General features: G+C 37.8%; 1 non-coding gene across 1 annotated transcript; it reads left to right on the forward strand.

The window, feature by feature from the left end:
• The first annotated feature begins 41027 nt into the window (after window positions 1-41027).
• On the forward strand, window positions 41028-41131 carry LOC128289825 (small nucleolar RNA R71). Its single transcript, XR_008279469.1, has one exon. It is a non-coding gene; the product is annotated as a small nucleolar RNA R71 (small nucleolar RNA).
• Window positions 41132-72089: the final 30958 nt, after the last annotated feature.

Genomic DNA, 72089 nt, shown 5'->3' on the forward strand with positions numbered 1-72089 from the left:
TCCATTGTATTGGATAGAACTCAAGGAGAGTTAGATTCACGGAGTTGATCTAATTAAGGAAAGTGAAGAAAAGGTTAAAGTGATACGTGACTATTTAAAAGTTGCATTGGATAGGCAAAAGTCATATGCTGATCTGTAAAGAAAAGAGACTGAGTTCCAAGTTGGAGATAGAGTATTCTTGAAAGTATCTCAATGGAAAAAGGTGTTGAAATTTGGCCGGAAGGGCAAACTGAGTCCGCGACTTATCGGACCGTATGATATCACTGAAAGAGTACCATTAGCATATCGTTTGGCATTGCCACCCGAACTGGAAAAGATTCAAGGCGTGTTTCATGTATCTATGTTAAGACACGATTAAAATTAGACTGGACATGACTTATGGTGAGGAACCGATTAAGATTTTGGCTCTTGAGGTTAAACAGCTGAGAAATACAGATGTGGCTTTCGTAAAAGTCTTATGGCATCGACATGGTGTGGAAGAGGCTACATGGGAGCCAAAAGAAACCATGAGAATTCAATATCTGAACCTGTTTATTGGTAAGACTTCCGAGGACGAAAGTCCCTAAGGGGGGAGAAATGTAACATCTTGAAATAGGGACTAGTCGGAACAGTGGTTTCGGGACCACAAATTCGACATTGAAATATTTATTTTATGATTATTATGAGGTCTAGAATATGAGAATATGCATGTGTTAAAGTTTCATGAAGAAATTTTATGAGTAAGGTGCCCCAATTGAAAAATAAGGACCAAATCGAGTAAATTGCAAAACTTGGATTCTAGAAGCAATTTGTATGAAATTGCTTCAAATTATTAAGTAGAAGGTCTTAAAGAGAAATTTTCCCAGTTTCTAAGTTTTTGGACAAAAATAGGCATGTATGGATGAAATTTTAAAGAAAGGGCTTAAGGGCATTTTGGTCATTTGGCTAATTAATGAAATAAAATGAGAAAATAAAGGCAAAAATCAGCCATTCTTCTCCCTCATCCAGCCAAAATTCTCAATCCCTCTATAGCTAGGGATTTCAACATTTTCAAGCTCAATAGTAAGTGCTCCCAAGCCCCGTTTTTAATGTTCTTTGTATTTTTGAAATCCCAGTAACTTACTCTCTTAATTCCTACCCATATTTCATGCTAGGGTTCATGTTTAGAAATTTACCCATACATGAGTCACTTGTATTTTCATGGTTTATGGAGGAATATAAAAGTTTAAAGCATGGTAAACAACTTTTACTAAGTGATTGTTCATGGAAATGGCTTTAGGGACCATTTTGTAAAAGTGGTAAAAATGGGTAGAAAGATGAGAAATAATGGGAAAATGTGGGCTACCATAAGAGGAAAGAACATTCGGCTAGGCTCGAGTAAGGTAGAAATTGCATGCATTTCATTATACGAGTCTAGGGACTAAATTGTAAAAATGTAAAAAGTTAGGGCCAAAACGGTCATTTTGCCTGAGGAAGAAATTTTGACTCAAAAGGAATAATGTGAGGTATTAATGATTAATTTTTATTGTTATAGACCCCAAGGAACAAATTTCAGAGGTCGATTGAGGAAAACGAAAGGTTTCGGAATAATCAAAACGCGAAACCGAGATGAATACCAGGTAAGTTTGAATAACATAAAGTAAACTCATAATATACCTAATTGCATGTTTTATGAATACTGTATTTGATGATGGCATAAAAATCCATGAAATGTGTTATTAATAATGACATTATGGTAAATGTCCCGGTTGAGGTTAAAAAGGAAGTCCGATGGGTAAACCATCATTTAAATGTGACTTGAGATCCTGCATGTATTGCACAAAGGATTTAGCCCAAACAGGTAATCCATTGATCTCAAATATAGAAAGGATCTAACCCGAGCGGGCGTTCCTCGAGTGGTCGAGCCTCCCGAAGAATATGTTACATTATGGATTTAGGCTAGATGGGTAATCCGATTAGGGTCTGAATTTAGCCTGGACTGGTAATTTAGATCCAAGCTCACTAAGGGTGTTTGTCGCTATAAGGGATTTAGCCTGGACTGGTAATCCCACCGCTGTAAGAGGCGAGGTTCACAAGAGTGCGTACATGAGATGATCGCTCTTATGACTTGACGGTAAATGGGTAATCCATCGAGATTTCCAAGAAACTCAACGAGATTAACATGAGATATAAAATTAAAATGTTGAATGATAAGCTCATCTTAGACAAATTACATGGTGCATTGTTATGTGACTATCTTATTGATTGAGTGCACGTGATAGGGAAACCATTCTGTGCTTGTGGTCTTATTGCCTAATATGGTTGCATGCTAATTAATTGGTAAGTTTACTTTCCAGTTATTCGGGCTTACTAAGCATGTAAATGCTTACCCCTCTCTTTTCCCTGTCTTACAGAGCTCGAGGACTCGTAAAGATTGGAAGACGGTTAGAGAGTCAACACACTATCAACTTGACTAGCTTTGGTATATAGATGTTTTTATTTTGTTCAATGGCATGTATGGGGCTTTTGTTTATTTTGTTACTTGCGTCATTTGATTTTCCAATATGAAGGCTTGTAAAGGCATACATGTTCACTTGTATATGGCCATGGGAATTGGCTCATTTTGATGTAGGCTATGACCTACAAATTTGTGTATGTTTATGTTCAATTGTGCTAGTGAGGATGAAATATGGCCTACCACATTTCCATACATGTAATGCGACCAAATAACAATGAGTAATAATAGTGAGCCAATATTAAAAGTATTTTAAGGCATAGAAATCCTTAATATAAAGGGAATAACCTAGCATGTGTAAAATCGATGAGATGAGGTTCACATGCAATGAGGTTGATCAAGGTCATTCAAGATGTATAATTAGGCCTTTTTATGTATTATAGGAACCTATAAGAGTATGGGGTTGATAGAGGGTGACCAAAGGCTTGGAAAATAGTCTAACAAGGTCCACACGGGTAGACACACAGGCGTGTATCTAGGCCGTGTGTGACACAGGATCACCCCATGGGCATGTAGTATGGCCGTGTGTCCCCTGCACCCAAAAATTTTAAGTCAGAATGCATTGTAGTAAATACACGGGTAGAGACACGGCCATGTGTCTCAACCGTGTCAACGGCACGGCCTAGCACACGGGCGTGTGTCTTGCCCGTGAACCCCTAAATGCATGCTAACGTTATAAACAGAATGCTCGAGTTTTTGGACACGGGCGACCACACCAGCGTGTCTAGGCCATGTGAAGCACATGGGCAAGGGACACGAGAATATGCTTGGCTGTGTGAAAACCCCTATAGGTTCTAAATGGAAAATAATTTTTAGAAATTCAACAGAGGTATAGGACACGGGCATGTCCCAAAGCACACGGGCGTGTGCATTGCCTCCACACGGGCATGTGAGGCTTAAGCTAGAAAATTTTCTAAGAACTTTCTCAAGTTCTCGATATAGTCCCAAACCCTTTTCAATGTATGATTTGGGCCTTGTAGGCCCAGAATAGGGATACTAAGATGTTTTTAGAATGGTTTCAAATTGGAACAAAACTTTATAACCTCAAAAAAGTTCGAGTACATGTCTGGTAACGCTGAGTACCTGGTTCCAGCCTCGGGTACGAGTAACGGGTGTTACATAGTATGTATGCCCTATTTTCACACGGGCATTTAACTAGCCGTGTAACACCCCACACCTGTACCCCACGCCGGATCGGAATATAAGGCATTACCTAACTTAAACTTATGCATATAGACATTTTCATAACACCAAAACATGGTCAAATTAAAAATTTTTCAATTTTATTTATAAACTCCTTAATAATACCCTACTAAGCCCAAAACATCAATTGGAACCCATTCAAAAACAATCCGAGTCCTTTAAAGAACTCTAAAAATAATTATTAACACAGGGGCACACTCCCGTAGGGGATGGGAAACACGCCCGTGTGACGTTTCAACATGGTCGTGCTATTGGCCCGTGTGGCTCCCACAGCCTAAGCAATACAGGGACACGCCTGTCTCCTATACCCATATGGAATTAATTCTAAATGCACATCTACAGGGGTTTTCACACGGCTTGGAACACGCCCATTTCTCTGGCCCGTGCCCGTGTCTCTACCCGTGTCCTTCACACGGTCATGACACGCCCGTGTCCTAGCCCGTATACAAAAACTTGGACATTCTGTTTCTGACGTCAGCAATCCTAAAGGGCCAGACGACCAAGGCACATGCCCGTCTACTAGGCTGTGCCCTTCACATGGCTGAAACACTCGGCTGTGTCTCTGCCCGTTTGTTTACTACCATGCATACTGACTTACAATTCTTACGTGCAAGGGACACATGGCCATATCACACGCCCATGTGGTGAACCGTGTGTCACACACAGCCTAGACACAGGCCCGTTTTCCTACCCATGTGGACAAAATAAGGCTATTTACCAAGCCTTTTTGTCACCCTTACTTATGTAACCTGCACAAAAATCACTCTATACTAACATAAGGGTACATCACATAGCCAAAATAACCACAATGGAACCACAATGGACAACATTTCATTTCTACAATTTACTCATCCATGACAATATCATCTTCTATTTATAAATCAAAATGAGTATTGACCATCATCCATGGCCTTATAAAAAATGAGTATCATATTCATCATATGATCCAACACATTATGGCTAACTAACAAAACATTAAACAAAGACTCGAGTCCCTATACATGCCAGAAAACAAAACAATGAAACAAGCTATACCAAGGTCTTAAGTGATAGTGTGATCGAAGCTTTTGATGTCACTGGATCCCCGATGCTAGCTTGGCGGCACTATAAGGAAAGAAAAGAAAGGAGGGTAAGCATGGGAGCTTAGTAAGTACATATATGCAAATAAAGTGTAATTATAAGAAAATCATATTCATGCAACGGTAGCTTTGTCATGCTTAAAAGATATAAATCACTTAACATCTCTATCTTACTCTTCCTTTCATTCATGTATACTTAATACACCTAGTTCTTTACTTAGGTCCTAACCATGAGTTTGGTATACATACTTCATCAAAGTATTCACGAACTAAATCTTCAGGTTACCCGTTGAACTCTCGAAATACATATGGATACGTGAGGAATTTGCGTCTAAATGCCATATAAAAATCAGGGCTACCTCGTGCTATGAAACTCTTACATTTGAGCTACTCACGGGCCTTTTTATCAATTCAGGAACCGGACCCTATAGCTATCATGTAACATATGCTCATTGTGCCACTCACGAGTCTGTACACAAAGTCAATACTCGGACCGACATTACCAATAGCATTTACCTCATGAACTCAGACACAATTCATGAGTTCAGACCACATAATTTTCATAACATGCCCCTTTGTATCCTATGTTATGTCTATGGTTCAACAGGGCTTCGTATCTAATCGAATAGCATCGCATTTGCTCACATTGTAATTTACTCGCATAATATGCATTTAAACATTCATAGCAACAATTAGAATTTAGATACATAACAACAATAAGCTAATTACACATGTATATTATTAAAATATACCAAATTAAGCTTCAATAACACATTATTTACATATGTACTTACCTCGATACAAAATGATGAAGACGAGCTTAATCCCCCCCGTAAACTTTGTTCTTACATCGATCAAGACCCGAATCACGTTTCTCTCGATCTAAATTAATAAAATTCATTTATTTCATCAGCATATCAATTTAGATGCCTAAAAGTTCATAATTTTGCAAAATGACTATTTTGCCCTTAAACTTTTAAAAAATGACCATTTTACCCCTATGCTCGAAAATTATTTTTTATCAAATTTATTCATATTATAAGCCTAAATGATTACTTTTTATACTACAAGCAATCCAAAATTTTCATTATTTCTCACATTTATCAACAAATTTCCAACAAATTTCTCATATTATCACATTTTTATCAAACTAATAAACTGTACCAATTGGCCCGACCAAAAATTCTAAAAATAAATCCATGGATGGGTATGTGAGTCTAAATTAGGGAAAATTTACGAAACCAGTTTCGAGTTTTGAAACTCGAGATATGATTTTTAAGGCGACGGTGACGCAGCTTTTCCATTTGTTGGTAATGTCAAATTGGTTGGTACCTTGAGAGGATTTGGTCGTTAACCCTCGTGTCCGGCTAACCGGCGACGGTCACGAGTTAGGTGTTACAATTTTATTGGTATCGAGCTATGGTTTAGTCGGTTCTAGGACTACCATAGAGCGTGTGAGTCTAGCTATACATGCCAAATTGTTAGTGCTTAAAAATGTGATGACTTGACGGTTGAAATTTTTGTTGTGATTAGCAAATGGAACCCGAGGTAGAGACCCTTGGCGGATGACGTTGAAGGTGTAGCGGCTGCTCGCGCAAGGGACACCGCCTGTTGAGCCTCAGTCATCCGCGAATAATCAAAATGAAGGCGAAACAAGCCTTCTTCACCATGATGAATGAGTGGGTCGCGAATATGCCCGAACCAATCCGGCTGTCCAACCATTCCCGAATTTAAATAATCCACCCCAAGAGCCCGTAATGCCATCGCCATCGATCCTGTGAGGCTGAGTAAACCACCGTGGACTTGATTAAGAAGCGTGGGCCGAGGAGTTTAAGGCCATAGTTACCGATGATGCCGAAAGGGCCGAAGTTCGCTTGATAACACCATTAGAGTGTTTGATAAACCGTCATGCACACCCGATGAATGTCTTAAGTGTGCTATTTCTTTGTTGTGAGACTCACCTACTATTGGTGGAGGACCTTGATTTCCATAGTCCCAAAGGAACAAGTTACTTGGGATTTCTTTCAAACGAATTTCGGAAGAAATATATTAGTCAACGGTTCATCGATCGAAGCGTAAGGAATTTTTAGAGCTCAAGCAAGGCCGGATGATCAGATTCGAATACGAACATGAGTTCGTAAGACTTAGTCAAGATGCTCGGGAGTGTGTGGCTGATGAGGTTGCTATGTGCAAAAGATTTGAAGAAGGATTGAATGAAGAGTTAAAGTTACTAGTGGGAATTTTGGAGATAAAGGAGTTCGTGACACTAGTCGAACGAGCCTGCAAGGCGGAAGAACTTGGGAAGGAGAAGAAGAAGGCTGAATTTGAAGCAAGAGATTACCGTAAAAGATCAACGAGTAAAGCTCCGTTCTCGACCGTAAAGAAATTCAGGGAGGACACTAGTAAATCGAGGGCGACTGCGGGAATTTCCATCAGAGCCCGACCATCGACGGACCCCCGAGCTACTTCGGTAGCTAGTGTGGGCAATAATCGTCAAGAGAAACCTGAATGCCCCCAATGTGGAAGACGACACCTAGGTGAATGTTGGGGTAAGTCTGTTAACCGGGCCTGTTACGGATGTGGTTCGAAGGACCACTTCATTAGAGATTGCACGGAGCTAGATGAGAAGAATAAGATGCAAGGTGCAAGATCTAGTGGGGCGACAGCTAGAGGTAGACCCCCGAGGGTTTCAGGAGGTAGGGGTGGTAATCAGAGGGGAGCCACTGATACGGCTGTTCGATCCGAGACCCGAGCTCCTGCTAGAGCATATGCCATCCGCGCACGAGAGGAGGCATCCTCCCCTGACGTTATCACTGCATCCAGTAATACTCTACCTGTTGAGTCTACTGAGTTCGTAATTCGAGTGTCAAACCCTTTGGGTCAATACGTACTCGTTGATAAAGTGTGCAAGAGATGCCCCCTAATAATTCGAGAATCCTTTTCCTACCGATCCGATGCTTCTACCATTTCATGAATTCGATGTTATTCTTGGTATGGATTGGTGACAGTACATGATGCAAATGGTGGATGCAAAGGAAAACCATTGATTTGAGGAGTGCAAATAATGAGGTAGTCCGAGTCGAGTCTCTCGATTTAAAAGGAGTGCCAACGATAATATCTTCTATGACCGCTCGGAGATATGTGAAAATGGGGTGTGAAACATACCTTGCGTATGTGTTGGAAAGTAAAGAGATGGAAAAGAAACTCGAATCGGTATCAGTGGTTTGTGAGTATTCAGATGTTTTTCCAGAGGAGTTACCGGGATTGCCACCGGTTCGAGAAGTGGAATTCGGCATCGAAGTTGTACCGGGTACTACACCGATCTCAATAGCTCCGTATCGTATGGCATTAACGGAGTTAAAGGAATTGAAGGTCTAATTGCAAGAATTGACGGATAGAGGTTTCGCTCGACCGAGTTTTTTCTCCATGGGGCGCACCAGTATTGTTGGTGAAAAAGAAGGACGGAAGCATGAGGTTGTGCATCGACTATCGTCAACTCAATAAAGTGACGATAAAGAATAAATATTCGTTGCCACGAATTGACGATTTGTTTGATCAATTAAAGGAGCCTCGGTGTTTTCAAAGATAGATTTGAGGTCGGGTACTATCGGTTGAGGGTCCGGAATCGGACATACCCAAAACCGCTTTTAGAACGAGGTACGGTCACTACGAATTCTTGGTGATGCCGTTTAGGCTCACTAATGCCCCTGCGGTATTTATGGATTTAATGAATAGAATTTTCAGGCCATACTTGGATCGGTTCGTAGTTGTATTTATCAATGACATTTTGGTCTATTCGAGAGATGAAATCGAACATCTTGAACACCGAGGCTAGTGTTGCAAATTTTACGAGATAAGCGATTATACGCAAAGTTCAATAAATGTGAATTTTGGTTGAGAGAGGTTAGCTTTTGGGGCACGTGGTGTCCGTGATCGGTGTCGTGGTGGACCCGAACAAAATTCAGGCCATAGTCGATTGAAACCTCCAAGGAATGTTACGAAGTTAGGAGCTTTTGGGGCTTACCGGATACTATCGACGATTTGTGAAGGGTTTTTCGATGATAGCTGCATCGATGATGTGAAACTACTCTAAAAGAGGTTAAGTTTGAGTGGTCGGAAAGTCACAAGAAAGTTTCGATCGACTAAAAACCTGTTTAACCGAGGCCCCGGTACTAGTACAATTGAGTCCAGTAAAGAGTTAAATCATATCTGATGACGCATCCTTGCTTAGGTTAGGTTGTGTGTTGATGCAAGAAGGTCGAGTTGTGGCTTACGCGTCGAGACAACTAAAGCCGCATGAGAGAAACTATCCGACCCATGACCTTGAACTAGCAGCCATAGTGTTCGCCTTGAAAATATGGCGGCATTGCTTGTTTGGAGAAAGGTGTCATATTTATTCGGACCACAAGAGTTTCAAATATTTGATGACTCAAGGAGATTTAAACCTACGACAAAGACGTTGGCTTGAGTTGTTGAAAGACTATGAACTCATCATTGAGTATCACCCGGGAAAGGCCAACGTGGTGGCCGATGCTTTAAGTCGCAAGGCACTATCTGCCTTGAGATCGATGGATGCTCATTTATCCGTTTCACCCGAGGAGGTGCTAGTAGTCGAATTAGGGGCCAAACCATTATTGATTCATCAAATACTTGAATCTCAGAAGGTCGATGCTGAATTGGTCGCTAAGCGAGCCGAATGTGTTTCGGATGAAGAATCGGAATTTCAGATTGACGACAATGACTGCTTGACATTCAAGGGTCGATTATGTATTCCAAGGAATTCGAAACTTGTTTCGATGATTTTGAGCGAGGCTCACAGTAGTCGAATGTCAATCCACCCGGGTAGTACTAGAATGTACAATGACCTGAAACGCCAATTTTGGTGGCCCAGTATGAAACAAGACATTTCTGAATTTGTTTCAAGGTGTCTGATATGTCAACAAGTGAAAGCGGAACATTAAGTGCCATCGGGAATACTTCAGCCAATCATGATACCTGAATGGAAATGGGATCGAGTGACAATGGATTTTATATCTGGATTACCAGTGTCGGCAAGTAAGAAAGATGCGATTTGGGTCATTGTTGATAGATTGACCAAGTCTGCTCATTTTATCCCTGTCCGCACGGATTTTTCGCTCGATAAATTGGCAGAATTATACGTCTCCCAAATTGTTCGATTGCATGGGGTACCTGTTTCTATCGTATTTGATAGAGACCCAAGATTTACATCGCGATTTTGGAAGAAATTACAAGAGGCTTTGGGTACCAAGCTGCATTTTAGCATTGCTTTTCATCCCCAAACCGATGGTCAATCCGAACGGATAATTCAAATCCTTGAGGATATGTTAAGATGTTGCATCCTTGAGTTTAGTGGTTCATGGGAAGGATATTTGCCTTTGATTGAATTCGCTTACAACAATAGCTTTCAATCAAGTATTAAGATGGCGCCTTATGAGGCTTTATACGGTCGTAAATGCCGTACCCCATTATTCTGGACTGAACTTACTGAAGGTAAAATCTTCGGGGTTGATTTGATTAAGGATGCCGAGCAGAAAGTTCGAGTAATTCGTGAAAGTTTGAAAGCTGCTTCGGATCGCCAAAAGTCATATGCGGACTTGAGAAGAAAAGACATTGAATATCAGGTTGGAGACAAGGTATTTCTCAAAGTCTCACCCTGGAAGAAGGTGCTTAGATTTGGCCGTAAGGGCAAATTGAGTCAAGGTTCATCGGTCCGTATGAAGTATCCGAACGAGTTGGGCCAAGAGCGCATCGATTAATGTTACCCCGAACTTGAAAAGATTCACAACATTTTCCATGTCTCGATGCTTGACGATATAGGTTTGACCGAAACACGTAATTACTCCATCCGAGGTCGAGGTTCACCTAATTTGATTTATGAAGAAGAGCGGTTCGCATTCGATGCGCCAAGTAAAAGAGTTACATAATAAGAAAATCCCATTAGTGAAGGTGTGTGGCATAAACACGAATTGAAGAAGCCACTTGGGAACATGAGGACTCTATGAGAGAGCGACACCGATCCTATTTACGGTAAGATTTTCGGACGAAAATTTCTTAAGTGGGGGAGAGTTGTGACAGCCCAAAATTGACCCTAGTCGGGAAGTGGTTTCGGGACCGCTAAACCGAGTCACCGAAATGTTCTAACGTAATATTTATTGTCTAGAATATGTGAATATGAATGTGTGAAAAATTGAATGTTTGGATTTTGTTAATTGTAAGTGAATTTTATCAAATAGGACTTATGTGAGAAAATTTAAAAATGTGCTAGGCAAATGTAAGGTGGCCTATTAATACATGTGGGAAAATGGTTGTCCTTGCATGTCAAATAACCCCCTTTCCTAAGGTGAGTGGCCGGCCATGACAAGATTATGGGCAAAGGAAACATGTTTCCAACATGTTTTGCTAGTGGTGTATGTAGGAAGCCATAAAATAAAAACTAGCATTAAAGAAATGAAAAAAAATGAGCATGGATGCCCCCATTGTGCCGTAGCTAGAGAGAAAGAAAAGAAAAAAAAGGTTTTGTTCATTCATTGTTCATTCTTTTGGTTGTTCTTGAGAAAAAAATGAAAGGAAGGAAGATTACCTAGGTCAATTCGGCAAGCATCTTCGGCTACTAGGAGGTAAGCATTGAATTTGTTGATTTGGTTTTGTAATATGCTAAGTTGAATGGTGGATGCACTCTTGGTAAGGTCAAGGAAGTTGAGATTTCTTGTGTGTGTCTAGGCAAAATGCCAAATGATTAAGTGTTGGAGATAGGAGCTTACTTAGAATGATAAATTCTTCTCCTATAATTATTTTTCTTGCATGTTAAATGGCTTCTACTTAGCCATGCAAAAATTTGTAATTTGTATGGATGATTGGAGCATTCGGCTAGGGTATAAAGGAAGGGATTTTGGTTGTTTCATCTAAGTATGGATGATGAATGTGCTATGGAAAGAAATTGGTCTTCCTATGAATATGATTCGTGAATGTTTATATTAGTAAAATAATTTATGTTCAAACACTTGAGGATTCAGCATTGTCCATGACTATTGTGTTTAAGATGTGATTTTGAATATTTCGAATATTGAAAAGTAAGAATAGGTGTGATCGGTCATGGGAATTTGAGATGTTGTACATTAGAATTGAAAATACTTGAGACTAGATTACCTTAATAGTGATAATACATTCGGCCTTGATGCATTAATTGAATGTTGGCTAAGGTTTTGATATTTTGAACAAGGATAGTTGTGAATGGAGTGAAAACCATTAAGTTATACACATAAGTATCCAGCAAGAATTTTAACTACTAAATGTATTTATACTAGGAAATCAAGACATCAAAAGGGGAGAATCAAACAAAGGCAAAACAAAGATAATCGAGTAGTCGATTGGAAATCGTTTCATCCAATATAAGGTAAGTCATTAAGCACATATGTTTGATATTGCTTAAATGATTGGAAAATCTATGCAATTGTGTTTAATGGAATGCTATATATGTATAAATGAAATTGTATGTGTATGGAGTGAGGATAATTGTTGAATGTAAAAGAAATAGTGGAATGTGTAGAAAGTTTGCTTTCGGCACTATGTGTGCGGGCAATACGTGTGTATGGTGACGAGATTGGCACTAAGTGTGCGTGCTGGAAATATATGGCACTAAGTGTGCGTGCTGGAAATATAAGGCACTAAGTGTGCATGCTGGAAAAATATGACACTATGTGTGCAAGCTGGAAAAATACGGCACTGGGTGTGCGAGCTCAAGGGTATGGCACTGTGTGTGCGGGCTTAAATTATGCGTGGCACTAAGTGTGCGAAATCGAGTGGTAAGCACTGTGTGTGCGTACTCTATATATATGGAGGGTGTGTCTCCATTGAATTGAGTATGGACAGCGGATCGGTAAGTACCTTGAGCTCATGACGAATAGAAAATACGCTCATGCTCGGGGTTGAACTTGGTAAGCCTTAAATCTATGTGATGATTGAAATTGTATGATTATGGTGGAAATGAGTTAGTGTGTGAAAATGCCTCAAATATCTTGTTGTATAGAATATGAAATGTAGATGTATGACTTGGTATGAGATTGAACCGAAAGGTCCGAGGATTTATGGTATAGCTTCAATATGGATGAGTACCTAGCCTCGTCTATTGTTCATGTTGTGATAACTTTATCAATGGATGATTGTTGAATGCTTATGACTTACTGAGTTATAAACTCACTCGGTGTTTTCTTGTCACCCATTTTAGGTCTCTCGGACTCGTATTGTTCGCGTGATCGAACCGTCGTTGAAGTCATCACACGGCTGAAATCTTTTGGTATTGTCTTCGTTGTTGAAGAACATTTGGCATGTATAGGCTATTATATTTTGTCGAATTGTGGGTTGTAAACTTTAAGCCATGTGAAAATGGCCTATGTGATCGTCGAGTGGGATGCTAGAACCTATAGCCACGAGTCTTAGAAACTCTAATTTTGATAAGGTGGCCATAATTTGTGTCATGTATGATGGAGGATTAAGGCCAAGGAAAGATTCATGAAATTGGCATAGTCTACTGCAGTAACTGTTGCGGACAGCAGCAGTGAGATGAGATTGAAAAATCACTAAAAATAGTAGAAGTAGAATTAAATAGTGAGTAAATTATTGAATTGAACCTTGATGAATCTATTTTTATATGGACAAAACGAAAAGACCATATGAGCAGTATACTGAGAAATATTAAAGTTCTCGTGAGACAGGGCCAGAACGGTTTCTGGGTCCCCTGTCGCGACTTTGAAAATTTACCATAAATTATCCAGAAAGAATTAGGAGTCATGCCTTATATGTACAGATTCCATTTTGAGTCTAGTTTCATTAGAAACAAACGGCACCAGTATTAAAGCTCTGTACAGAGAGATATTCAAGTTGTAACGCGCGAAGGTCAGAGCAGTCGATCCCTGTAATATGGGTGACTTTAACTAATAAACTGTACCAATTGGCCCGACCAAAAATTCTAAAAATAAATCCATGGATGGGTATGTGAGTCTAAATTCAGGGAAAATTTACGAAACCAGTTTCCGAGTTTTGAAACTCGAGATATGATTTTTAAGGTGACGGTGATGCAGTTTTCCAGCCTGACTGGTAATGTCAAATTGGTTGGTACCTTGAGAGGATTTGGCGTTAACCCTCGTGTCCGACAACCGGCGACGGTCACGAAGTTAGGGGTGTTACAATTTTATTGGTATCAGAGCTATGGTTTAGTCGGTTCTAGGACTACCATAGAGCGTGTGAGTCTAGCTATACATGCCAAATTGTTAGTGCTTAAAATGTGATGACTTCGACGGTTGAAATTTTTGTTGTGATTAGCAAATGAAACCCGAGGTAGAGAGACCCTTGGCGGATGACGTTGAAGGTGTAGCAGCTGCTCCGCGCAAGGGACACCGCTGTTGAGCCTCGGTCATCCGCGAATAATCAAAATGAAGGGCGAAACAAGCCTTCTTCACCATGATGAATGAGTGGGTCGCGTAATATGCCCGAACCAATCCGGCTGTCCAACCATTCCCGAATTTAAATAATCCACCCCAAGAGCCCGTAATGCCATCTGCCATCGATCCCTGTGAGGCTGAGTAAACCACCGTGGACTTGATTAGGAAGCGTGGGGCCGAGGAGTTTAAGGCCATAGTTACCGATGATGCCGAAGGGCCGAAGTTCGCTTGATAACACCATTAGAGTGTTTGATAAACCGTCATGCACACCGATGAATGTCTTAAGTGTGCTATTTCTTTGTTGCGTAGACTCAGCCTACTATTGGTGGAGGACCTTGATTTCCATAGTCCCAAAGGAACAAGTTACTTGGGATTTCTTTCGACGGAATTTCGAAGAAATATATTAGTCAACGGTTCATCGATCAGAAGCGTAAGGAATTTTTAGAGCTCAAGCAAGGCCGGATGACCGTATCTGAATACGAACATGAGTTCGTAAGACTTAGTCGGTATGCTCGGGAGTGTGTGGCTGATGAGGTTGCTATGTGCAAAAGATTTGAAGAAGGATTGAATGAAGAGTTAAAGTTACTAGTGGGAATTTTGGAGATAAAGGAGTTCGTGACACTAGTCGAACGAGCCTGCAAGGCGGAAGAACTTGGGAAGGAGAAGAAGAAGGCTGAATTTGAAGCAAGAGATTACCGTAAAAGATCAACGAGTAAAGCTCCATTCTCGACCGTAAAGAAATTCAGGGAGGACACTAGTAAATCGGGGGCGACTGCAGGAATTTCCATCAGAGCCCGACCATCGACGGACCCCCGAGCTACTTCGGTAGCTAGTGTGGGCAATAATCGTCAAGAGAAACCTGAATGCCCCCAATGTGGAAGACGACACCTAGGTGAATGTTGGGGTAAGTCTCATAACTGGCTCATTACGGATGTGGTTCAAGGACCACTTCATTAGAGATTGCACGAGCTAGATGAGAAGAATAAGATGCAAGGTGCAAGATCTAGTGGGGCGACAACTAGAGGTAGACCCCGAGGGTTTCAGGAGGTAGGGGTGGTAATCGAGGGGAGCCACCGACACGGCTGTTTGATCCGAGACCGAGCTCCTGCTAGAGCATATGCCATCCGCGCACGAGAGGAGGCATCCTCCCCGACGTTGTCACCGCATCCAAGAATACTCTACCGTTGAGTCTCTGAGTTCGTAATTCGAGTGTCAAACCCTTTGGGTCAATACGCATTCGTTGATAAAGTGTGCAAGAGATGCCCCTAATAATTCGAGAATCCTATTTTCCGGCCGATCCGATGCTTCTACCATTTCATGAATTGATGTTATTCTTGGTATGGATTGGTGACCGTACATGATGCAAATGGTGGATCGCAAAGGAAAACCATTGATTTGAGGAGTGCAAATAATGAGGTAGTCCGAGTCGAGTCTCATCGATTTAAAAGGAGTGCCAACGATAATATCTTCTATGACCGCCGGAGATATGTGAAAAGGGTGTGAAACATACCTTGCGTATGTGTTGGAAAGTAAAGAGACTAAAAGAAACTCGAATCGGTATCGGTGGTTTGTGAGTATTCAGATGTTTTTCCGGAGGAGTTACCGGATTGCCACCGGTTCGAGAAGTGGAATTCGCATCGGTTGTACCGGTACTACGCCGATCTCAATAGCTCCGTCTCGTATGGTATTAACGGAGTTAAAGGAATTGAAGGTCCAATTGCAAGAATTGACGGATAGAGGTTTCGCTCGACCGAGTTTTTTCTCCATGGGCGCACCAAGATTGTTGGTGAAAAGAAGGACGGAAGCATGAGGTTGTGCATCGACTATCGTCAACTCAATAAAGTGACGATAAAGAATAAATATCTGTTGCCACGAATTGACGATTTGTTTGATCAATTAAAGGGAGCCTCGGTGTTTTCAAAGATAGATTTGAGGTCGGGGTACTATCAGTTGAGGGTCCGAGAATCGGACATACCCAAAACCGCTTTTAGAACGAGGTACGGTCACTACGAATTCTTGGTGATGCCGTTTGGGCTCACTAATGCCCCTGCAGTATTTATGGATTTAATGAATAGAATTTTCAGGCCATATTTGGATCGGTTCGTAGTTGTATTTATCAATGACATTTTGGTCTATTCGAGAGATGAAACTGAACATGCTGAACACCTGAGGCTAGTGTTGCAAATTTTACGAGATAAGCAGTTATACGTAAAGTTCAGTAAATGTGAATTTTGGTTGAGAGAGGTTAGCTTTTTGGGGCACGTGGTGTCCGCATCGGGTGTCAGGGTGGACCCGAACAAAATTCCGGCCATAGTCGATTGGAAACCTCCAAGGAATGTTACCGAAGTTAGGAGCTTTTTGGGGCTTACCGGATACTATCAACGATTTGTGAAGGGTTTTTCGATGATAGCTGTACCGATGACAAAACTACTCCAAAAAGATGTTAAGTTCGAGTGGTCGGAACGCTGTCAAGAAAGTTTCGATCGACTAAAAACCTGCTTAACCGAGGCCCCAGACTAGTACGGTTGGAGTCCCAGAAAGAGTTCATCATACTGAGGACGCATCCTTGCTTGGGTTAGGTTGTGTGTTGATGCAAGAAGGTCGAGTTGTGGCTTACGCGTCAAGACAACTAAAGCCGCATGAGAGAAACTATCCGATCCATGACCTTGAACTAGCAGCCATAGTGTTCGCCTTGAAAATATGGCGGCATTGCTTGTTTGGAGAAAGGTGTCATATTTATTCGGACCACAAGAGTTTCAAATATTTGATGACTCAAGGAGATTTAAACCCACGACAAAGACGTTGGCTTGAGTTGTTGAAAGACTATGAACTCATCATTGAGTATCACCGGGAAAGGCCAACGTGGTGGCCGATGCTTTAAGTCGCAAGGCACCGCTCGCCCGAGAGCGATGGATGCTCATTTATCCGTTTCACCCAAGAGGTGCTAGTAGTCGAATTAGGGGCCAAACCGTTATTGATTCATCAAATACTTGAATCTCGAAGGTCGACGCTGAATTGGTCGCTAAGCGAGCGAATGTGTTTCGGATGAAGAATCGAATTTCAGATTGATGACAATGACCGCTGACGCTCAAGGGTCGATTATGTATTCCAAGGAATTTGAACTTGTTTCGATGATTTTGTGCGAGGCTCACAAGAGTCGAATGTCAATCCACCCGGTAGTACTAGAATGTACAATGACCAAACGCCAATTTTGGTGGCCCAAGATGAAACGAGACATTTCGAATTTGTTTCAAGGTGTCGATATGTCAACAAGTGAAAGCGGAACATTAAGTGCCATCGGAATACTTCACCAATCATGATACCGAATGGAAATGGGATCGAGTGACAATGGATTTTATATCCGGATTACCAAAGTGTCGGCAAGTAAGAAAGATGCGATTTGGGTCATTGTTGATAGATGACCAAGTCCGCTCATTTTATCCTCGTCCGCACGGATTTTTCGCTCGATAAATTGGCGAATTATACGCCTCCCAAATTGTTCGATTGCATGGGGTACTGTTTCTATCGATTTGATAGAGACCCAAGATTTACATCGCGATTTTGGAAGAAATTGCAAGAGGCTTTGGGTACCAAGCTGCATTTTAGCACTGCTTTTCATCCCCAAACCGATGGTCAATCCGAACGGATAATTCAAATCCTTGAGGATATGTTAAGATGTTGCATCCTTGAGTTTAGTGGTTCATGGAAGGATATTTGCCTTTGATTGAATTCGCCACAACAATAGCTTTCAATCAAGTATTAAGATGGCGCCTTATGAGGCTTTATACGGTCGTAAATGCCGTACCCCATTATTCTAGACTGAACTTACTGAAGGTAAAATCTTCGGGGTTGATTTGATTAAGGATGCCGAGCAGAAAGTTCGAGTAATTCGTGAAAGTTTGAAAGCTGCTTCGGATCGCCAAAAGTCATATGCGGACTTGAGAAGAAAAGACATTGAATATCAGGTTGGAGACAAGGTATTTCTCAAAGTCTCACCCTGGAAGAAGGTGCTTAGATTTGGCCGTAAGGGCAAATTGAGTCCGAGGTTCATCGGTCCGTATGAAGTATCCGAACGAGTTGGGCCAGTAGCGTACCGATTAATGTTACCCCCTGAACTTGAAAAGATTCACAACATTTTCCATGTCTCGATGCTTCGACGATATAGGTTTGACCAGAAACACGTAATTACTCCATCTGAGGTCGAGGTTCAGCCTAATTTGAGTTATGAAGAAGAGCCGGTTCGCATTCTGATGCGCGAAGTAAAAGAGTTATGCAATAAGAAAATCCCATTAGTGAAGGTGTGTGGCATAAACATGGAATTGAAGAAGCCACTTGGGAACATGAGGACTCTATGAGAGAGCGACACCCGATCCTATTTACCGGTAAGATTTTCGGGACGAAAATTTCTTAAGTGGGGGAGAGTTGTGACAGCCCAAAATTGACCCTAGTCGGGAAGTGGTTTCGGGACCGCTAAACCGAGTTACCGAAATGTTCTAACGTAATATTTATTGTCTAGAATATGTGAATATGAATGTGTGAAAAATTGAATGTTTGGATTTTGTTAATTGTAAGTGAATTTTATCAAATAGGACTTATGTGAGAAAATTTAAAAATGTGCTAGGCAAATGTAAGGTGGCCTATTAAGACATGTGGGAAAATGGTTGTCCTTGCATGTCAAATAACCCCTTTCCTAAGGTGAGCGGCGGCCATGACAAGATTATGGGCAAAGGAAACATGTTTCCAACATGTTTTGCTAGTGGTGTATGTAGGAAGCCATAAAATAAAAACTAGCATTAAAGAAATGAAAAAAATGAGCATGGATGCCCCCATTGTGCCGTAGCTAGAGAGAAAGAAAAGAAAAAAAAAGGTTTTGTTCATTCATTGTTCATTCTTTTGGTTGTTCTTGAGAAAAAAATGAAAGGAAGGAAGATTACCTAGGTCAATTCGGCAAGCATCTTCGGCTACTAGGAGGTAAGCATTGAATTTGTTGATTTGGTTTTGTAATATGCTAAGTTGAATGGTGGATGCACTCTTGGTAAGGTCAAGGAAGTTGAGATTTCTTGTGTGTGTCTAGGCAAAATGCCAAATGATTAAGTGTTGGAGATAGGAGCTTACTTAGAATGATAAATTCTTCTCCTATAATTATTTTTCTTGCATGTTAAATGGCTTCTACTTAGCCATGCAAAATTTGTAATTTGTATGGATGATTGGAGCATTCGGCTAGGGTATAAAGGAAGGGATTTTGGTTGTTTCATCTAAGTATGGATGATGAATGTGCTATGGAAAGAAATTGGTCTTCCTATGAATATGATTCGTGAATGTTTATATTAGTAAAATAATTTATGTTCAAACACTTGAGGATTCAGCATTGTCCATGACTATTGTGTTTAAGATGTGATTTTGAATATTTCAAATATTGAAAAGTAAGAATAGGTGTGATCGGTCATGGGAATTTGAGATGTTGTACATTAGAATTGAAAATACTTGAGACTAGATTACCTTAATAGTGATAATACATTCGGCCTTGATGCATTAATTGAATGTTGGCTAAGGTTTTGATATTTTGAACAAGGATAGTTGTGAATGGAGTGAAAACCATTAAATTATACACATAAGTATCCAGCAAGAATTTTAACTACTAAATGTATTTATACTAGGAAATCAAGACATCAAAAGGGGAGAATCAAACAAAGGCAAAACAAACATAATCGAGTAGTCGATTGGAAATCGTTTCATCCAATATAAGGTAAGTCATTAAGCACATATGTTTGATATTGCTTAAATGATTGGAAAATCTATGCAATTGTGTTTAATGGAATGCTATATATGTATAAATGAAATTGTATGTGTATGGAGTGAGGATAATTGTTGAATGTAAAAGAAATAGTGGAATGTGTAGAAAGTTTGCTTTCGGCACTATGTGTGTGGGCAATACGTGTGTATGGTGACGAGATTGGCACTAAGTGTGCGTGCTGGAAATATATGGCACTAAGTGTGCGTGCTGGAAATATAAGGCACTAAGTGTGCATGCTGGAAAAATATGACACTATGTGTGCAAGCTGGAAAAATACGGCACTGGGTGTGCGAGCTCGAAGGGTATGGCACTGTGTGTGCGGGCTTAAATTGCGTGGCACTAAGTGTGCGAAATCGAGTGGTAAGCACTGTGTGTGCGTACTCTATATATATGGAGGTGTGTCTCCATTGAATTGAGTATGGACAGCGGATCGGTAAGTACCTTAAGCTCATGACGAATAGAAAATACGCTCATGCTCGGGGTTGAACTTGGTAAGCCTTAAATCTATGTGATGATTGAAATTGTATGATTATGGTGGAAATGAGTTAGTGTGTGAAAATGCCTCAAATATCTTGTTGTATAGAATATGAAATGTGGATGTATGACTTGGTATGAGATTGAACCGAAAGGTCCGAGGATTTATGGTATAGCTTCAATATGGATGAGTACCTAGCCTCGTCTATTGTTCATGTTGTGATAACTTTATCAATGGATGATTGTTGAATGCTTATGACTTACTGAGTTATAAACTCACTCGGTGTTTTCTTGTCACCCATTTTAGGTCTCTCGGACTCGTATTGTTCGCGTGATCGGAACCGTCGTTGAAGTCATCACACCGGCTGAAATCTTTTGGTATTGTCTTCGTTGTTGAAGAACATTTGGCATGTATAGGCTATTATATTTTGTCGAATTGTGGGTTGTAAACTTTAAGCCATGTGAAAATGGCCTATGTGGTCGCCGAGTGGGATGCTAGAACCTATAGCCACGAGTCTTAGAAACTCTAATTTTGATAAGGTGGCCATAATTTGTGTCATGTATGATGGAGGATTAAGGCCAAGGAAAGATTCATGAAATTGGCATAGTCTACTGCAGTAACTGTTGCGGACAGCAGCAGTGAGATGAGATTGAAAAATCACTAAAAATAGTAGAAGTAGAATTAAATAGTGAGTAAATTATTGAATTGAACCTTGATGAATCTATTTTTATATGGACAAAACGAAAAGACCATATGAGCAGTATACTGAGAAATATTAAAGTTCTCGTGAGACAGGGCCAGAACAGTTTCTGGGTCCCCTGTTGCGACTTTGAAAATTTACCATAAATTATCCAGAAAGAATTAGGAGTCATGCCTTATATGTACAGATTCCATTTTGAGTCTAGTTTTATTAGAAACAAACGGCACCAGTATTAAAGCCCTGTACAGAGAGATATTCAAGTTGTAACGCGCGAAGGTCAGAGCAGTCGATCCCTGTAATATGGGTGACTTTAACTAATAAACTGTACCAATTGGCCCGACCAAAAATTCTAAAAATAAATCCATGGATGGGTATGTGAGTCTAAATTCAGGGAAAATTTACGAAACCAGTTTCCGAGTTTTGAAACTCGAGATATGATTTTTAAGGCGACAGTGATGCAGTTTTCCAGCCTGACTGGTAATGTCAAATTGGTTGGTACCTTGAGAGGATTTGGCCGTTAACCCCTCGTGTCCGACACCGGCGACGGTCACGAGTTAGGGGTGTTACAGAGCAAGCCTATTTTCATAGCTCGTGTGAGTAGGCCCATTTTCACAGTTCGTGTGAGCATACATGTACAGGATTTGAGGGATTACAATTATATGAGTTAGCACACTTTTTGTGAGCTATCTTGGGTATCCCATGGTATTTTAAACAGTTCAACGGGCATTGTTCTAATACGGATTGGTAAGAGTTCGATATAAACTAAAATATTGATACATGTGAATTTCATTGTTATGGTATTACATGGTATATCAAAGGTAGAAATGGATGATATATGTATATGCTTCATGAAATAGATGTTGAGCTCATTCATGTTTTAATTCCATGTTATATGTTGGATTATGCTATATATATCTTACCTATTATGTAATGATCGGTATGTTTTGTTTTATGTTATACGGTTTTACTAAGTTTTTATACTTACTCTATGTTATTTCCCATGTTTTATAGTGAATCGAAAGCTCGTTCGGGTCGGAAGCTCGTCAGAGATAAATCACACTATCCATCTGCTCTTTTGGTACTTTTGAGTGTTTAATTTTTGTTATAATGGAATGTATAGGTATTTTGGTTAATGCTGGCCATGTGTTTTGAATGTTGAAATGGCCATTTGGTTTGGCTTGAGTTATGGTATTTTAGTGTTCAAATGAATTTAGTTTTGGCATGTAAATATTAGCCTTATTATGGATGATGTTTGGCTTGTTATGCTTGAATTATGGAAGATGAAATTATGGTTTGAATATGCATAGTATATATGGTTTGTAACTCATTGGAAATGCTGTGTATTGATACTTTGTAGTTGAATGGCATGTTTAGTACCATTTGGCATGTTCAATTAAGTAGATTTTATGGTATGTATTGATGCAAATATAGTTGGCAGTTAGTTGGTCATTTTGGCAAAATAGAGAACATAGTTAGACATGTTTGCATATTGTCATTTGAGGTGCCTAAGGGCATATTGGTTGTATTGTATTATACCATATGTATATGACTTTTTTATGCATGATTTTGATGCCTTGTTATGGCTTGTGTATATGTGCAATTTTGGGTGTAGGTACATGCCAAGATGGGTCAGAGAAATGGCTTGTAAGATGGCCTATTTTCATCCACACGGGCAGAGACAAGGGCTTGTGTCTTGGACATGGCCAAGCGAAACGTCTATGTGTCCCTTGTAACTTTCAAAGGGTTGCAAGACAGGCTGTTACAGGGTCTAGCACACGGCCTGGTACACGAGCATGTGGCTTGACTGTGTGACCCAAGTCAATGAGTTACATAGGCATGGACATGAGCTGGGAAATGACTGTGTGTCCCTAATTTGAATGCCCACACGGCTTAAGACACCGGTGTGTCTCTTGGCCGTGTACCCCTGCAGTGTTGAAAATTTCAGTATTTTCTATAAAATTCTCTGAGTTTCCTTTTTAGTTCCGACTTGTTTCTAACATGTTTTTAGGGCCTCAAGGGCTCATATAAGGGACAATATGTATGCTTTGGATTGGTTTTACTATGATTATTGATATGATTTGAAATGTTTGAAATTTATGTTCGTTTGATTTAAAAAATTCGGTAATACTCCGTAACCCTGTTCTGGCGACGGATATAGGTTAGGGGTGTTACATATATCATCGATAAACACAACAACAAATCTATCTAAATAAGGTTGAAAAACCCAATTCATTAAATATATAAAAGCAATAGGGGCATTAGTCAAACCAAATGGCATTACCAGAAGCTCGTAATGACCGTAACGAGTTTTGAAAGCAGTCTTTGACACATCACAGTCTTTAACCCGCAAATTATAATACCAAGATTTCAAATCTATCTTCGAGAATATTACGATACCTTTTAATTGATCAAATAAATCATTAATACGTGGTAAGGGATACTTATTTGTTATTATTTCTTTATTCAACTATTTGTCGTCGATACATAATCTCAAAGAGCCTTCTTTCTTTTTCACAAACAATATAAGTGCACCACAAGGGGATACACTCTGTCGAATAAACCCTCTGTCTAATAACTCTTTCAACTATTTTTCAACTCTTTTAATTCAATTGGTGCCATGCAATATGATGATTTCGATATCGGTGCAGTTCTAGGAACCATATCAATCACAAACTCAACTTTACGATTAGGATGTAAACCCATCAATTCTTTAGGAAATACAACAATAAATTCACTAACAATTGATAACTGATCTAACTTCGATCTTAGGTCTCTGGTATCAAGAATGTATGCTAGAAACACTTCACTACCTTTACATATCATTCTCTGGGCAGAAATAGCTAAAATGATTCTAACAAAACTATTCAGCCCATCAGATTCAACTAAAATCATCTCTCTTGTCTAGCATCTCAAATCAATTTGTTTCTGTCTATAGTTTACCACAGCATCATGCAACTATAGTTAATTCATACCCAGAATAACATCAAATTCCTGAAAGGGTAATAACCTCAAATCAGTAGGGAATTCACAACTTCTAACTTTTAGTGGACATTTACGACAAACTAAGTTAATTATCACACTCTAACCTAGTTGAATAGTAACTTGAATATCATAATCAGTCAATTCAATAGGTAATTTCTTTTTCATTGCTAATGCAGTGCAAATATAAGAATGAGTTGACCCAAGGTCAATCAGTGCATACTGATCGCGTGATTTCGTGATAGGTTTTAAATATTTGTAATTAATCGCTCTTAAAACTAACTAATATCACGATGTAGGCAAGTACACCTATCGAATAGTAGTATAGTTTTAGCAAAATCGTATTGTCGAACCCAAAGGAACTAAAAGTACTAGTAATAACTGTCTTTTTATTATCTAGCCTAAGAATAAAGAGGTTTTTATTTTAACTAACTAATTATCTAAACTAAGAATTCACAGAGAATGGAATTGGGGAATTGCTTTTGGGAAAATAGATTGAATTAAGACAATACCTAAGGAAAAATCCACCTAGACTTTACTTGTTATTCTGGCTTCGAATCGAACGATTTATTCATTTAACTTGTTTCGTAGAGATCCCTAAGTTATGTTATTATCTCTATTCAAGACTAATAATGTCTAATCCCTAGATTGAATAATTGAGACCTTTCTGTAATTAACACCCTAGGGTTGCATTAACTGGATCTATGGATCCCCTTATTAGGTTTCACCCTAATCCGGCAAAATCTTGTCACCCTATGTCTAGGCGTGCAATCAACTCCACTTAATTATGACAAATGTACTCTTAAACAGGGTCTATTCCTCCTCTAAATAAGAGCTTATCTTGAATCAGTATCCTGGGATATCAAAACAATAATTAAGAACACATAATTAAGAACAAGTTAAATATTTATCATACAATTCAGAAAATAATAACAAGATTTGTCTTAGATTTCATTCCCCTTAGGTATTTAGGGGATTTAGTTCATAACTAAATAAGAAAACATCTCAGAATGATAAAGAATACAAAATATAAAGAAAACCCAAAACTCCTAAAAGGGGAATTAAGGAGAGATCTTCAGTCTGAATGATGAATTTGACTTCTGAGATGGATCAATCGGCTTCTGGTGTAATTCCTTACTCCCTATTATATGTCTCCCCTTTTCTTCCTCCTCTAGGGTGTATTTATAGGCTTTGGAATGCCTAAGAGCGCTCAAATTTAGCCTTTTTTGAATTTGACTTAACTTGGGCTCGGTAGGGACACGCTCGTGTGAATTGTGCTTCGAAACTACCAAATTGACACGTCCATGTGGTCTGCCCATGGGAGGAAGTCCAGGCCATGTTGATTTCGTACTTTGGCCCATTTTCTCCGTTTTTGGGCCGTTTCTCGTTCCTTTTGCTCTCCTAAGTATAAAACATGAATTTAAAGCATTAGGAGCATTGAATTCACCAATTCAAATAGGAAATAATCCATAAAATGCGTTAAACAGGGGGTAAAAATATGTATAAATTACGGTTTATCAAATACCCCCACACTTAAACATTTGCTTGTCCTCAAGCAAAATTCTCAACTCATAATCAAAATAAATTCTTCTCAACTTATAATTCCTATCGATAATATCTCAAAATAATCCATAGGTAATCATACATTGAGAATTCAACTAAAAGAATATAAAAGTTTCAAACATTCCAAGTTGAGTATTTAATCATGCAAACATAGGCATCTCCTCTTATCTAAGTATTTACTTTTGATTCAGAATATCACAGAGTTTCACATCCTCACCAAAGATTCATTCAAATCGCTCGAGGTGTTTAAGGACAATAAATGAAGCGCTCAATAGTCAATAATGAAAAGTCATTACCACAGGCTCGCATGAAAATCAAATCTCCACCACTATAATTTAAGATGATCCATCAATCAAAAGGTCTTTAGAGGGTTGTAATGAGGCTTGGTTAGGGGGTATGGTCATAAGCTGAAAGAAAGGGTTAAAATCGAGATTGAGTTGAAAAATTACCTAACTAGAAAAATAGCTAGTTATCAATTGCGTACAATAGAGCTTTTCTCAGAATATGGAATTTAACTTCTTTAGCTCAAAAGATTATTACTACTAATATGTATACAAGTTTTTTTTTTAAGAACAAGTTAAATTACAAAGTAGAATAAAACATAGCTAAACAACTATTTCAATTCAAATCTTGACAAAAATGGGGCTTAAATTAATTTAGGGGATTTCAACAATAATGGGTTAAAGCTTGATATTAAGGGTAATACAAGAAATGGCTTGTTAGGCTCAAGGGGGTTCACTAGGGGTTAATCGTGGAGGTAGGCTTTTCATAGCAAGAGTGGGTTAATCCTAAGTGCCTTAATCATTTTGACATATCAAATAACCAGGCAAGTTCTAGAATAACAGTTCAATACTGACGCATTCAAAGCAATAATAAAAGTGAGCATGAAAGAATTAATAGATATTCAAAAGGCTAAAAAATCTCACAAAAATTATGGCTTTTTGATGTTCAAAACTTGTAAATTCCAACACAAACTAATTCCTAAACTTTGGGGAAACAACCTAAAATTTAAATTCTTAAAAATCAATTTATCATGCTTGATTCTCTAATGTGTTGAGGTTTAAACAATCAATGCATAAATGCCTATGTTTTAATTCAAGATACATCAACAAAAATCAGAAATCAATCAAAATTTATCCTAAATACGATATGAGAGCTTTTTAAGAGAACAAGGCAGTCATTCAGGGATTTTTCTAATAATGAAATAAATACCTCCCACACTTAAGATGTACATTGCCCTCAATGTACAAAGATAGATATTAAGATATAAAAATAAGATAGGGGGAGAAGTGAAACTTCCTGTATTAAGAATGGATGATATTCTTGGATTGACGAGATCTAGTATTGGAAATAAAGCTGGATGGCAAGCATGATTCTGAATGATAAAAAGAGAGTGAAGGGAATAATCTGCTAGTAGTCATAAAGATAAGTCGTGTTTAAAAGGAAAACAAATGAATCTTAAAAACTTAATAAAAGAAAAATAACATAAGAGAATTATTCTAAGTTTTTAGAGGGCACAGCCGATGCACACACCCGTGTGACTCATGTCCTGTCCGTGTACGTCGTGAACTGAGATGTCGTCACACGACCTTTAGGCACGCCCGTGTGTCTAGGCCGTGTGGCTACATGATCGTGTCACACGACCGTGTCTGCCGTGGTTCACTTCTCCCACGGTCGTGTAGGTGTAACACCCCTAACTCGTGACCGACGCCGGTGTCGGACAAGAGGGGTTAACGGCCAAATCCTCTCAAAATACCAACCAATTTGACATTACCAGTCAGGCTGGAAAACTGCGTCACCGTCGTCTTAAAAATCATATCTCGAGTTTCAAAACTCGGAAACTGGTTTCATAAATTTTCCCTGAATTTAGACTCATATACCCATCCATGGATTTATTTTTAGAATTTTTGGTTGGGCCAATTGTTACAGTTTATTAGTTAAAGTCACCCATGTTACCGGGATCGACTGCTCTGACCTTCGTGCGTTACAACTTGGATATCTCTCTGTACAGGGCTTTAATACTGGTGCCGTTTGTTTCTAATGAAACTAGACTCAAAATGGAATCTGTAAATATAATGAATGACTCCTAATTCTTTCTGGATAATTTATGGAAAATTTTCAAAGTCGCGACAGGGGACCCAGAAACCGTTCTGGCCCTGTCTCACGAGAACTTTAATATTTCTCAGTATACTGCTCATATGGTCGTTTCGTTTCGTCCATATAAAAATAGATTCATCAAGGTTAAATTTCATAATTTACTCACTATTTAATTCTACTTCTACTATTTTTAGTGATTTTTCAATCTCATCTCACTGCTGCTGTCCGCAACAGTTACTGCAGAGACTATGTCAATTTCATGAATCTTTCCTTGGCCTTAATCATCCATCATACATGACACAAATTATGGCCACCTTATCAAAATTAGAGTTTCTAAGACTCGTGGCTATAGGTTCTAGCATCCCACTCGACGACCACATAGGCCATTTTCACATGGCTTAAAGTTTACAACCCACAATTCGACAAAATATAATAGCCTATACATGCCAAATGTTCTTCAACAACAAAAACAATACCACAAGATTTCAGCCGTTGTGATGACTTCAGCGACGGTCCCGATCACGCAAACAATACGAGTCCGAGAGACCTAAAATGGGTGACAAGAAAACACCGAGTGAGTTTACAACTCAGTAAGTCATAAGCATTCATCAATCCACCGATAAAGTTACTACAACATGTACAACAAACGAGGCTAGGTACTCATCCATATCGAATCTATACCTTAATACCTCGGACCTTTCGGTCCAATCTCGCACCAAATCATACATCCACATTTCATATTTTACACAACAAGATAATCAAGCATTTTTACACATTAACTCATTTTCCAGCACAACCATACAATTTCAATCATCACATAGATTTAAGGCTTATCAAGTTCAACCCCAAGCATGAACGTATTCTCTATTCGTCATGAGCTCGAGGTACTTACCCTATCCGCTGTCCATACTCAATTCAATGGAGACACACCCTCCATATATATAGAGTACGCACACACAGTGCTTACTACTCGATTTCGCACACTTAGTGCCACGTAATTTAAGCCCGCACACAAGTGCCATACCCTCCGAGCTCGCACACCCAAAGGTCAGTATTTTTCCAGCTTGCACACATAGTGTCATATTTTTCCAGCATGCACACTTAGTGCCTTATATTTTCAGCACGCACACTTAGTGCCATATATTTCCAGCACGCACACTTAGTGCCGATCTCATCACCGTACACACGTATTGTTCAAGACACTTAGTGCCGAAAGCAAACTTTCTACACATTTCACTATTTCTTTTACATTCAACAAATGTCATCACTCCATACACATACATTTTCATTTTATATATATATATATATATCATCCCATTAAACACAATTGCATAAATTTTACAATCATTTAAGCAATATCAAATACGTGCTTAATGACTTACCTTGTTTGGGGTAGAATGGTTCCAAATCGGCTACTCGCTTGCTTTCTCCTTTCCTTTATCCAATCTAGTTCCCTTTGCTCTTGAGCTAAATCAAACAAATTTACTTCTCAATCTAACACATACATACGGCAACCATACACATTTCGAAATCAATTCATTCAGTATCATTTGTCCATGCATTAGTTTTTAACACATTCGCCACTAGGGCAACCTATTTAACTTTTAAGATTCATTTCTAATTTTAGTTAAACAATGCCGAATGCCATTAACTACTAATGCCACACACACATGCATAAAATTAACCCATACATGACCTATAGCTCATTCGGTCATTCATCTTTCAAACCTATCAAAGCTTCATATCACACTTCCTTGGCGAACACACATACAAGCACAATTTAGCATTTTTTTATTTATTTCATGATACATTCGGCCTTGACATAATTTCATTAAAAGTCCTATTAGCCACTTCACCCTTCAATTATATCATCTACTTATCATTTCTTAAGATTACCATCTTAATGCCCATTATAACCACTCTCATAATCTAAATCTAAAAATCGGCAACACCCACCTTTTAGCTATCTTAGCGAATACTTCTCAACACTTAGATTAAAGTATGCACCTTAACTTAATACAACTTTCATTATCCCATGTAGCCGAATGTACCAAGCATTTATCATTTGCACATAGATTCTATAGCATGGCCGAATACTCATGCACATACACATAACAACAAGAACTCAAGGATCTAAAATCTCCTTTTATTAAACATTCATCTCACTTCTCTTCATGCTTCATCACAACAACATTTAAACAACTAACCAAAAAAAGACAACCTCCATGGCCGAACTTCATCTCCATCAAATAGCAAAGAAATCTAAGCCATGGGCTAGGTAGGTTTCAAACTAACAACTAAAACATGCATGAATCTTAAAGAATGACATCAAACATACCTCACTCTAGTTGCAAGTATGGCCAAGCTTCTCCAAACCCCCCCCTCTCTCTCACTCACGGCAATTGAAAGAAATTTGAGGAAGGATGAGCATTTTTTTTTGTTTTTCTTGTTCAATTCACGGCAAATGGGGGGAAAGGCATCCACACACACTTTTTTTTTCTTTTCTATTTCTTTTATTATTTCCTTTCTTTTACATAAAATAATGACCACTTCATGGAAATTTACCACATATTGTAATATATGCTCCATCATGGCCGGCCACTATGCATAAGAAAAGGAGTATTTGACATGCAAAACCACTATTTTCACTACATGCTTTAATAGGTCCTCATAGATTAACCTATCACATTTCTACAATGTTTCATATAAGTCCATTTTTAATAAATTCACATAGAAATGATCAAATTAATGCATGAAACTTTCATACATGCATTTATTAACATCATAAACATAGAATATAACAATTAATTATTTATAAGACTCGGTTTCGTGGTCCCGAAACCACTTTCCGACTAGGGTCAATTTTGGGTGTCACAACTCTCCCCACTTAAGAAATTTTCGTCCCCGAAAATCTTACCGGTAAATAGGCTCGGGTATCGCTCTTTCATAGAGTCCTCAAGTTCCCAAGTGGCTTCTTCAATTCCGTGTTTATGCCACAACACCTTCACTAACGGGATTTTCTTATTGCGCAACTCTTTTACTTCACGCATCATAATGCGAACCGGTTCCTCTTCATAGCTCAAATTAGGTGAATCTCAATCTCGGATGGAGCAATTACGTGCGATGGATCAGACCTATATCGTCAAGCATCGAGACATGAAAAACATTGTGAATCTTTTCGAGCTCGGGGGCAAAATCAAACGACACGCGATCGGACCGACTCGTTCGGATACCTCATATGGCCCGATGAACCTCGGGCTCAATTTGCCCTACGGCCAAATCTAAGCACTTTCTTCCGTGGTGAGACTTTGAGAAATACCTTGTCTCCAACCCGATATTCAATATCTTTTCTTTTCAAATCCGCATACGACTTTTGGCGATCCGGCGCCTTCAAACTTTCACGAATTACTCGAACTTTTGCTCGGCATCCTTAACCAAATCAACCCCGAAGATTTTTCCTTCACTAAGTTCAGTCCAGAATAATGGGGTACGGCATTTACGACCGTATAAAGCCTCGTAAGGCGCCATCTTGATACTTGATTGAAAGCTATTGTTGTAAGCGAATTCAACCAAGGGTAAATACCGTTCCCATGCACCACTAAACTCAAGGATGCAACATCTCAACATATCCTCGAGTATTTGAATTATCCCTTCGGATTGACCATCGGTTTGGGGGTGAAAAGCAGTGCTAAAATGCAGTTTGGTACCCAAAGCCTCTTGCAATTTCTTCCAAAACCGCGACGTAAATCTTGGGTCTCTATCCGACACGATAGAAATAGGTACCCCATGCAATCGAACAATTTGGGAGACGATAATTCGCCAACTTATCTAGCGAAAAATCCGTGCGGACAGGATAAAATGAGCAGACTTGGTCGATCTATCAACAATGACCCAAACCGAAGTCTTTCTTATTCGAGTCAATGGTAACCTGCACACAAAGTCCATTATTACTCGATCCCATTTCCATTCGGGTATCATGATCGGTGAAGTAATCCGATGGCACTTGATGTTCCGCTTTCACTTGTTGACATATCGACACCTTGAAACAAATTCGAAATGTCTCGTTTCATACCGGGCCACCAAAATTGGCGTTTGGTCATTGTACATTTTAGTGCTACCGGGTGGATTGACATTCGACTACAATGGGCTTCATTTAGAATTATCGAAATAAGTTTCAATTCTTTGGAACACATGACGACTTCGAACCTCAAACAATCGTCATCATCGATTTGAAACTCGATCCCTTGTTCGTAACATACTCACCCGTTTTGCAAGCAACTCCTCATCAACTTTCTCGAGCTTCCCGAATTTGATGAGCCAACAATGGTTTGGCCTTTAATTCGCTACTAACACATTGTCGGGTAGAATAGACAAGTGTACATTCATCGTCAGTAAAGCAAACAAAGTGATTTCGACTTAAGGCATCCGCAACCACATTAGCCTTTCCCGGTGATAATCAATGACGAGTTCATAATCTTTTAACAACTCGAGCCATCGTCTTTGTCGCAGATTTAAGTCTCTCTGAGTCATCAAATATTTGAGACTTTTGTGATCTGAATACACATGGCACTTCTCACCAAATAAGTAATGTCGCCATATCTTCAAGGTGAACACGATGGCAGCCAATTCGAGATCATGGGTTGGATAATTTTTCTCATATGGCTTTAATTGTCTCGACGCATAGGCCACAACTCGACCTTCTTGCATCAATACGCAACCTAACCCAAGTAGGGAGGCATCACTATAGATGACAAACTCTTTGCCAGATTCGGGCTGTACTAGAACTGGAGCTTTCGTCAAATGGGTTTTCAATTGGTCGAAACTTTTCTGACACTTTTCCGTCCATTCAAATTTGACATCTTTCTGAAGCAGTTTTGTCATGGGTGTGGCTATCATCGAGAATCCTTTCACAAACCGTCGGTAGTAACCGGCAAGCCCCAAAAAGCTCCTAACTTCGGTAACATTCCTTGGAGGTTTCCAATTGACTATGGCCGAAATTTTGTTCAGGTCCACCCTGACACCCGATGCGGACACCACGTGCCCCAAAAAGCTAACCTCTTTCAACCAAAATTCACATTTACTGAACTTTGCGATAATCGCTTATCTCGTAAGATTTGCAACACTAGCCTCGGTGTTCAGATGTTCGGTTTCATCTTCGAATAGACCAAAATGTCATCGATAAATACAACTACGAACCGATCCAAGTATGGCCTGAAAATTCTATTCATTAAATCCATAAACACCGCAGGGGCATTAGTGAGCCCAAACGGCATCACCAAGAATTCGTAGTGACCGTACCTTGTTCTAAAAGCGGTTTTGGTATGTCCGATTCTCGGACCCTCAACCGATAGTATCCCGACCTCAAATCTATCTTTGAAAACACCGAGGCTCCCTTTAATTGATCAAACAAATCGTCAATTCGTGGCAACGGATATTTATTCTTTATCGTCACTTTATTGAGTTGACGGTAGTCGATGCACAACCTCATGCTTCCGTCCTTCTTTCTCACAAACAATACTTGTGCGCTTACGGAGAAAAACTCGGTCGAGCGAAACCTCTATCCATCAATTCTTGCAATTGAACCTTCAATTCCTTTAATTCCGTTAATGCCATACGACACGGGCTATTGAAATCGGCGTAGTACCCGGTACAACTTCGATGTCAATTCCACTTCTCGAACCGGTGGCAATCCAGTAACTCCTCGTGAAAACATCCGAATACTCACAAACCACTGGTACCGATTCGAGTTTCCTTTCCGTCTCTTTACTTCCCAACACATACGCAAGGTATGTTTCACACCCTTTTCACATATCTCCGGCGGTCATAGAAGATATTATCGCCGGCACTCCTTTTAAATCAAGAGACTCGACTCGGACTACCTCATTATTTGCACTCCTCAAAACAATGGTTTTCCTTTGCGTCCACCATCGCATCATGTACGGTCACCAATCCATACCAAGAATAACATCGAATTCATCAAATGGTAGAAGCATCGGATCGGCGGAAAACAGATTCTCGAATTATTAGGGGCATTTCTTGCACACTTTATCAACGAGTACGTATTGACCCAAAGGGTTTGACACTGAATTACGAACTCGAGAGACTCAACAGTAGAGTCTTCTTGGATGCTAAAGTTTCACATACATATGTATGAGTAGAGCCAGGTCAATCAATGCAATCACACTAGTATCAAAGAGAGTAAAAGTACCAGTGATAACGTCAGGGGAGGATGCCTCCTCTCGTGCACGGATGGCATATGCTCTAGTAGGAGTTCGGGTCTCGGATCGAACAGCCGTATCGATGGCTCCCCTCCGATTACCACCCCTACCTCCTGAAACCCTCGGGGTCTACCTCTAGTCTGTCGCCCCACTAGATCTCGCACCTTGCATCTTATTCTTCTCATCTAGCTCGTGCAATCCCTAATGAAGTGGTCCTTGAACCACATCCATAACAGTCCTAAGTTAACAGACTTACCCCAACATTCACCTAGGTGTCGTCTTCCACATTGGGGACATTCAGGTCTCTCTTGACGATTATTGCCCACACTAGCTATCGATGTAGCTCGAGTCCGTCAATGGTCGGGCTCTAATGGAAATTCCCGATGCGCCTCGACTTACTAGTGTCCTCCTTGAACCTCTTTACAATGAGAACGGAGCTTTACTCGTTGATCTTTTACGGTAATCTCTTGCTTCAAGTTCAGCCTTCTTCTTCTCCTTCCCAAGTTCTTACGCCTTGCGTGCTCGTTCGACTAGTGTCACGAACTCCTTTATCTCCAAAATTCCCACTAGTAACTTTAACTCTTCATTCAATCCTTCTTCAAATCTTTTGCACATAGAAACCTCATCAGCCACACACTCCGAGCATACCGACTAAGTCTTACGAACTCATGTTCAGATTCGACATCTGATCATACGGCCTTGCTTGAGTTCTAGGAACTCCTTACGCTTCGATCGATGAACCGTTGACTAATATATTTCTTCCGAAATTGTTTGAAAGAAATCCCAAGTAACTTGTTCCTTTGGGACTATGGAAATCAAGGTCCTCCACCAATAGTAGGTGAGTCTCTTAACAAATATATCGCACACTTAAGACATTCATCGGTGTGCATGACAGTTCATCAAACACTCTAATGGTGTTATCAAGCGAACTCGGCCCTTTCGGCATAAATCGGTAACTATGGCCTTAAACTCCTCGGCCCCACGCTTCCTAATCAAGTCCACGGTGGTTTACTCAGCCTCACAGGATCGAGAATCGATGGCATCACGGGCTCTTGGGGTGGATTATTTAAATTCGGGAATGGTTGGACACCGGATTGGTTCGCATATTGCACGACCCACTCATTCATCATGGTGAAGAAGGCTTGTTTCGTCCCTTCATTTTGATTATTCGCGGATGACCGAGGCTCAACAGCGGTGTCCCTTGCGCAGGAGCAGCCGCTACACTTTCAACGTCATCCGCCAAGGGTCTCTATCCGGTTCCATCGCTAATCAAAACAAAAATTTCAACCGTCAAGTCATCACATTATTAAGCACTAACAATTTGGCATGTATAGCTAGACTCACACGCTCTATGGTAGTCCTAGAACCGACTAAACCATAGCTCTGATACCAATAAAATTGTAACATCCCTAACTCGTGACCGACGCCGGTGTCGGACACGAGGGGTTAACGACCAAATCCTCTCAAAATACCAACCAATTTGACATTACCAGTCAGGCTGGAAAACTGCGTCACCGTTGTCTTAAAAATCATATCTCGAGTTTCAAAACTCGGAAACTGGTTTCGAAAATTTTCCCTGAATTTAGACTCATATACCCATCCATGGATTTATTTTTAGAATTTTTGGTTGGGCCAATTGTTACAGTTTATTAGTTAAAGTCACCCATGTTACCGGGATCGACTGCTCTGACCTTCGTGCGTTACAACTTGGATATCTCTCTGTACAGGGCTTTAATACTGGTGCCGTTTGTTTCTAATGAAACTAGACTCAAAATGGAATCTGTACATATAATGAATGACTCCTAATTCTTTCTGGATAATTTATGGAAAATTTTTAAAGTCGCGACAGGGGACCCAGAAACCGTTCTGGCCCTGTCTCACGAGAACTTTAATATTTCTCAGTATACTGCTCATATGGTCGTTTCGTTTCTTCCATATAAAAATAGATTCATCAAGGTTAAATTTCATAATTTACTCACTATTTAATTCTACTTCTACTATTTTTAGTGATTTTTCAATCTCATCTCACTGCTGCTGTCCGCAACAGTTACTGTAGTAGACTATGCCAATTTCATGAATCTTTCCTTGGCCTTAATCATCCATCATACATGACACAAATTATGGCCACCTTATCAAAATTAGAGTTTCTAAGACTCGTGGCTATAGGTTCTAGCATCCCACTCGACGACCACATAGGCCATTTTCACATGGCTTAAAGTTTACAACCCACAATTCGACAAAATATAATAGCCTATACATGCCAAATGTTCTTCAACAACAAAAACAATACCACAAGATTTCAGCCGTTGTGATGACTTCAGCGACGGTCCCGATCACGCAAACAATACGAGTCCGAGAGACCTAAAATGGGTGACAAGAAAAACACCGAGTGAGTTTACAACTCAGTAAGTCATAAGCATTCATCAATCCATCGATAAAGTTACTACAACATGTACAACAAACGAGGCTAGGTACTCATCCATATCGAATCTATACCTTAATACCTCGGACCTTTCGGTCCAATCTCGCACCAAATCATACATCCACATTTCATATTTTACACAACAAGATAATCAAGCATTTTTACACATTAACTCATTTTCCAGCACAACCATACAATTTCAATCATCACATAGATTTAAGGCTTATCAAGTTCAACCCCAAGCATGAACGTATTCTCTATTCGTCATGAGCTCGAGGTACTTACCTTATCCGCTGTCCATACTCAATTCAATGGAGACACACCTCCATATATATAGAGTACGCACACACAGTGCTTACTACTCGATTTCGCACACTTAGTGCCACGTAATTTAAGCCCGCACACAAAGTGCCATACCCTCCGAGCTCGCACACCCAAAGGTCGTATTTTTCCAGCTTGCACACATAGTGTCATATTTTTCCAGCATGCACACTTAGTGCCTTATATTTCCAGCACGCACACTTAGTGCCATATATTTCCAGCACGCACACTTAGTGCCGATCTCATCACCGTACACACGTATGTGCAAGACACTTAGTGCCGAAAGCAAACTTTCTACACATTTCACTATTTCTTTTACATTCAACAAATGTCATCACTCCATACACATACATTTTCATTTTATATATATATATATATATATCATCCCATTAAACACAATTGCATAAATTTTACAATCATTTAAGCAATATCAAATACGTGCTTAATGACTTACCTTGTTTGGGGTAGAATGGTTCCAAATCGGCTACTCGCTTGCTTTCTCCTTTCCTTTATCCAATCTAGTTCCCCTTTGCTCTTGAGCTAAATCAAACAAATTTACTTCTCAATCTAACACATACATACGGCAACCATACACATTTCGTAAATCAATTCATTCGTATCATTTGTCCATGCATTAGTTTTTAACACATTCGCCACTAGGGCAACCTATTTAACTTTTAAGATTCATTTCTAATTTTAGTTAAACAATGCCAATGCCATTAACTACTAATGCCACACACACATATGCATAAAATTAACCCATACATGACCTATAGCTCATTCGGTCATTCATCTTTCAAACCTATCAAAGCTTCATATCACACTTCCTTGGCGAACACACATACAAGCACAATTTAGCATTTTTTTATTTATTTCATGATACATTCGGCCTTGACATAATTTCATTAAAAGTCCCTATTAGCCACTTCACCCTTCAATTATATCATCTACTTATCATTTCTTAAGATTACCATCTTAATGCCCATTATAACCACTCTCATAATCTAAATCTAAAATCGGCAACACCCACCTTTTAGCTATCTTAGCGAATACTTCTCAACACTTAGATTAAAGTATGCACCTTAACTTAATACAACTTTCATTATCCCATGTAGCCGAATGTACCAAGCATTTATCATTTGCACATAGATTCTATAGCATGGCCGAATACTCATGCACATACACATAACAACAAGAACTCAAGGATCTAAAAATCTCCTTTTATTAAACATTCATCTCACTTCTCTTCATGCTTCATCACAACAACATTTAAACAACCAACCAAAAAAGACAACCTCCATGGCGAACTTCATCTCCATCAAATAGCAAAGAAATCTAAGCCATGGGCTAGGTAGGTTTCAAACTAACAACTAAAACATGCATGAATCTTAAAGAATGACATCAAACATACCTCACTCTAGTTGCAAGTATGGCCAAGCTTCTCCAAACCCCCCTCTCTCACTCACGGCAATTGAAAGAAATTTGAGGAAGGATGAGCATTTTTTTGTTTTTCTTGTTCAATTCACGGCAAATGGGGGAAAGGCATCCACACACACTTTTTTTTTTCTTTTCTATTTCTTTTATTATTTCCTTTCTTTTACATAAAATAATGACCACTTCATGGAAATTTACCACATATTGTAATATATGCTCCATCATGGCCGGCCACTATGCATAAGAAAAGGAGTATTTGACATGCAAAATCACTATTTTCACTACATGCTTTAATAGGTCCTCATAGATTAACCTATCACATTTCTACAATGTTTCATATAAGTCCATTTTTAATAAATTCACATAGAAATGATCAAATTAATGCATGAAACTTTCATACATGCATTTATTAACATCATAAACATAGAATATAATAATTAATTATTTATAAGACTCGGTTTCGTGGTCCCGAAACCACTTTCCGACTAGGGTCAATTTTGGGCTGTCACAGTAGGTCTTCGCACGCCCATGTCATTCTGACATTGTAGTCCATGGGTGGTAAACACGGGCGTGCCGAATGCCCATGTTAATTTGGAAGATTTGACCACGGCCAAGTTGTACGCCCATGGCCACTTATCGCATCCCGTGTTGGGAAAGATAACTTTTACCCTGTTTTCACACGGCCATATTGTAGGGCGTGTGCTTGGCCGTGTCTCTATGGAAAACCTGTATTCAAGTGTTCTGTTAGTAAGTTAGATGTTGAAAACTAAATTTTAAAGAATTTAAAACAGTTAGTGCTCGGGTTACCTCCCGAGTAGCGCTTATTTATAGTCTAAGCTCGACTTACCTCTCCGTTGAATGATCATGGTGGTTTGAGGTGTTTATACTCCTCAGTCCTGCTATTAATCTCATCAAAATAAGGTTTTAAACGGGTGTTGTTTACCTTAAAAGTTCCAAACTTAGGGTGACTTACCTCAACTGTACCGAATGGAAAAATACTAAGTACCATAAGAGGGATTTCTTCATTTAGTATAGTAGTGACAATGTGAGGATCGGCAACATCTAATAAGACTTTATCTCTAACCTTAAGTTGATTTGGAAAGGTATTGAGCTTGTTTTGTTGTAGATTCAGTTTGTCGGGTGTTATCAGTTTATGAGTCCGCTATTCATCTAGCTCCTCGATTTGTAGCCTTCAATCGTCATGAATGGGTCCTCTACTGTTGCTTGAGAATGGTTCATGTACTTCCTTTAGACTCATTTCCTGTAAAGAAGGTTGCACCATATTGTCAGTTTTAGTAGAATGGTTTAGACGATCACCTTCAATTTCCATTGTGTTGCCAGAATTGCGAGCTTGAAGGGTGATTGTTTCGTCTCCCACATGGAGTGTGAGTTCACCTGTGCCAACATCAATAATTATTTTAGCAGTTGCTGAAAAGGCCTTCCTAGAATTAAAGGAGTGTTGCTATCCTCCTCTATGTCTAGAACAATGAAGTCAACGGGAAATATAAATTTATCGATTTAAACTAGCACATCTTCAATAATACCCCTAGGGAATATTATAGTTTTATCTGCTAATTGAATGCTCATCCTAGTTGCTTAAATATTTTGTAAGGCATGACGTTGATACTAGCCCCTAAATCAGCTAATGTATTATTAACATCTAAACTACAATTAAGCAAGGAATCGTAAAATTCCCTGGATCTTTTAATTTATTCGGTAGCTTATGTTGGAGAATAACTTAGCACACTGCGTTTAGCTCCGCATGCGATGCCTCGTCTAACTTCCGCTTATTTGCTAAAAGCTCCTTTAAAAATTTCATTCTGTTTGGCATCTGCGTTAGTGCTTCAATAAACGGTAAGTTAATATGTAATTTTTTTAAGAGTTTAAGGAATTTACCAAATTGTTCATGTGAGCGGTCTTTCCTTGTCGCGTTGGGGTATGGCACACGAGGTTTATATTCAACATTCACCGTTTTATTTTTATTATGACCTACCTCACCTTGACCTTTTCTTACCACAGTTTCTTGTCTCGGTTTTGGCTCAGGCTCAACAACTCCTTCTTCATCTTGAACATTAATCGCGTTGAGTTGTTCCCTTGGGTTAGGTTCGGTAGTACTTGGCAAACTACCTTGTGGTCGTTCAGAGATTAGTTTGGAAAGCTGGCCTATCTGAGTTTCGAGCCCTTGGATCAACTCTTGTTGATTTTTAAGTGCTGTCTTGGTGTTCTGAAACGAGTTTCTGACACTGATATAAACTTTGAGAGCATCTCTTCAAGGTTCGGCTTCTTTTCCTGTTGGTAGGGTGGTTGTTGGTAGCCTGGAGGTGGTTGTGGTGTTTGATTTCCTTGACCTCCCCACGAGAAATTAGGGTGGTTCCTCCAACCTGTATTGTAAGTGTTACAATATGGATTATTTTGAGGTCGGGGATTATTACCCATGTAATTTAATTGCTCGTTATCCATATTGTGGCCATAGGGTTGGTATTCCAAATGGCTTGTTCCACCTCCACTTGCTTCGCACTGCATGACTGGGTGAACCTGTGAAGAACTAAGAAAACCATCAATTTTCTTATTCAAGAGTTATACCTGATTAGAGAGCATGATGACCAAATCGATGTTATAAACGCCGGCTATTTTTGTTAGCTTTGTCCTCATGACTTGCCACTGATAGTTATTCAGTGACATCTCCTCTATAAATTCATAGACATCTTCAGGTGTTTTATTATTGAAAGTTCCACCAGCAGCTGCGTCAGTCATTTTTCGAGTCGAAGGATTCAGGCCATTATGGAACGTTTGGACCTGTAACCAACGCGGTAACCATGGTGAGGGCACATTCTCAAAAGGTCCTTGTATCTCTCCCATGCATTGTAGAGTGTTTCTAAATCCATCTGTACAAAAGAAGAGATATCATTACGTAATTTAGTCGTTTTAGCTGGCAGAAAATATTTTAGTAAAAATTTTTTGGTCATTTGTTCCCAAGTAGTGATTGACCCTCGTGGTAATGAGTTCAACCACTGTTTAGCTTTGTTTCTCAAAGAGAAAAGGAATAACCGAAGACGAATAGCATCATCAGAAACACCATTAATTTTAAATGTATCGCATAGTTCTAAGAAATTGGCTAAGTGAACGTTGGGATCCTCATCCTGTAAACCGTCAAACTGAACAAATTGTTGTATCATTTGAATAGTGTTAGGTTTTAGTTCAAAAGTATTTGCAGCTACAGCAGGTCTAACTATGCTCGATTCAGTTCCTATTAAAGAAGGTTTAGCATAATCTTACATAGTGCGTGGAGCAGGATTTTGATTAACCGCAATTGCAGGAGGTAGTTGATTGTCATGGTTTTCAGTCATCTCTTCGGTTGGGGGTTGAGTATCGTCCTCTTGCTTGTTCTCTGTATATATTAAGGTTCGCCTTATTTCTCTTTGGTTTCTGCGAACTGTGCGATCGATTTCTTCGTCAAAAAGTAGTGGTCCTGACGAGTTTCTTCTAGTCATAAACTATAAAAACCTGCCAGTAGAAGGAAAAAAGTAAATTAATAAGTAATAATAATAAAATTAAATTGCATGAAAATAAATAGCTAAAGTAATAAAAATTGAGCGTTCCTAATATCTTAGTTCCCCGGCAACAGGGCAAAAAACTTGATCGCGTGATTTCGTGATAGGTTTTAAATAATTATAATTAATCATTCTTGAAACTAACTATTATCGCGATGTAGGCAAGTGTACCTATCGAACAGTAGTATAGTTTTAGCAAGACCGGATTGTCGAACCCAAAGGAACTAAAAGTACTAGTAATGACTGTCTTTTTATTATCTAGCCTAAGAATAAAGAGGTTTTTGTTTTAACTAATTAATTATCTAAACTAAGAATTCACAGAGAATGGAATTGGGGAATTGCTTTTGGGAAAATCGATTGAATTAAGACAATACCTAAGAAAAAATCCACCTAGACTTTACTTGTTATTCTGGCTCCGAATCGGACGATTTATTCATTTAACTTGTTCCGTAGAGATCCCTAAGTTATGTTATTATACCTATTCAAGACTAATAACGTCTAATCCCTAGATTGAATAATTGAGACCTTTATCTAATTAACACCCTAGGGTTGCATTAACTGGATCTATGGATCCCCTTATTAGGTTTCACCCTAATCCGACAAAATCTTGTCAGCCTATGTCTAGGTGCACAATCAACTCCACTTAATTATGGCAAATGTACTCTTAAACAGGGTCTATTCCTCTCTTGAATAAGAGCTTATCTTGAATTAGTATCCTGGGATATCAAAACAAGAATTAAGAACACATAATTAAGAACAAGTTAAATATTTATCATACAATTCAAAAAATAATAACAAGATTCGTCTTAGATTTCATTCCTCTTAGGTATTTAGGGGTTTTAGCTCATAACTGAATAAGAAAACATCTCAGAATGATAAAGAATATAAAATATAAAGAAAACCCAAAACTCCTGAAGTGGGAATTGAGAAGAGATCTTCAGTCTTGATGATGAATCTAGCTTCTGAGATGGATCAATCGGCTTCCTTGGAGTAATTCCTTACTCCCTATTATATGCCTCCCCTTTTCTTCCTCCTCTAGGGTGTATTTATAGGCTTTTGGAATGCCTAAAAGCGCTCAAAATTAGCCTTTTTGAATTGGACTCAACTTGGGCTCGACAGGGACATGCCCGTGTGACACGCCCATGTGAATCGTGCTTCGAAACTACCAAATTGACACGGCCGTGTGGCCTGCTTGTGTGAGGAAGTCGAGGCCGTGTTGATTTTGTACTTTGGCCCATTTTCTCCGTTTTTGGCCCGGTTCTCTTTCCTTTTGCTCTCTTATGCTCTTTTAAGTAAAAAACATGAATTTAAAGCATTAGGAGCATCGAATTCACCAATTCTGTTAGGAAATCATCGATAAAATACGTTAAACATGGGGTAAAAATATGTATAAATTACGGTTTATCAGATACACAGTAATATCAAATGCAGTGCAAATATAAGAATGAGTTGACCCAGGGTCAATCAGTGCATACATAGTAACATCAAAGAGATAGAATGTACCAGTACTCATATCAGGTGCAGCAACTTCCTTTCTGGCTCGAATAGCATATGTACGACCAGGTGATCTAGCCTCTAACCAAACAACGGTGTTTTCACTCTTATACGAGCAGTCTTAATAGTACTATTTTGGCCCGAATGTCAACCTTTCTAAGATGTACACATTTCCTTTTCATTTTGTTCTTTATTTTCTTTTAAATGTTTTAGACAATTCTAAAGAAAATGATCAGTCAATCCACATATATAACATGCTTCTGACTTAACTCCACACTTGCCAGGATGAAATTTTCCACAATGTTTACAACTAGGCTTTAGAGCATTCCGTACACTTTCCATGCTATCAACTTGTTTAGTAGGAGCTTTAAAATCATACTGAATTGATTTATCTTTGTTTGGAAGCTCAGACACTGATGTAGCTCGACTAAAGTCTTCTCTAGTCTTCTTTGTCGGTGGTACAAAAAATAACTTGGAAGAATTTCTCTTATTAAACTCTTGAATTCGTCTGTCCCTTTGTATCTTTCTATTATACACTTCTTCCATTTTCTATGCATGATCAGGTAAGACAACAAATTCTCAAATTTCATTACCTCCGACCATCTTTTAGATTTCATCATTCAAGCCATCTTCAAATCGGATACACATCTCCTTTTTAATAGGCACAATCTCTTGGGCATATTTACTAAAATACACAAACTCTCTCTCATACTTAGCCACTGATTTATTTTCCTGTCGTAAATCAAGAAATTCTCTTTTTTTCTTGTCTAGATACTATTTTTCTACATATTTCTTTTTAAACTCAGCATGAAAGAAATCCCAAGAAATTTTCTCTCTTGGTACTACAGCTACCAACATAGTCCACCAACTGTACGCCTCGAATTTGGGCCTTGAGTATGGGTCCGTAAGGAGGTTGTATATAAGCATGTAATTGTGCAAGAAAGTGACACAATTAAATGTCTGGTTTGGTAGTTAATGGCCCTGGGAAGTGTTGGAGAAATCTTGGGTTCAAAGATGGGCTTTAGAAAAAATTTTGGTTTTAAGTGAATAAAACACTAGGTGCTTGGATGAAGGCCTTTTAAATTATTGTGTTAAATAAATGACACAAGGAATCATATGGTCTAGTGGTTGTGGTGTCATTAAGGTTGCAAGGGAGCCTGGGTTCATGTCTTGGCTCTTGTAATTTATTTTGGTTTTTCTTTTAAAGGAACCTGGACTTTGGCCTATAAACCTTATAATTAATTGAGGCTAAAATGGTGACACAAAGAGCCTTGTGGTGGAGTGGCAAGGTGGCGTGTTTTGTAACTGTGTTCAAGTCTTAGAATGTGCAATGGGGTATTTATTTTGCTGTTTCAGCTGTGTAGGAGGTGGAGTTGGACTAGAACACTGTGGTTGAAGTGGTCATATAAAAATAAGGAATTTTCCTAATGGTTGAAAGTAATCCCACATCGATAAGCTAACATGGGAATTGGTGAGAAGCTGGCTTTAAATAGAGCGAACCAGATGAGTTGGTGAGGGAAAAAGTGATTAAGACTCAATGTAGGATGTGCCAAACTTGGTGATCATGGACTTCAGTGCGTTCTCATAAACAAGTGTGTATTCACGCCCTTGTTTGTTGGAAGTCGGCAAAAGCTGAAAAGTCGAAACCTCAAAATTTGGGGCCTCACGAGCGTGCAAACGTACGAGGGGCGAACCGAGCCCACAAATCATGGGCAATTAACTATAGAGGCCGCCATGAGCGTTCTCGTGTCCTAGGACTATTCTGGGCCTCGATGGGCCCACTTGTGTAAAATTCACTGTTAAGTGGGATGTTGATAGACTTGTCATGTTGCGCACATGACTTAGGTAGTTCTGGGCCATGTTGGGCCTAGATAGACAGTGTGGGTGCAATGGGCTAGTGGGTTCCACATGGATTAAGTCTGCAACTTGTGGTAACTATTGGACTGGGCTATGTAGGTCACATAGCCATATCTAAATTTGGGCTAAATTGGCCACACAAGGGTGTAGGCCCACTTGGGCGCAAGTAATGGGCCTTAGGGCCATTTACACCGTTATGTCTGTTTAGGTTACTTAAGTCGCTCGAGGCAACGATGGACCTTCTGTTGGGTCGTTAATACCCTCGGTTTGTAAAATTACTGAAATACCCTTGTAGTGTAAAATTACAGAAATACCCCTATGGGTAAAATGACTATTTGCCCTTGAAGGTAAATGACTGATTTGTCTGTGATTTGTATGACTGATTTTGTACATGACACTTTGTATACATGACATACTGCTCGGGATTGGGATATTGTTATGGAAGAAGAAACCGTATTGGTGGTTGTGCCACATATTTTGATATTAGCAGCTTTGCTGCGATTCTAGTTAGTGCCTCAATCGGTGCTAACACTATAACTGCAGGGATGATGTGGGTGATTTATTCCCCACAGGTACTGTAGGGTTGGACAGAGGCAAGTGCAAGGTTGGATAGGTTATTATGCATTATTCATATGGGTTTGATTCTGATATGGGCTAGGCCCAACTGATATTGATTCTGAGATGGGCTAGGCCCAATTGATACTATGATGGGTTGAGACCCAAATGTTAATGAATCGGGCTTTGGCCCACATATATTCTGAGTTGGACTATTTTGTTACTGAATTGTGCTCAAGCCCAGATTGGTTCTAAATTCTATTTTTGACTGACTGTTTGGATGCTAGGAGATTACACACTAAGTTTTCGTAAACTCAACCCGTTTTTAATTGTGCAGATAATCCCCAGCATTAAGAGGATCGATGCTGCGAGGGACTTAGAGATGGCCACACAGCTACTTTTGTTATCTACTATGTTTATTTTCTTCTCATTACTTTCATTTCGATTGGGTTTGTAATAAGGCCTCTCTAGTTTTTATTTTAAACTTTGGGATTTTATTTACTATGTTTTATATCTGTTAGAAGTAGATCACGGTTTTCCAAAACAATAACTATTTCCAAAACACTACGTTTTCGCAACTTAACTTTTAAACATCACATTTTCGTAAATTGGTTACTTTTAAAATTAGCTTCTGCGACATAAAAAGAATTTCAGGAATAATATTAATAAGTTTTCAATGTACTACGTTTTAAATAAGAAGGGTTTTTAATGTAAACATGGTTTTCGTAAAACACTTCAATGTGACACGCCAGATTCAGCCATAACATCTAGGCCGGGTGTGGGGTGTTACACAAATTGTACGCTTCCTTTTTTAATAATGAAACGACACATCTAAGAAAATCATCAGGGGGGCATGCCATTTCTTCAAAAACTCCCAAGATATTTTGAAGCCAATACTCAGTTTTAACCTGATCATCTTCTAATCTACCTTGAAATTCTTCGACACCACACTTTCTAAGCTTGTCTATTGGAATACATCAACTAGGCTTAGTCACGGGAGGAGGTGGAGGTGCAACTGGAGGTATAATAGGGGGTGGAGATCGTTGAGCTGGAGTATTCATTTGCATAAATTCATTGAACCACTGGCTCATAAACCCAAAGAACATATTTTTAAGTTCATGTTCCTGTACTTGAGGAATTAGAATATTACTATTCGTCCCTTGATCAAAGGTCGATACATTACTATAAACCTCATCATTGTCTGCACGATCAGATCCATTTGACATCTTTACAATCTATTAGAAAAACAAAGGTTAGAATAGATCAAACACATCACACTATTACAGGTTATATGGCATGTAATTTTAGACATTTCTCACGCTAGGTTCAGTCCAAGAACTAACTAAATCGTAGCTCTAATACCACTAAATGTAACACCTCTAATCGATATTCGTTGCTAGATTAGGGTTACGAAGCATTGTAGATCAATCAAAACATTTAAACATTTTAACATTTAATAATGTGAAACATATCATAAGCCATTCGTACACATGCATATTGTTCTTAAATCGAGCCTTTGAGGCATTAAAAAATAGTTTAGAAGAAAACAAGACCAATTTGAAACAATTTAGAAAGTTTAAGAAAAATTTTCAAAATTTACAAAACAAGGGTCACACAGTCGTGTGGCTAGGCCGTGTGACTTACTGGAAACACAAAAATATACGCACTTTTTCATGCCCATTTTAACTCAAATTCATGCAGTTTCGGTGAAATTCTTGTCAAAAATATATAATTATTATAAAATAATTATTTTGCATCCAAATTATAAAAATGTTGAATTTTAATTAATTTTATATCAAATTTTTATTTATTTTAATTATTTTCGACAGATTTGCACAAAAGGCGAAAAGCGGCTCGACAGACACTGCTAGAAGCACAAAACCAAGAAGCAATTTTGAAGCATCAAGGCGAATTAATTTTTTCAGCCTAAGACGGTCGAAATTATGTGTATTAATTCATAGTATAATTAATTTCAATTTTAATCCAATTTAATTTGGGTTAAATAAATTATTGTTAATTAATTATGAAAAGGGGCCCAATTGAGCTGAACCGAGAACACCGATCCAACCAAGCACTGGGCAGCCCAAAACTGTCCCATATGCTGACCCAATCAGCTTGCTTGGATGATTATTTATCTTTCAAAATGTTCCTTGAAGACTCCTTTAAATTGCATTGAAAGCCCTCCACTATTTATGCCTTTCTAGATTTGCCCCTACCTTAAAATAGCATGTTTGAAATCTTCAAACATGCCGCATGTGTGGCCGGCCATGGGGGGAGTCTTTTGCTGCTGATTTTGGCTATTTTTAGCATCATTCTCAACCTATAAATACCCATCTTGGTTGTTCACTTCAAACACATCTCAACCCTTCTCATCTCTTCACTTCTCTCACATTTTTTCTCTCTTCATTCCGGTCTATTGTTCTCCATTTTCTTCCCTTATTCCCTTGCCGATTTCACCTCTTGAAAAAGAGACATTCAACCACCATTTGGAGCAGCATTCAAGTGCATGTGGAAGCCTCAGTTCGACAAGAACAAGCAGAGAAGGAGGAGTGGAGCAAACTAGTCAAGCCACGGAGAAAACACTAGATTTGATTCTTGTTCCCTATCCTTTTAATTTTGTTGTTGTTATGATGAACATGTCTATGAATATTTGTGATGTTGATATGTTTAATTTAATTAATATGGATTAAATTTAATTTTTGTTAGGTTGATTGTATTTTGTCTACTTAATTTATTAAAATTATGTTTGTGTTGTTATAGGCCTTGGTAAGATGTTTAATTAAGTAAAACGACGACTAAGTTATTCTTGCATTGCAATTCTAAGGTAACTAATGAATTAATTATTTAAATATATTGAAATTTTATTTAATTGACACAATACTTAATCAGTGCATGTTTAATCATCTAAAGTAGCTGAAGGTAAATTAACAACGGCATCTAACAATACATTAGCCTTGCATAACTTGCAGGATTATTGTGATTAAACTGTTTCAAGGTAGAAATACATTGTTACCTCACAAAATCTTTTATATGTTTATGAGATTGAATTATTGTTTTAATTGGCATAGAGATATGTACAATAGATTATTTTAATTTCATAAGTATGGATATGCATGAATACATTTGCTTATTAAAATTGGCTTAATCAGTTGAATTGACATAGAGATATAGTCAATAGATAAATGGAATTTAGTAGGTAAGTATGTTCATAAGTTAGCAAATTATAGAGTTGCCATGAATTTATTCATAACAACATGAACATGAGTTTAATAATTCTAAGTTAAGAAATGTAATTAATCTAACACAATTATGTCATCTTGATTAAAATCATCTTTTGAAATCTTGCATTGGAACTTTTATTTTATTTATTTTTATTTTACTTTGTTAAAACCTAGTTTTTAATTACTTCTACAATCCAAAATATTTTTCTTCACCAAAGTTTTTTTTAAAATTTCATTCATAAATAATTCTTTTCACAGTCCCTGTGGGTACGATAACTTGACATTTACTTGTCACTTTATTACTTGTTGTGATTGTGTACACTTGCATATTCCTATCGTTCTACTTACAGAGTTGAGACACACACCCATGCCTCAGGCCATGTGACAAAATAAGTAGGGACACACAACCGTGTTCCAGTTTGTGTCCTCACTCGTATAACTCCCTGAGTAGGGTCACACGGCCATGTCACACGCCCATGTGCCAGGCCATATCACACGCCCATGTGCCAAGAAATGTAACACTCGAAATTGTCCCATACAGCCGTGTGTCAGGTTGTGTGCTAGGTCATGTAACTCATTGATTTACACCCTAAGCACTCAATAGATGGCACACGGCCATGTTGGTAGACTGTGTGTCTCACATGGCTGAGTCATATGCCCGTGTCTCAAGCCATGTGGACCCAAATGAACCTTAATCAACAAGTTTACCATTACAAGCTTACTTGGACTCAAAGTAATCCATTTACCAACCAAAAGATCTATTCAAAGTGACATTAATCAAGCCAAAAACATGCTAAATCAACTATCCTAAGAGCCTAACCAATGTATCCTCATTGATACCACGAGTATATACAATTATTCATCAAAATGCATCATCAACCATAACTTATCAATTCACAAGATTCTAACACCTAACCAATGTGCCTATCATAGGCACCTCAACCACAATACAAATTAACACATACCATACATATTTTGCATTAAAACATCTTACCTCATTCTCATATATCATGTAAGTTATCAATTTGCACATATGATCATACTTATCAATTTACATATCCAAAACATTAGCAATATCATACAAGTGTATTACATGTCATATAATCCAAAATGAACGTTCCAAAAACTACCGAAATTTATGGTTAGTGTGACTTGAGTGCCGATCCGATCTTCCAATCTTCTGAGTATCTACAAGAACAATAAATAACACAAGTAATCTCAATGAAGCTTAGTAACTTTGCATATTAAAACGATAAATCTTACCGAAGTAAGTACAACAAATCAAATAATAACAACACAACCAGGAATGTTCCCTGCCATTCACAATCTCAACCGTAAACCATAAAAGCTCAATTTAATATTCAAATATATGGCATATCCATCAAAATCACTAAACAAGATATCTTACCAAGACTTTCAACTCGATGAATGACTTACGAATTAAAGTACATCAAAATTCCAACTAAAACACACTAGATGCTCATAAGAGCTAGTCCATCCAAAACACTCCAAATGATCATAAGAGCTAATCCATCTGAAACACACCAATGGCTCCGAAGAGCTAATCCAACCGAAACACACCAAGATAGAGAGTATAACCCGAGTGTTTGCAACAAATGTTGAACCTTGATTTACTTGGGAAAAAAACATATATATTACTCCAAAATTGTCTCCACTCCAATCCCTCATAACACACCATATCTCGATTGTACTCTATCCCACATTCAATCTAATCCAAGCATAGAATTCAATAATTTTTATCAAATAACATACAACATTTACAATCAAATATAATTATCACATTACATCTTATCATCAAACATTTCATAAAGATGTTAAGTTATGTACGAACTTAACTAGACTGAATTGTAGTAGTTGTAGAAGTTTAAGGACTATTTCACAACTTTTCCTTTACTACAAGTATCAATTGGGTCTTGATCTAAAATATAAATTCTTCAATTATTAGCTTACATTTCACCTTCCAATTCACTTTACATTTTATTCCCTTTTATTTTTCAAATTTATACAATTACCCTTAACTTTTACAAATTTTATAATTTAGTCCCTTAACCCGAAAATCATCAGATTAACCATTTTCTCAAGTCAATATTCCAACCAAATATATTAGGCAGCTAAACAGCCCCTAATAATTATCAAATTCACTATCAAACTGATGGGCATCGAAACCACCAAAAATAATTCCTACAATTAAAACAACTCTAAATAGTAGTAAAGAGTGGTAGTAGGGTCAAGTCCACAGGGATTTGTATTACGATCAACTTTCACGTTTAACTTGTGATCAGAATTTTGGTCGTATCGATAATCATGGCAACAGTCATACCCACGACTCCAAGCGTCCTGCTAGAAAATAAATAAATAAATCAGGGGAGTTTTGAAATGTTTAGAAATTAAAAATTTGAGATAGCATAAATAAACAATTAAATAAATTGAAAATAAAATTAAATTAGAAATTAAATTCAAATTTTGTAAGCAAAGAAAATAAGCCTTAGCCCTAGACTCAGTGGATTCCAGTTTTTGAATTGCTCCTCAAATATTAATCTTCTCCACCAAACAATAAGCTAGTTATAGCGGTTAAGAACATCCTAACCGCCAATTCTTCCTCTCGTAGTTGGTCTCGATATGACCTACACACCAACCCTTACCAATTATCTAACTAAGATACATGAGTTCCCGATTCAAGATTTTGGTAGCCTTGTATTCTGAAGAACTAGCTCAGATTAACGGCCTCAACCGCGCGAGATGTCTCAACCCGATCACTTCTCCCTTGATTTATTTCGGAGATCTGAATACACCATGGCCAACTCGTTTCCCCAACTGTCGCAAACACAACTTCAACCCAGCACGCTTTTTTATTTGAAATCGAGTTAACTTTAAGGGATGAATTTGTCAATCTCAATACTTAAGAAAAATAGTGAATACTGATTGAAAGGATTTTTAGTACGGATACGTATATCATGATTCTTAACCAAAAAGAATATCGGCCTAAAGCTAAGTTATTATTTAGTGAAGCATGAATTTGATCATGCTTTGGCTAGCTATGGAATGGATTTGAATGAAAATGGTGGAAGTTAGGAAGGGAAGGGACTTGGAAAGCTATTAAATAATTTTTGCAATAAACAAGGAAATGAAAATGGAGTAGCACTACGCTACTGATGCATGAAATTGGAAGGAAAAGAATATTTCTTATTTAATTCCAAGTGAAAACAAGTATCTCTTCAAGCTACCACAAAGGCCCTATTTATATAAATAGGATTTACTAAATTTGGCCTATCTACCCACTACATAAAATAAAAATAAAATCAGATTTTCTTTTAATTTTAGCTTTTACAAAGTCAAAAAATAAAAATTAATGTGTCCTTCACTATTTTCAAGTTTCTAATTTGGCCTCACTTTATTGATTGTGCTGCAAATTAGTCCTTTTCTACTCATTTTTAACTCATAGCATCCCAATTGCATTCCTGATAGGATTAAAACATAAAATCACTAATTTAGCAGGGATCAATTCAAGAATTAACCAATTTAAACACAAAAAATATCATGCAAATTTAACATGTTATCAAATCTCCCCATTTAGCTCATGCTTGCCCTCAAGCATGTTGTACTTTCATACATTAGAAATTATTCAATAATTTATTAAAAATGAAGCCTCTTTTTTTCACCCATAATCAATGCAAACAACATAGACAAAAAATAAATAAATGCTCAAAATACCTAGTTTGACCAACAAGTGTCATAAAACTGAAACATGTGAACTAAATCATTTCACTAACTTGAGTTTGAACCAAGATTTACAAGGTATTATTCCCAATTAATCATGTAGTAAATTTTTTTTTTATTTTTAGACGCGGTCAAACCTATTTATGCAAACTAGGATGACAACCCAAGCACCCTACCCCAGTTACTCAATTCAAAAGGTCTTCTCTCTTTTTTTTTTTTTGGATAGCTCGATTAGCGGAATATTTGTAAGTTTTCGGTTTGTCACTCGAACTTTTTTCTCGAGATGAGATGACAACCCAAGCACATCATCCTGGTTACTAAATTCGGTCACTTTTTCGAAACCTCCACTCCTAACTTGAGCCTTTATTTATTTATTTTATTTATGTACAAGCAAATATTTTTCCAAATAATCAATTTTTATGAAAAATCTAGTTACATATATCAACTTTAAAACACACATGTCAATTAATCTAGATACTTGGACACTTTAATTCAAAAATTACCCAATTGTCCAAATTGACTAAGTGATGAGATTAGAGCCTCAATATCAAACAAATTAACGAATAAATCTAGCATAAGATTCAACATATGAAAAAGAGAAACATGCAGCAAAAATCAATCAATCATCCATGCATGCTTATCATTTCAACCCCCCACTTAATCTATGCTTGTCCTCAGGCATGTTTTATATACAAAAAGTAAAGTAACTCAAATAATAAGTAAAAAAAAAAGGTTAAGAATACTCCCCATGTGTCTTTAATGATGTTGTCAATATTGGAGGTAACGACTTTGTAGGATGTCGAGGATTGTGGAGACTTGGGTTTCCACTGTTTCAAGTTGAGCTTCAATTCGGCTTAAACGTGCTTCTACAAATGAATGAGGCTGCTCCTCTTGCTCTTTAGTAGTGAAGTTTAGACGTTGGTGAAAGACTTTATTTCCACGAGCAGTTCGTATACCTAGAAGAATAAAATAATACATAGTAGGGGTGTCGAGAAGCAAACCTATAGAATCCAAGCAATATTCATCTAGACTATCCATAGTATACGCACATGTTAAGGACAAGAAATAGACTTTAGAGGGAAAAAGTTGAGAGGTTAACTTTGTAATATACATGCCAAGTATTAGTGGTCGATTAGAATGTAAAACAACATGAAAGTTCCATACAATCCAATATCCTAAATTAACTTTAAATCTATAATGCATACACCACCAAAAAAAATTTAGTTTTAGTTAAAACAGATGACGAATCATTTTGACCTGAAAATCTAAAAGCTAAAAGTAAATGAATATATCTCAAAGAGGGTTCATGCACTAATAAGTCCTTAGAGGTTTTTAGATTATAAAGTTGATTTCTGGAATGAGTTAAAGCACAATAAACATCTTGAGCATCAAAGTTACTTGGAATATCTAACAAAGCTGTATGGTAGGAATCGATTTGAATGTTGTCAGGGTCAAAGAAACCCATGGCAATGTTAAAGTCATAAACTGACATCCTAAAGTCTTTACCAAGTAACCAAAGAGAAATAACGTCTTACATTTCAATAGTTCATAACGCATTAATACTAAAGCCAAATGTTGTATAAAATTCATAAATCAATTCATAATATGCACGAAATGAAATATTTGCAAATGAACTCCAACCAATAGCATCAAAATAGCTCATCACAGCATCATGAATATTTAACATATCAACAGCATAAAGATCAATTTGCTTATAGACCGGGAGCGGACATTGTCAAATGCTATCGTATCTTGTGCGATGCTCCAGGGTCAAAAAGTTCATAAACCTTCATAATTGTCTTTCGGTGGGGATAGTGTACACACGACCTCACCTATTACGTTGAATGTCTCCTAATCATCGAACATTTTCATCGAGCGAGTTGGGTAGTTGACTCGAATTTCCAACAGCGTTAGTACTGCTGTGTGGAGGTATCACTGGCTCATGTATCAGTGGTCGATGGGCTTGAATGGTGGACGGCAGTGTCTACGCTGAGAAACACGCTCATTTCTGGTCAAAGGACATTCAACATGTTCGTTAGAAATCCTGAATTCATCTGAATAACATGCATAATACCCCCTTTTTTATTTATATTCCATACACTATCCAAAAAAAATAAGAATTTGTATTTAATTTATTGGTACCTTTCTTTTTTATATCTCCATTCAAATTTAGTAAAGATAAAACAGGTTGTACGTTAGGAATTGACCTTTTGGGAGTAGCGGAGCTACTGTTTGAATGTTCTGTTTTGATTAGAGTTGGGCTTCATTGATAAAGAGTTCTTATTGGTGCGGCCATTCATCTTGTAGGAGGTGGAGAAGGTTTGGAGTCGTCGCCATCTAAATCGACGACTAGAGGTGCTAAAATCTGGTTTCATCCGCGACTGAGTGAAGCCAGAATATTGTTGGCCATTTGGTTCCAAGTTTAAACCATGGTTTTTTTATGGGCTTTAAAAATAATGTCGGTGTATGGTGGTGGTGGACAGCATGGGTTGGGCTAATTTTTGAAAGGTTGTGGTAGGGGTTTCAAATATGGCGTTAGTTAAGGTGGTTGGAGGGAATGGTTTGACATTTGGGGGTTTGGTGATTATGAAAGAATATAAGAAATAAAAAGAGAAGATATGGTGTTTGGGTTAGGGAGAAAAGTTGTTCGGCGAGGAGAATGACGGCGAGAACGTGGTGTTACAGTGGTAAAAAGGGTTTGTCAGATGGTGGTTTATGGTAGAGGAGAAAAGAGGCGAATGATAGTGGAGGGAAAAGGGAATGACAGTGGTACTTGCGAATCCATCAATGGTGCCATAGGAATTGTTTTGAAACGATTAGCCATTGGAATGGTTAATCATGATCACACTTTGTGCTAAGTATACAAAAAGGGCCAATTGAATCATGGAAATCATGAAATAGGTAAAGCCTACCTTAAAGGCAGATGCTGACAGCAGCAGTGATGTGGATGTGAAAAATCACTAAAAATAGTAGGAATGGTATTAAATAGTGAATAAATTATGTAAATTAACTTTGATGAATCTAATTTCATATGGAAGAAACGAAACGGTCATATGAGTTATATGTTAAGAGATATTAAAGTTCTCGTGAAACAGGGCCAGAACGGTTTCTGGATCCCCTGTTCCGACTTTGGAAATTCATTGTAAATTAACCAGAGATAATTAGGAGTCATGCCATATATGTATAGATTCCTCTCTTAGTCTAGTTTCTATAGAAACAAACGGCATCAGTATTAAAGCCCTGTACAAGGAGATATTCAATTCGTAACGCACGAAGGTCAGTGTAGTCAAACCCTGGAATAGGGGAGACTTTAACTAATAAACTGTACTAATTGGCTCAACCAAAAATTCTAGAAAAAAATCTGTAGATGGACATATGAGTCTAGTTTCAGGGAAAAATTATGAAACAAATTTTTGAGCTTTTAAACTCAAGATATGATTTTTAAGGCGACAGTGATGCAGTGACCAGCTAGTCTGGAAATTTCTAAATGGACTGTGAAAATAGTTAAGTCTGTGTGCACCTTGTGTCCGATTCCGGTAACGGACTAGGGTACGGGGTGTTACAAGTAATGTGGTGAAATGTTTTAATTATAACTTGACAGTATTTAAATTGTTATTAGATATTCGGTTATGTTTTGATAGTGAGTCATTTTGGAAATTTATAAGAGCTCTTATGGAAAATCAATGAGACATGTTTACATTGTTGATAATTTATGTCTGGTAAGTATCTTTGACCTTATAGAAGTTTTGTTCAGTCAAGTAATACCTCATAACCTTATTCCGGCAACGGATACGGGTTAGGAGTGTTACACGAGTTGTCATCCTCTAGAATTTGTGATTTTTTTTTTGCAAACATGGTTAAAACTTGTTAATGAGATGCTTTTCGAGTTCTTATGATCTTATTTGTAATTTCAATATTTGGTTTTAATTGAGTTCAGATTCAAGTGAGGTGAATTTGCTACATATGCATTATGTTCATGGATACTTGGCCAAAATGGCAATTATCTAGGAATGATTTCTTGAAAATTTGAATAATCGATCTATAAGTAAATTAATTGTTTGCATTGCTTAAAACTTACTAAGCATTGAAGCTTACTCCGTGTTCTCTTTTCCATTTCTTATAGGTTTATACCTTAGCTCGAGTTGGAAGGGCCGGAGATATCATCACACTATCGAGTCATTATGTGAGTTGAGAAGATTGTATATCATCATGGTTTAAGGCATGTATAGGATAGACTATAGGTAGAATGATATTTCGACTTGTATACATTATAGCCATGCGAAGATGGCTTGCTCATTTTGTTTAGAGAAGCCTTATAATTGAACTAATGTGGTGAAATGTTTTAGTTATAACTTGACAGTATTTAAATTGTTATTAGATATTCGGTTATGTTTTGATAGTGAGTCATTTTGGAAATTTATAAGAGCTCTTATGGAAAATCAATGAGACATGTTTACATTGTTGATAATTTATGTCTGGTAAGTATCTTTGACCTTATAGAAGTTTTGTTCAGTCAAGTAATACCTCATAACCTTATTCCGGCAACGGATACGGGTTAGGAGTGTTACACGAGTTGTCATCCTCTATGTCGATAATGTAGAAGTCTGAAGGAAATATTAGTTCATTTACCTTAACAAGAATGTCCTCCAGCACTCCTTCTGGATACACTACACATCTATCTGCAAGCTGAATAATTACACTTGTTTCCTTCAAAGGACCCGCGTTAAGTAGTTTGTAAATTGACAATGGAATAACATTAATTGATGAGCCTAAGTCACACATGGCTTTTTTAATACCGATACTATCTATGTTACAAGATATGGAAAACATACTTTGGTCCTTACATTTAGGTGGAATTTTCCTTTGTAAAACAGTGGAGACATTTTCTCTGACACTTACCTTTTCATTGCCCATGAGCTTCCTCTAACTCGTGCATATTTCTTTTAAGAATTTTGCATATCGTGGAATCTGATTAATAGCATCGAGAAGAGTTATGTTGATTTCTACCATTTGAAATGTGTCGAGGATCTCCTTCTCTTCTCACTCCTTCTTGCATTGGACAAGTCTTCCAAGAAATGGAAGTGGTACCACAAATGATTTTTGTGGTGCTGACTCTTTAACGCCTCAAATTTTGGGCCTAGAAGTATTAGCTCTTGAGCATGGGAACATTTAGGAGGTTTCACATAAATGTTTAGTTATGCAAGAAAGTGACACAAACACATGTCTGCTTTAGCGGTTAAGTGTCCTGGGAAGAGTCTGAGAAGTCTTGGGTTCAAGCCTTGGCTTGTGTAAAAGTTTTGCTCTAAATGGATAAACCCCTATCTCTAGTCAGTAGGCTTTTTAAATAAAAGTGGGTAAAACATGTCAGAAAGGGCCTGCTGGTCTGGGGGATAAGTGTCGTGTGGTAGTTACTTGAGGTCTGAGGTTCGAATCCTGATGGGTGTAGTGGAGAGTTTTATTTTGCTGTCATGCCATGGGAGTGTTGTGGTTTGATCAAAGTACTGAAGTGGTTGAAGGGAATTTGAATTGAGTAGTTAAGGGATCGGTTTAAGTGACTTGAGGAGAGATTTTAGGAGAAATTATGGGGATTTGAGTTGGGGGAGAGTTGGTGTTGAAATGGCAATCTTCCCACTCAGAATTCAGCTTTGGGTTGGTCAATTGCTTTCTATTTCAGTGACTGGTAACATTTTGGTTCTTTTCTCTCGACTTAGAGGCCGAATAGTGTCTAAGGTTCTTTCGGGTATCTCTTTTTCTGCCTTATACGACTTTGTTCGCCCTCTCTTTTCCTTTCAACACTTTTGGGTTTGGCAAGTTCCTCTCAATTCGGCTTCTCCCCTCCCTCAATTGAATCTTGGTTGGCTGATTCTCTTCTTCTCCTTCCTCTCTCTCAATCAATTTCTTCTTGACCAATTGCTTTTCTTTCTCTCGCTCTCTCAAACGGTTGTACTTGGCCGAATATTACTGTTTCTCTTACCCTTACTGTGTCGACTTTCCCTTCATTGCTATCTGTCGTTTCTGTAGCCATTCCTATTCATCAGTTTTGCATTTCGGTAACTCTGACTTTTCGTATGGGTGCGACTCTTTTTCTTTCTCCCTCGTAGCTATGTTAGTATTGCATCTAACATCTTCCTGTACTGTCGTTTTCTGATAGGGGTGCAATTGTTCCATTTTGCCTCTATCATATTGTGTACTTTTGGCTCTTGTATGGATGTAGGCCAATTTTTCCTTTCTTCTAATCTTGACTTTGCATTTTTGGTAAGTGATGATTCATCTAAGTTCAAACTGTTCATTTGATTAATGGTTGATAAGGTTCAGTTGGAATGCAGGTAACCCCTAAGGCCTAGTGATTAGTCTCTTGCAATAGATTAAGTGTGCAAGCCTTAATCGACCGATCTAAACAAGTGATAGGTAATCTTTTGGATAAGTGTTTTGGTTAGGGTTTTTGTTAATTTGATTAGTAAGCGATTAACCAAAGCTTGTGTTTGAATACAGGTTAAAGTGCTCGTGGGCTATTTGCACACTTTCGCAAACAAGGTGTGTAAATACTATCTAAACTGTGGAAATCGGCAAAAGCCGGAATAAGCAAACAATGATGCTACACAGGCATGTGCTCACTTGTATAGTGGTTTGTATGCCTAAACATGGGCATATAATCGTTGAGGCCGGTCATGAGCGATTTCATGGGCCGAGGTCATTGCGGGCCATTTTGGGCCGAATTGAGCCGTGTGGGCCCTACATTCATGTGGGCTCCACATGGGTAAACTAGACAAACGCGTGGTGATTATTGGGCTAGGCTATGTAATCTACATGGCCAAGGCCATATCTGGCTATGTGGGCCACACGGGCGAGTGGGACCATATGGGCCCGCATTACGGGCCTTAGGCCTATTTTCACTGTTTGATTGATAAGGTTGCATAGGTCGTCTGAGACGAATGTGGACCTACTGTTGGGTCGGTAAGTTTACCTAGACCACCTCTATATGATAAAATGACTATTTTGCCCTTATATGGTAAGATGACTATTTTGCCCCTATGTAAGTTATATATATATGTGCATGTATGACCATATTTTAGCATGTTATTTAAACTGTAATGGATACATGTATGATTCTATGACATGACATGACATGATTGTATGATGTATTGTATGGGGATAGGTTTATACTGATCAGAGGAAGTGTACTGAAAGGCTTCGAGCCTAAACTACTGGCAGCCCAGCTGCATATTACTGTATAGTGCCACAACTGGTGCTAATTCTGAAGTGTAGGGATGGGTGGGTTGATTATATCCCCACATGGAGTGTAGGGTTGGACGGAGTTGGAGTGTAGAGGCTGGATGGGTAGGACTTATTTATTGTTTAAACTGTTACTGCACTGATTATTGTTACTGTAATGGGCCAAGGCCCAAACACATGATTATTTTTGTATTGAGATGGGCTAAAGCCCAAACTGATATTGCCACTGTTACAAAAAAGGGATTAGGCCTAGTCTATGTTTGTTTTTTGACTGTTTGCTTATATGGGATTACACACTGAGTTTTCGTAAACTCACCGATCTATTTATCTGTATTGGTAATCCCCAGGCTTAGGCGGATCGGTGCTGCGAGGGACTCAAAGGCGGCCACACAACTGTATTTACTATTATATTTGCCTTATTTTTATAAATAATTTTAATTTGGTTATTTTTACTATAATAAGGAATCTATGGATTTTAACTTTAATTTGGATTTTTAATTGCTTTGATTTATAACTGTTAGTAGTAGGAAAAAATGCTGATTTTTAAAAGGATAAAAGCTTTTCAAAAATACCATGAATACACAACCTGTTTTAAGAGCTTCTGCAATAAATAATGTTTTAAAATAAATGGCGATTTAATACGAGTAACTCTTTACTAAACAACTTACATTTTGGAAACGAACAAGACATCCTAAAACCATCGTCAAGATCACTAAGAGGTTGATTATAGAACGGGTTTTTCAATGATATCGCATTTTACGAAAAACACTTCAATGTGACATCGCTAGATTTGGTCATAACATCTAGGCTAGGTTTGGGGTGTTACAGACTCCACTAGAGTCTCTATTTCAAGTTTCTTCTCATCTCGACCATCGTCGTGAGCACAACTCATGCTAGGTATAGGTTCCAAAACCTTCCACTTCTCAATGTCATACCACTTGTATTGTGTCGAGGATTAGGCTCAATTTTGGATGGCAGCTTACCTTGGGACTCCAAACGGCTAACCATGAGTGCAAGCTTGCTCACTTGCTTATCTAACTCTTGCAAATTCATGTTAGTCTTCTGCTAAAACATCTCAGTACTATTGGCTAGCCTTTCCACTATGGCTTCCAAAGATGACTTTGGGGGTGGTATTGAACCGAGGATTCGACCCATAACTTAGATTTGGGTGATCTTTCCACCCTACATAATATGAGTTCGAGTAGGGGTCATATCGTCTTTAGGGCGGTCCTAGAAAGTTCCAAACAACATTTTCTTGTTTTGTCGAATCCTCATGTAAAATAGGACATGAATCTATCGGGAGGTCTAGCTTAACGCAAATTTTGCACAGTCATGTTGGGCCCATTTTATCTGTAACTCCCCTCACCTGTATTCAATGCTAGAATAGTGTTACGGAGCATTACTGAACTTATAAAACAATTAAACATCCATTTAGCATACATTCTCTCAATTCAAGCATTCATCATTCAATCTCAATCAATTTGTCCCTTATACGAGCCTACGAGGCCCAAAACATGCTTTAGGAGTGGTTTGGAACTAAACTGATAACTTACTAAACCTTCAAGAACTTGGAAAATTTTTCTCAAAATAGGGGGCACACGCCCATATGACCAGGCCGTGTGTCTCACACAGCTACCAGACACATCCGTGTCACAGGTCGTGTGGAGATTCGAAATGGGAGCACATAGCCATGTCCCAGCCTGTGTCCTACCCCATGTAACTCACTGGCTTGGGTCACACGGCTAACACACACGCCTGCGTGTCTAGCCCATGTGCCCTAAAAATGGCAACACACGCTCGTGTGCCAGGCCATATGCTAGGCCGTGCCAAACCTGTAGGGTATACTGATTTGACTTCTAAAACCGTACCAAGGGACACACAGCTGTGTAACACAACCGTGTGTCACACGCGGCTGAGACACACGCTCGTGTGGACAAAAATAGGATATTTACTAGCCAATTTGCCACCCTATTTTTAAATACTTGTGCAAGAATAATTTGCAACATTTTATAACTCAATAGGCAGCTAATCCATAACATTTCATACACATATTATACCAATTCAACTACAATCATTTCTAAATTCAATATTCAAATAATATAACCAACCAAACATGGTATTCAAATACCTAAATTATAATCAAGCATTTTCCATTCATATGCCTATCACATATCAAGAGAACATTTGCATATTTCCAATCCATTTACTACTTGCCAAAACATACCATATTGAATACTTATACACAACCAAAACATTATACCAAGTTAAGCCAAATCACATTGCTTTATCTTATACCACAACATATACCAAAATCACTAGCTTAAGTAACCATAACTATCATCTTTATAACTAGCCTATACATGTCATATTTACATATATCCATTGAGTTCAAAGGTACCAATCCGCAACTGGATAGTGTGATGCGTATGTCCAACTTTATCTGAATCGAGCGAGCTATCGAACCTCTATAAAACACAGAAAAGAAACAGAGTAAGCTTTATAACTTAGTTAGCCCATATAATTCAGAATTAAACTTACCATTTATATATAATCAAGACAATAAATGAGGTATACTCAATTCAATTACCAAATGCCTAAACAAATGCATTCATCAACAAGTTACTCACATAAGTGTATGTAATCATCCATTATCATTTTCGCTCTTTCGAGCTATGATTAGTAAGCTCCTTCTAAGCTGATGGACAGTAAACTCTATTGAGCTGAAACAGTAAGCTCTAACGAGCTGAAAATAGTAAGCTATTACGAGCTTAACGGTAAGCTCATAGGAGCCGTGGTGAGTCTGCACCACATGCAGGATCTCAACCAAAATAGTAACCCTAGCGATGTGTCGCTCGTATCCTATGACTTTCTACGGTTCAAATGAGACTCAGTATTCAATAATTCTCATCAATTAGACATTAAAACTCAATAATACCATTTACTCAATTATACTATCATTTCAAATAATTTACAAGTATTTAAAATTTGATTCTAATTATACGAAATTACCTTGAGTTGCTTGGATGGAAATTATCAACTATTTATCCACTTTTGTTTTTCCCCAATCTAATCCTAATCTTGGCTTGAAGGAAATAAAGTTTTGGAACCCCTAGCTCTATTTTCCAATGAAGAATCAGTTTCAAGAAGATGAATGCATGAATTAATTCATTTATTTTATTTAATTAACCTTTATTAACCAATTTACATAATTAACATTTTAAATACTAAATAATTACTCCAAATGCCATGCCACTAACATCCATTATGTTATAAATGGGTTAATAACCACATAAGGACCTTTACTTTAATGTTCTATAGCTAATACATACCTTTAACTAATAGAACTCAAGTTTTACACTTTACGCGATTTAATCTTTTTTATCAAATTGACCATTCAAACAATACAATTTCTTAACAAAATTTTTACACCAACATAATATCATATTGTAGCCATTAAAATAATAATAAAATAAATATTTTGACTTTAGATTTGTGGTCCCAAAACCACTATTTCGATTTGACCAAAAATGGGTTGTTACATTATCTGTAAGCAAATTTTGAACAACGCTAGTCAACTTATTAATTTTATCTTCTAGAGATGGAAAACATAACCCATCAACCCATCTCATGGGTTCTGTAGCCAATTGAAATTGTTGAGAGTTAGCATCCATTATCGAAATCAACTCTCGTGTCCTCTGAGGAGACATATTAACTAGTGCCCCTCTACTTGCAGCATCTATCTTTTCATTTCCATTGGGAGCAATCCCTCATAGAAATATTAAAAGAGTGATTTCTCAGTCATTCCATGTTGTGGGTGACTTACACAACTTTTGTACCACTCTCAGTAATCGTAAAGCGATTCAATATCCTTCTGACTGATTCCTACAATGTCCCTCCTTATTTTAGATGCTTGAGCTACAGGGAAGAATCTGTCAGGAAACAAACAAGTCATGTCAAACCATGTGCTAACAGATCCCAAAGGTAAATAAAATAGTCACTCTCTAGTAGAGTCGGCTAATGTGAAAGGAAAAGCACGAAGTTTAATTCGGTCTTCAGTTACTCCTTGAGGCTTTATGCTTGTGCACACCATATGGAATTTTTTGAGATGGGTGTGCGGATTTTCATTCTATAATCCATGAAAGATGGGTATTAAATGAATCAAACCCGACTTCAATTCGAACGGCGTTCGTTCCGCCGGATAGGTTATACATAAAGGTTGTTGTCCATCTAGTGCTGCTATGATTTGGCGTATAGCTTGTTTGGCCATCTCATCTGGTTCGTTGAACGAGAAAATTTCCTTGGTGTAAGATATAGTTTCGAATTCAGGATTTGATCATTTACCACATCGAATGGCTTCTCTTCATAATTGCCGGGCCAATTTCTCAGTTTCTAGTTCAAATTCTAGAGTTCCTACAATCCTTAGCAACGGCATCAAATTTTGATGAGCGTCAAAACCACCAAAAATAATTCCTACAATTAAAACAACTCTAAATAGTAGTAAAGAGTAGCAGTAGGGCTGAGTCCACAGGGATTGGTATTATGATCAACTTTCACGTTTAACTTTTAATCAGAATTTCGATCGTGTCGATAATCGTAGCAACAGTCGTGCCCTCAACTCCAAATGTCCTGCTAGAAAATAAATACATAAATTAGGGGAGTTTTGAAAATTTTCAAAATTACATAATTGAGATAGCATAAATAAACAATTAAATAAATTGGAAATAAAATAAAACTTGAATTTTATAAATAGAGATAATGTAACAGCCCGTTTTTAGTCAAATCAGAACAGTGGTTTGTGACTATAAATCCAACGGTATTTTAATTTATTATTTTAATTTCTAAGGATGATAGTATGATTGTTTGAAAATTTCGTTAAGAAATTTTATCGTTTGAATGCACAATTTGATAAAAAGGACTAAATCGCGTAAAATGCAAAAGTGGTCTTCTAATAGCTGAAGGTATCTAATAGCTATAGAAATTTAAAGTGGAGGTCCTTAAATCGTAATTAGACCATTACTGTGTTAGTGGACATTTATGAGATTGGTTTACTTGAAATTTATAATATATTATAAGGTTATAAAAGTAAATTAATCAATAAAGGTTAATTATAATAAAACAAAATTTTCTATCATCTTCCATTATCAATCTTTCAACCTAAATTTTAAAGAATAAAAGCCATCAGAGTTTGCTAGGTTTCGGCTACTTTAAAGCTTAAATTGGTGAGTGATTTTTTTCCCATTTTTAAGGATTTATATGTTTTTGGAATCATTATAGCTTAATCTAGCTAGCCCAGGGACTAATTTGCAAAACTGTTAATGGTTTAGGTTTTTACCATTGATGAAGATGTGTGTATTTTGATGTTTGTTGATAGAAAATGAATGGTTGTTGTTAGATAAACAACATTTGTTAAGTGTTTTTGGTTGAAATTGCAAATTAGGGATTTAATTGTAAAATATGAAAAATTCGTGGTTAAATTGTGAAATAAATGAAAAATATGGGCTGCTTTGATAATAAGGGAAATTCGACTAGCATGGGTAGGGACCTAATTGCATGAATTTGTATTTTTATGAGCTAAGGGCTAAAATGTAAAAATGTTAAACTATTAGGGCAAAAGTGTAATTTTTGCCATAATGTGATTTTTAGGCTAAATTGAATAGAATGATAATTAAATAAGTAAAATTTGATTATATATAGATCAAGAAAAGCAAAGTTCGGATCTAGATCCGGGGAAAAATAAATTTTTGGACTAGTCAATCCATTCTGAAGTTTTTGTGAATCGAGGTAAGTTTGTATGTTAATAAGCAATAATTGAATTGTGTTTTAAATGCTTTGTTATTGAATTATTTTTTAATATGATCTTACGGATATATTCAACGAATATTTGACAATATGAAATCCCGATTGAACCTTGGGAATAGATTAGGATACGAATGACATGTCATTAGGGGTTATGTGATTTGGGTGCTGGTTTGTACGTTCTACTGGTGGATGAGTTATTCGGCATGTGTTGCGGATTCTTATCAGCTTGTATGAGCAGCACCGTGTAGCTACGTCATGACCGTAAGCTTGTGTGAGCAGACCCGTTGATAGCTCGAGAGTAAGCATTATATAAGACATGAGATTGAGATAGCTTCGGCTATGTATTGGCACTTAGGGTGCGAGATTCCCTAGTATCTGATATTATTCAAAATGGTTCGATAGGTATATCGATGAATTGGAAGAGTATGAAATTGAAACGAGCTAGTACAGGTATGTATGTAAATTATACAATCGTTGAAATCGAAGAAATTGATAGAATTCATGTTTATCCTTTGGATTGAATAAGTGTTAAGTTTTGGATTTAAATTGAATTATATTACGAGATGTTTATGTATTTGAATTGCAATTGAATGTTAAGTTTCACTTATTAAGCATACAAGCTTACTAAGGTTTATAGCTTACTCTGTTTATTTTTCCATGTTTTATAGTGATTTCGAAGCTTACCCGGATTGGGAGTTGTCAAAGATCTCATTATACTATCCAACTATTGTTTTGGTACATTTGAACTTATGTATTTGGTTTTATGGCATGTATAGGAGTTGTGTTTAATTTGGTCTATAGTTTTGTAATGGATTTAGCCATTTGATTTTCCTTATAAATGATGAATGCTTGGTTATGTGTATAGCCATGTAATTTGGCTTATTGTGGCATGCTTGATGATGAATGCTAGGTGAATGCTTGTTGTGAATTGGTATGTTGAATACCAAATGGCTGAAATTTGGAGATATGGCATGCTTGTGATTTTAGGCAAGATAATGTACATATGAAGTTAACCAATTAGATGATTTGTGAATATGAAATTAGTATGTTTTGAATAGTTTAATTATGATGTTATGAACATCATAGTTCTTGGAATGGAATTAGTATGAATTAGGCTTGGTTATGATTGGTTTAAAGGTCTATTTATGTCATGTTATATGCCATTTGGTTTGTATAGGTAAATGTAATATTGGGTGAGAAACATAGCTTAGAAAATAGCCTATTTTTGTCTACACGGGCAAAGACACGGGTATGTGTTTCAGCCGTGTGTGACACACGGTCAGTTGACATGGCCGTGTCTCCTCTAGTGTTTAACTAGAAACCAAGTCAGTATGCTCCATACAGCCAAGCACACGAGTGTGTGACTTGGCTGTGTGGCATAAGTCAGTATACCCTATAGTTTTGGCATGGCCTGGCACACGGTCTAGCACAAGGGCGTGTGTGGCCATTTCAAAGGTTACACGGGCTAGTCATACGGGCGTGTGGTTGGCCGTGTCACCCCAAGTCAGGGAGTTACACGGGTCAGACACGGGCTGGGACACGTCCATGTGATTCCAGTTCGAATGTCCATATGGCCTGTGACACGAGCGTGTCTTTGGCCTTGTGAGACACACGGTAGGGCCATACGGGCATGTGTCCTCTATATTTTGAAAAATTTTCTATGTTTTCCAAAAATTTTCTGAAGTTATCGGTTTAGTCCCGAGCTACTTCTAATGCATGATTTGGGCTCATAGGCTCGTATTAGGGACTGTATAATTGATTGTGAATGCATTTTTATTGGATATGATTAATTTATGTGAAATGTATGATTATTTATGGAATAAGTTCGGTGATGCTCCGTAACCCTATTCCGACGACGAATACGGGTTAGGGGTGTTACATTTATTGATATGAGAGCTACAGTTTAGTTGATTCTAGAACTAACGTAACGTATCTAAGTCTAGCTATACATGTCATATATAATCTGTGATAGTGTGATATCTCCTTATAGTTTTAAATCGTGTTTTTTTTATATAGCTATGGATCCCAATCGAGCAATGGCTGATGATCTTGAAAGTAATGCTCCAGCCTCCATTCACGGAGTAGCGCAGTCTGAGTCGAGACCCATATCTAGGAGTCAGAGAGGAGAAGCCAAATAAGCCTTCTTCGAAATGATGGAGTGGTTCACTGAGTTTCTCCGAACTAATCCAGTGGCTCAGCAACCTCCACCCCGCCTATTTCCCAACCGAGTCTTGTACCTTCTCAAGGTGTGGAACCTTTACATTTGTGTAATGCCCCATAAATGTGACAGCCCTAATTCGGCCCTAGTCAGAAAGTGGTTTCGGGATCACAAAACCGAGTCCCAAAAATAATCAAATGTTATATTATGTGTTTATTTCATGTGAAAGTGCATGTGTGAAAATCCCATGCTTTGATTCTGCCATTTGTGAGTGAAATTATGAAATAGGACCTATGTGAAAATTTTTGAAAATGCTATAGGCTAATATGTAGTGGCCTAATAAATAGTAGTGAAAAATAGGAGGATTTGCATGTCAAACTCCCCATTTTATGTGTAGTGGCCGGCCATGGTGTTAATGGTAGACAACATGTGCAAATTTTTTTTATTGAAGTTATGGCATAAGTATGGCACAAATAATATATGTTATTTTGTGTCATAAAATGTTTAGTAATAGAATAACAAAAAAGGAAGAAAAGGAAGGTTTTTGTGCATTCTTGTTCATGAAAGCTGAAAATAGAAGACAAAGGAGAGGAAAAGAGCTCTTGAATGTTCGGTCACTTGGGGAAGAAAAATCCAAGGTAAGTTCATGGTAGTTTGCTTCTATCTTGATGTTCATGAGTTCTTCTTGATTCTACCCTAACTTATGAAGCATATTTTGATTTTTGGTTGTGTTGTGAGCATTCGGTCATGAATTAAAATGAAGGAAATGGTTGTTGTTTCATGTCCTTTTGATGAAAAATGGAAGATAGGTGAAGTTGAGCCAAGCAAATGAGCATGCATGTGCTTAGATGCTAAGGGAAAAATCGGCTAACATGTTGTGCTTTAAAATGATGAAATGAAGATTATGCTTAAGTAAAATTAGAAATATGTGATGATTGATTGGTGATATGCATGTTTAAATAACATGCATGCAAGGTATGTGTGAAAGAGTGATTTGGTAATAAATCTGTTTGGGACAGTAGCAGTAGCGTGATTTTGGAAAATCACCATAAATTGTGGAAGATGAGTTAGAAGCTGAAAAAATTATGTAATTAAAGCTAATGAGTCTAGTTTCTTATAAAACAAACTGTGTAAGCAAAAGAATTTCCAATAATGAGATATTTGAAGTGATGTGGGACAGGGTCAGAATGACCTCTAAATCCTCTGTTTTGTCTTTATAAAATCATTATAAATTGTAAAAAAATGTTCATAAGATTAAATTTATAATTTTAAACTCCTTAATGAGTCTAGTTTCAAATGAAATGAACAAGAACATATTTTGAATTCTGTACAATGAGAAATTTGATTCGTAGTGAAGAGTGGTCAAATTAGTCAAACAGTGAAACAGGGGAAACTTTAAGAAAAATCTGGTATTGATTGGCAAAACCAAAAATTTTGAAAATTATATGGATGAAAGATACATGAGTCTATCTTTAGGGAAAATTAACGGCACTTGATTTGGAGTTTCGTAGCTCCAGTTATAAATGATTTAGTGATTGTTGCTCAGGAAGACAGCTTGCAGTGAAATTATGATTATGTGGTAAACATTGACAAAAATTTGTTAATGAGTTGCTTATTGATTTCTTATAAGCTTACTACGATCAATAGGTGTGAAAGTAGAATATATGTATGTATATATTATATTTTGAAAGTGATGCTCGAATAGTCGAATAATGTCTAGTTTAAAATCTTTGAATTTAAGCTCAAGAGCATAGAGGGGCAAAATTCGGATAAGGGAAAAGAGAAAGTAATCGAATAGCCGTTGTAATCGTTTGGCAACATTCAAGGTAAGTTCTTAAGTGTTTAAGCTGGATTCCTTTTTATATGCCCAAGAGTTAAATTAATATGGAAAAGGGAATGTAAATTTTATTTAGTTAATGTGCCGAATATGTAATGATTTAAGGCTATAAGCCGATTATGGCTATTATGCTTAAGTTGAATTGGATTTGGAAATTTGATGCACTAAATGAGTGTTACAATGAATAAACTGTGTCGTATATGTGCTGGTGGAGATATCACGATTTGTGATTATTAAATACCTAAAGGAAACCATGATGTGTATAAAATTATTATTATTAGTCCTTTGTGGTAGCCGAATATGGCTTGGCACTAAAGTGATTAAATGTGAACTTTGATGAGGCAAACTATTAAAAGTGTTGTGCTATAAGACTATGGGCTAATACGATATGTGGATTCATTCCGTAAAGTAAATTATTAAGGTATGAGATATGTACTTATGCATGTTAAATCGATTGGAATTGAATCATGAATGTGAATTACGAAGCATAGGTAAAAATGCCTATGACATATATGTGAGTAAGGGTAAAACCATCGTAAATTATCAATAGGGATGGGCTATGTGCGGAACCATCTTATAATTGCTAATTTGAAAGGTTGTGTGTGAATCAGTGAGCAATATGTATATATTAAATGAATCGTGACCTTTTGGTTCTACTTGAATTAAGTTGTGCGATAAATAATTTATGTATATGACTTATAGTCGAATGGTCACTATGGGTTAAGTTTGAATGGTGAAATGGATATGTGATATTTATGAATGACTTTTGAACCGAAATGTAAACAATGGTGTTCATATGGAGCTTATACCCGAATGTTGCAAATGACTACGAATGTGATATGTTGAATGAGATGTATTAATATATGATTAAAATGCATGATATTTGATGTGTATTCGGGTTAAATCTCGCAGGCTTTGTGCTGGTATTATTTCTGAGATAAATCCCGCAAGCTTACTGCATGTATTATATTCGGGCCTTCGTGCCTAGCAGGCTTAGTGCTGGTGATGTGTATTCGGGCCTTAATACCTAGCAGGCTTAGTGTCGGTGATGTGTATTCGGGCCTTCGTGCCTAGCAGGCGTAATGCCGGTGAAATGATATGTTATGTGAATTCGGTGTTCCTTGTAAGATAAGGGTTTAGCCGAATGTTAAAGATGAGATGATAGTGTATTGTATCATGCTTATATGGCCTAATGCCAAGTATAACATGTTGGTAAAAATGCAATATGCTTTTATAATCGAATGATAAGTTTGAAATGAACGTGAGTGAAATGTTATGCATAAGCTATCAAATGCTAAGTGTGAAAATGAGATGAAAGAGAAGTGTTTGAGATGTATAATTATATACGTTCGAATGATGTTAGTACTTACTTGATATGAATATGTTATATGGAACTTGTTGACTTGATTATTTGGGCCTTTGAGCTTAGCAAACTATAATACCGGTGAGATACTATTCGGGCCTTCGAGCCTAGCAGGCTAAATGCCGGTGAACTGATATCGAGCCTCGAGCCTAACAGGCGAAATGCTGGTGATTTGAGAAAAGTCCATGACTAAGGTACCTCGTGTTAGGTTGACAAATGAATACATTCAGTACGTTAAGTGGGCCAGCTACGTATTATGTACTCATATGTGATTTTGATCTGCGATGAATCATAAGCGTGCATTGTGATACATACGTGAATAAATGTTATAACTATATCTATGATCATGATACACCGAGTCAGGGTGTGAAAGTATGTGAAAGTATTCGATTTAATTATGTTATACGAATTCAGATTAAGTGTGATAAGAATGCTGAACGTGCATTATGTGTTTGTGTGTATTCGGCCAGATGGCAATATACCTAGAATATGGCCACTTAAGAAATTGAATAATCGAAGTATGATTGCGTTTATTTGTTTGCATTGCTTAAGACTTACTAAGCTTATGAAAGCTTACTCCATTGTTACATTCCTCTGTTTTATAGATTTTTGACTTCGATTAATTGCTCGGGTTGGAGTTCACCGGAGATATTATCACATTGCCGAGCTCACGCTATTGGTGTAAGTAAATCCTAGTATTTTGAGTTTATGGCATGTATAGGGTTTTAATGTTGAGTATGTGATATTACAATTTAGCCAAAGGTGTTGCCTAGTGATGTTTTGGGCCTCGTAAGCCCATATATGGGACAGATTGCATGTGAAAAGAAAAGTTTTAAATTGATTGAAATTTTTCGGCACTATTTTTGTGTGATTGACTGAGTTTAAGTCGAGCAACACCTCGAACCCTGTTCCGGCGAGGGATACGGGCGAGGGGTGTTACATTTAGTGGTATCAGAGGTATGGTTTAGTCGGTTCTCGGACTCACATAGCAAGTATAAGAGTTTAGATGTACATGCCATAAGTAAAGCGTGATAGTGTGATATCTCCCGGCTCTTATAAATTGTTTT

This window comes from Gossypium arboreum, chromosome 2, assembly GCF_025698485.1.
Source record: "Gossypium arboreum isolate Shixiya-1 chromosome 2, ASM2569848v2, whole genome shotgun sequence".
NCBI lineage: Eukaryota > Viridiplantae > Streptophyta > Magnoliopsida > Malvales > Malvaceae > Gossypium > Gossypium arboreum.